The 71,239-nt window shown below is 32.5% G+C and overlaps 8 protein-coding genes across 11 annotated transcripts; 4 read left to right on the top strand and 4 right to left on the bottom strand.

Annotated features, from left to right (window-relative positions):
- Positions 1-1,890: 1,890 nt before the first annotated feature.
- LOC130804653 (putative glucuronosyltransferase PGSIP8) lies at positions 1,891-10,430 on the top strand. The gene is made up of 4 exons (XM_057669175.1): positions 1,891-2,468; positions 7,620-8,077; positions 8,939-9,086; positions 9,648-10,430. The coding sequence occupies exons 1-4, from the start codon at positions 2,179-2,181 to the stop codon at positions 10,192-10,194; spliced, it is 1,443 nt and encodes a 480-aa protein (XP_057525158.1). The 5' UTR covers positions 1,891-2,178; the 3' UTR covers positions 10,195-10,430.
- Positions 10,431-13,590: 3,160 nt separating this feature from the next.
- On the top strand, positions 13,591-17,623 carry LOC130804652 (probable pectinesterase 68). The gene is made up of 5 exons (XM_057669173.1): positions 13,591-14,223; positions 14,797-14,986; positions 15,447-15,653; positions 16,139-16,389; positions 17,167-17,623. Exons 1-5 carry the CDS (start codon positions 13,886-13,888, stop codon positions 17,321-17,323), a joined length of 1,143 nt encoding a protein of 380 aa, XP_057525156.1. The 5' UTR covers positions 13,591-13,885; the 3' UTR covers positions 17,324-17,623.
- A 2,082-nt stretch (positions 17,624-19,705) lies between these two features.
- LOC130804651 (protein transport protein SEC16B homolog) lies at positions 19,706-36,407 on the bottom strand. 2 transcript variants are annotated; one of them, XM_057669171.1, is made up of 14 exons: positions 36,199-36,407; positions 34,201-36,102; positions 33,771-34,088; positions 28,605-28,727; positions 28,397-28,519; positions 28,131-28,301; positions 25,314-25,439; positions 24,929-25,063; positions 22,847-22,974; positions 22,659-22,767; positions 22,199-22,582; positions 21,916-22,071; positions 21,524-21,819; positions 19,706-20,863 (listed from the first exon to the last, which is right to left on the bottom strand). In XM_057669171.1, the coding sequence occupies exons 2-14, from the start codon at positions 35,887-35,889 to the stop codon at positions 20,257-20,259; spliced, it is 4,365 nt and encodes a 1,454-aa protein (XP_057525154.1). In that variant the 5' UTR covers positions 35,890-36,102; positions 36,199-36,407; the 3' UTR covers positions 19,706-20,256. The 2 variants fall into 2 exon arrangements, with proteins under 2 accessions (XP_057525154.1, XP_057525155.1); XM_057669172.1 differs by having other exon boundaries at positions 36,195-36,373.
- Positions 36,408-40,999: 4,592 nt separating this feature from the next.
- Positions 41,000-46,809, top strand: LOC130804170 (vesicle-associated protein 1-1-like). The gene is made up of 8 exons (XM_057668521.1): positions 41,000-41,307; positions 41,397-41,467; positions 41,548-41,629; positions 41,752-41,867; positions 42,375-42,539; positions 42,628-42,669; positions 45,304-45,381; positions 46,252-46,809. The coding sequence occupies exons 1-8, from the start codon at positions 41,256-41,258 to the stop codon at positions 46,360-46,362; spliced, it is 717 nt and encodes a 238-aa protein (XP_057524504.1). The 5' UTR covers positions 41,000-41,255; the 3' UTR covers positions 46,363-46,809.
- A 1,472-nt stretch (positions 46,810-48,281) lies between these two features.
- LOC130804311 (small heat shock protein, chloroplastic) lies at positions 48,282-49,424 on the top strand. Its single transcript, XM_057668703.1, has 2 exons — positions 48,282-48,771; positions 48,866-49,424. Exons 1-2 carry the CDS (start codon positions 48,576-48,578, stop codon positions 49,282-49,284), a joined length of 615 nt encoding a protein of 204 aa, XP_057524686.1. The 5' UTR covers positions 48,282-48,575; the 3' UTR covers positions 49,285-49,424.
- A 234-nt stretch (positions 49,425-49,658) lies between these two features.
- Positions 49,659-54,159, bottom strand: LOC130804312 (uncharacterized). Its single transcript, XM_057668704.1, has 5 exons — positions 54,014-54,159; positions 53,819-53,916; positions 51,431-51,530; positions 50,030-50,212; positions 49,659-49,953 (listed from the first exon to the last, which is right to left on the bottom strand). Exons 1-5 carry the CDS (start codon positions 54,068-54,070, stop codon positions 49,831-49,833), a joined length of 561 nt encoding a protein of 186 aa, XP_057524687.1. The 5' UTR covers positions 54,071-54,159; the 3' UTR covers positions 49,659-49,830.
- Positions 54,160-57,020: 2,861 nt separating this feature from the next.
- LOC130804269 (uncharacterized) lies at positions 57,021-59,124 on the bottom strand. Of its 3 annotated transcripts, none has more exons than XM_057668652.1 (5): positions 58,917-59,124; positions 58,724-58,817; positions 58,154-58,475; positions 57,458-57,539; positions 57,021-57,290 (listed from the first exon to the last, which is right to left on the bottom strand). In XM_057668652.1, exons 3-5 carry the CDS (start codon positions 58,316-58,318, stop codon positions 57,196-57,198), a joined length of 342 nt encoding a protein of 113 aa, XP_057524635.1. In that variant the 5' UTR covers positions 58,319-58,475; positions 58,724-58,817; positions 58,917-59,124; the 3' UTR covers positions 57,021-57,195. The 3 variants fall into 3 exon arrangements, with proteins under 3 accessions (XP_057524635.1, XP_057524637.1, XP_057524636.1); XM_057668654.1 differs by having other exon boundaries at positions 58,154-58,308; XM_057668653.1 differs by lacking the exons at positions 58,724-58,817; positions 58,917-59,124 and having other exon boundaries at positions 58,154-58,716.
- Positions 59,125-59,442: 318 nt separating this feature from the next.
- Positions 59,443-61,537, bottom strand: LOC130804267 (uncharacterized). The gene is made up of 2 exons (XM_057668651.1): positions 60,711-61,537; positions 59,443-59,948 (listed from the first exon to the last, which is right to left on the bottom strand). The coding sequence occupies exons 1-2, from the start codon at positions 61,382-61,384 to the stop codon at positions 59,921-59,923; spliced, it is 702 nt and encodes a 233-aa protein (XP_057524634.1). The 5' UTR covers positions 61,385-61,537; the 3' UTR covers positions 59,443-59,920.
- Positions 61,538-71,239: the final 9,702 nt, after the last annotated feature.

Here is a 71,239-nt window from a genome sequence, read left to right as displayed (position 1 = left end):
CATTAAAATTTCCATGACCTTGTCCTCGTCCTCTTCCTCGGAAATTTTCGCGTCCTCTACCACGGTTATTATAATTTCCACGGCCTTTATTTTCAACAGCATGTGCTTCAGGCACATGTGTTTTAGTAGAGTGTGTGATTTTTCCAGACAAGATCATTATGTTGTTCAGCTTGAGAGTACTACACTCAGATCTAAATATCTTTTGAAATTTCTTTCTTTATATTGTTGTTGCAGAATAATGTTTGATGGATGAAAAGTAGATAATGTGAGTTTAATCATTTCTGCATCAGTCACCGGGTGCTCACAATATTTCAACATTGATGCAATTCGGTATAATGTTGAATTGTACTCGCTGAGTGTTATAGAGGGTGGTACATTGTCGGTGGAAGGAAGAAGGAGAAGGAGGATTTTTGATGTAAAGAGTAAAGTTGAAAGGATAAGGGGTATGTGGTAAAAAAAATTGGGGTAATCCGATTTTATAGAGGGTAATCCCAAATTGTACAATATACCGTATTATTTATGTATACTTAAAAGAAATATGTAAAGTAAAAGGTAAATAAAAAAATGCACATGGATATAAATGCAAATACTGCAAATAAAAAAATGCACATATAAATATACGAGAATGAAAAAAAAATGCTAACCGTCTATTTAGGCGGTCAAAGAAAAACAATTAGCCAGCCATATAGGCGGTTTAAAGAGCAACAAAAGAAATAAATAATACTACATGGACGGTAAAAAAAAAATTAACCAGCCATATAGGCAGTATAAAATAAAATAATAACAAAAGCAATAAATTGTCCTTGTCATCCGTAAAGTTGACGTATTGTCCAATAAATTATTTAAGGGGTTATTTATCTTGCAGTTTAGTACTTGTTTCTCCCTCATCATCTTTGGTTCTTTTATTACTTGGTGAGGGTTTATTATTTATTGGTCGTACTGGTGGAATATTAGTCGGTGGAACTAGTGGATTATTAGTTGGTCGTACATGTGAATTATGAGTTGCTAGTACTGGTGGACCATTAGTATTATTGGGATTATTATGTTGGAGCTGATTTAAATCAGTCCTTGCTAGGTTTGTAGTAAAGGGTATGGAATTATGCTCAATTATAAAATATAAAAATGTGTTAGAAACAACTTGGATGACGATGTTGATACCACTTGATTGTTGGTCCATTTGTGGGTATCGATGAAGAAAAAAAAAATGCTTAATTAGGTTTTAAAAAATATTACCTTCTTGATTATTAAGGGTAGAGCAGGTGCTGATAACGTGTTAAAACTTAGAGAGATAAGGAGGAAATAGAATGAGTAAAAATTATAAGATAGAGATGTTTTTATTCATTGATGTGTTTTTTTACATTGGTGAACTTTCATATTTATAGGCAAGTTCATCTACAATTATATTGAATGCATTCACATTATGATAAATTCATTAATTATCTTTCACACTATATTTCAATAATATATATATATTTTGAACGGGTTTCTATAGAATATTGTTAGGAGCAATATTAGAATGTCAATTGTATATGTAGGAGTAATAATAGCTATGTACTCGTATTAAGCTTTTGAGGGAAACAAATAACAATATAATAAACACGTACAATGCATCAATACTAAAAATTAGATTTTATTTCCGTTAGAGCAAATATCATTTTTTAAAAATAAAGCCTGAGTTTAATTTTACCTAACCCTCCGACTTCATCAATTAACTTGAATTGATATTAATCCTGAATGAAGAAACCAAATAAAAGAAAATAAAAACATTATAGTAGAAAATCCCATCCGTTGATAAAGTCAAAGGCAAATCCAAAGGATAGAGAGCAACCAAACATTTATACATAGTTGTAGTTAGGTCCTTTGGAGCATGACCAGTCAGCGTTAAGTTGATCCAGTTCTTTATTGGACATACAATTAAAAACCCATCCTCGGAACTTCTTCCTCCCCTAGATACACATATATGATATATTGAACCCTTAAGTAGCTTAAAACGTACCTTTTGGTAAGCACTAGCCAGGTACATCAAATTATCATTATTATTATTATTATAAATACTCCCATTATCTTAAGATTCCTAATTAATCCTGATTCTTTGATTCATTCTTTCCTTAATCAAATATTAAAAGACGAAAGTCGAGATATTAATTGATTATAGTACGATCATCATCATCATCTCCGATGAAGCGACCAAGGGTGGAGTTTGCGGTGGTTATAAGTTTGTTATTATTGTCGGCTGTGGTGGTTGCAAGGGGAATATCAGTACAACAAAAACTAAACAAGAACAAGAATAAGAATAAGAATAAGAATAAGAATGCATATGCTACAATGATGTACATGGGAACACCAAGAGATTATGAATTTTATGTTGCTACAAGAGTCATGATGAGATCTCTTTATAAACTACATGTTCAAGCTGATCTTGTTGTCATTGCCTCCATTGATGTTCCTCTTCATTGGGTTCACTCCATGTAAGTTCGCTTTTTCTTCATCTCTTTTCTATACTTTTCTAGCTTCTTCATACTTTTTTTAAGCAATAAATTATTCACTCTCTATGTCGCTTTCATTTAACATATGGAGTGTTATTTTTTTGTTGAAAATTAGTGAAAAACAAAAATGAGTTAGAGAATATAAAAATCAGTCGATAATTGAAATAAGTAATTAAGATGAAGAGAAAAAATAAGTTCGTAGATGAGATTTAAAGAAAAAGAGTGAGACTAATGCCAAAAAAATAATGAAAATCAATAAACAAACTAAAATAAAAAGTCGTGCAAATTAAGGAAGACAAATGAAGTAATTTATATTCCTATTTTTTTTAATTTGCTACATCACGCAAATTATTGTTATAGCTTTTATATACAGTGTAACAAATTTGAAAAGAAGTAATTGTTTGTGATAATACACATTATAAAAAAATCATTGAAAAAAAAATATTTAAGGATACTCTTGTCCTATTCTTGATAATTGTATTTGTACACAATTCATCATGTTAATTTATATTATCTACGAAAATTTTTGATAAAAAAATTTTATATAAAAAAATTATCATGTATGTAGAAAATGTTATTGATATTTTATTAAACAAAAATTAAATATCTACGTAAATCGATCATTTGAAATGATTTTGGAGGCATAATGATGATTAAAATATTAATTACTCCAAGTGCAGATGTCAACCATTTGAATGAGACCAAAAATTTCAAGTATTTGGGTGGTATTGGGTAGAGCTATGTCATCCTTAACAGATATTAAGACGACGCGTTTTAAGTTAACTTGACAAATGTAATTTTCAGATATACTATCTCCTATTCAAATAAAATGTTTATGTTATTTTGCAAATTTATCGATATATTATTTTAATTTTAAATATATCTAATTATATGTGTTAGGAATTCTAAATAGTTAATATTGATAAAATGTATATTAAAATAATTAAATAAGATTTTACCTGATTATATTTTTTAACTTATAACCTTTAAATGAAATACAAATTAAAAGCGATTAGTAAATAATACTGACAAATAAACAAGACATCTGATCACAACATAGAGTATTATTTTAGTTAGTCATAACTCGAGAGGTCGGTATATATTATCATTAATTAAAACAATTATTTAACAACATAAATTAGCCCCCGGTTCTTCATAGTTTCATACGTGCTATACTTGTAATTGTTTTTTAAATGTACACTTGTAACACTTGAAATCCTATCCTATAAATTAAAAAGACTCTACTCTCAAACTCATACTCTATTTGATTATATATAGTGCTTTCAATTACATATTGGTTTAAGAAAATAAAAAAATGTTAATAATATAAATTATTATATTTTTGTTATATTTTGTGAATTGACATATTAATAAAAGAAATCCTTACATAAATGTTCTCTGAGTTTTATTTGCTTATTATGATCAATAATGAAAATATTCGTTTTTGATGATTTTTAAATCAGAAAAAATGTAATTGAATTTATTTTAAAATTATTAATTTTTCATAAGTTTTAGACATAGATAATCATTGATTAAAAATTGTATTAGGAGGGGTGAAAAACGTGAGGATAAAGAATAACGACCACTCCACTAGCTAATAGTGAAGACAACATAAGGCCGAAGATAGATCATAATCCATTTTTAAAAATCATCGAAAATGTAATTTATATATGGTATATTCGGCCTATAAATTATTTTATGTTAAAAGTTAAAATACTAGTTAATTAACCTTATTGTCAACATAACAAAATCATTTCCTAAAATATTTGTAATTTCAGCCCCTTTATCAAAATTTTTAAAAACAATTTTCCTGCCTCACCTAAAATCATACTTTACCACTAATTTTACGAGTTGTGACCTGGGATACGAATTCCTCATATTTATCAAAGCCGTTTTTTAAAATTTTGGTGGCTTTGTTACGTCTTATTTATAACAAATATATTTATTCTATCAATATACTTCACATATTTCTTTATTCTGATTAACTTTTTCATACATGGGAAAAAAAAAAAGGCCATATACGATTAATTACCTCGCACACCCTCAGAGATCCGTTCAAATTAGACTTCAACACAAAACATTTTCCAATAAAATAATAAAGTTTTAAAAAATGTAGCCGGAAAGTGCCTTTTTTATTGTGGGGCCCAAAGGAAGGTGATGAACTAGAATGAGTCCAGAAAAATTAGGAAGGATGGTGGAACCTGTTCTAGAGCTTTACTTGTTTTTAATATAAGAAGCACCAATGATACTCATACACTTAAACTTGTTATGTATTTAAATAAAAAAAAGTTATTCTTGGTTAAAGATGACTGATGATAGCTACTATATAAATGATTCCGAAAATTATGTAAAAATCGAATTTTAAATCTTAAAAAATGCAATAATTACTATTTACTACTTTATTTATTTAAAATTTAATAGTAGGAGCATAAGAAACGTTAATTAGAATCAAAATAAATATTATATACAATATTTGATCTTACATTAATTAAAAATATTATTTATATTGCATATAAAGTATTTTATAAGTTAAAATAGTTTAAATCTCATTCAATTAATTACTCAATAAAATCACATTCATTTGATGATTTTTTTAGCTTATTTTTGTGTAAGGTTGGTGCATCTTTTTTGTAATCATGGAAATATTGCACTCACCCATCAATGCTTATAGAAGTTAAAAATGTCAAGCAAGTAGGAAGTTCTTGAAATAATCACTATTAATAGTCGACGAAAATAATGAAGAGATAGAAAGCAAAAATCCAAAACAATAATCGTCATTATAAACCGATCAAAACCATGGGCCGGATTACCTTCGGATTGGGTTGGATGGCGTAAATTTTAAATCGAATCAGTTCAATTCATATTAGATAGTGTCGGGTTTTTAGATTGAATTTGAGTCGGCCTAAAAGATCAAGAATTTTTAATTTTCTTTCTTATCATTATATTTTTCTTTAATAAAATATAATATTTTTTCATAGAAAATTTTACTCATTTTAGGGCTAAAAAATGATAATTCAGAAATTGAAAATTATACTAAATTATAATGTTGTCATCATCATTCTACCTAATATATTTCGCTCATAGAAAACTAAGGCCATGGTCTGGGGAGGGAAAGATGGCGGCAAATCATATCCATAAAGGAGAGCGCGGCCAAAGGAATCTCCCGGCTCGATGAAGATAAAGAGACATGATTACACGTGATAAATAATTTAAAGCCCTATAAAAATAAAAGTAAAAGTAAAACCACTATAGAAAGGAAACGATAAAAGTTTAAGGACACTAAAAGGTAAAGTAAGAGGATATCAATAATCTAAATTATAATGTAATCCAACTAAAAATATTGACGTGGAATTGAAAAGGGCTCAAATGATGGATTTGAATTTTAATCGAGTTTGACAAATTTTTTTCTAATTTTTTATGGTCGAATATTTTTGGTTCATTGGTCCAAAATTTTAGATAATGTTTTTTATCCCGGCTTTTACATAGAATCTCCTGACCGATCCATAAAATTTCATGCATATGTCATAATCACAAATCCTGTTTATTTGAGAGACCATCTTTAATTGGGTCAGTCTATTATATATTTTTTAAAATATTATAAATAGACATTAAAAATAATGTAAGTAGACATTTAAGATATTGAAAGTAGGCATTAAGGATACGGTAAGTAAGCGTTAAAAATAATTTAAGTATGCATTAAAAATACGATAAGTAATTATTAATCTTTAATGAGCTAAATTTAAGATACGTATCTCAAAAAGACGGTCTCTCAAAAGACTAGCTTTATCATAATTTGATTAAAGTTGGATAAGAGTTTCCTTAATCAGTAATACACATGGGTAATTCTACAATCTACACATGCAATCATAACCGTTGATTTTTATAGCATCAGACATTCTATTAATTTATTGTATAATAGCAAAAAGGAAGTTTGATTGTGAGCATGTCATTTTTCTTTTTTTCATTGGATAGTATTAATGGAATTTGACTGATTTGTATTTTCTACACTTACCATATTTACAAATGTATATTTTCGGAAAAACTTATACATTAATGGATGCAATAAATCACAATTATTCCAATTACACAATTGTATAATGGGAAATATATAATGTACTATGTAGAACATTATATATTGTCTGATAAAATTCTGGAATTACACCGCGTAGAAAATTATACTACAGAATAAATTACATTTATTTCAGTGTAATTGGAATTACACTATTTAGAAAATTATACTGTAAAATTACACTATGTATAAAATTATACAACAATTTAGGAAATTACTTGAAGTACATAATAGCCCCTTTTTCCATCAATTGTTATTTAAAACTAAAATGACATAAAATTCAATTAATTGATCACAAAAAACAGTCATTTACATTGTTAGACTACCAATAGTTTTCTATCCTAGTATCATATAAAATCTAGGCCATTTGTTTTTAACTTACTAATTAAAATTATGATTAAAATAAAAATAAAATATTTAAAAAAATACCCAATAGTTTCCAAATAAATTTATTTTTATCGTTAATAAACTCAAACTTAATATTAATGATGTCTTATAAATTTTAGGAAAAATTACCTTAAATAATTCAACATTTTCATGATTTTACTATAATAATCTAACCTATTAATTAACCATGAATAATCCCAACTTTGAAGTGTATTTTTCATAGAGTAAACCCGGTAACCGGATGACTTGTTATAGCAAGTTTTATTTTTTTAAAAAAAATAAATTAAAATAAAATGTCGAAAAAATTGTTAAAAAATATAGAAAAAAATTAATTTTTTTACTACTCAAAATTTTTTATATAAATTTCAAAACTTTTTTCTCTAATTTTAAATTAATTTTCAGTTTACTTTTTTTAGTGAATTACCTACTATAGTAGGTCAACGGATTAACTAAGTTTACTTTAAAAAAATATCCTCAAAGTTAGAATTATTTATGGTTAATCAATAATTGAGATTATAAATGGTTAATTAATAATTGAGATTATAAAAGTCATGAAAAAGGTTAAATTATTCTAAATTTTAATACAGATAAATTTATCATTACAACGACCACTATAGAATTACCTGTACAATGCCATTGTATGATTTTAATGCTTTGAATGAATTGATTGTTGACAGGGAAGTAGAAGATGGACTAAAGGTAGTGAGAGTAAAAAATGTACATAACCCATATATAGCAGACAATGATCATGACAGATTCAAGTTAACCCTAAACAAGTTATATGCTTGGAATCTTTTGGAGTATGAAAGGGTGATCATGCTTGATGTTGACAATCTTTTCTTGCAAAACACTGATGAATTGTTTCAATGTGGCCAGTTTTGTGCTGCTTTTATCAATCCCTGTATCTTTCATACAGGCTTGTTTGTGCTGCAGCCATCTGCACAAGTGTTTAAAGATATGCTTTATCAACTTCAAATGAAAAGGCCAAATGAAGATGGGGCAGATCAGGGTTTTATTGGAGGCTACTTCTCTAATTTGCTTGATATGCCTATGTTTTACCCACCAGCTAATGGTAGTAAACTTAATGGCTATTATAGGCTTCCTTTAGGGTATCAAATGGATGCTTCTTACTACTGTAAGTACTAATTTGAATCATGTTTTAATGATTTAGCAATACTTTTACGGACCGTTCAGTAATCAGTACCAAATGGTGGGAATGAAAACGATTTGTAATGTACAGTTTAATGATACGTATCATGTTATTGATTCCCATGTGGTAATGAAAGTTTTAATCATAAAATATTTTTTTCACAATTTTCCATTACCAACTAATATCACATTTTCAAATGGTACATTGGAATGAATTTTGTAAAGAAAATGGATTGTTGAAGGTGAATAAGCATGACCATTAATCTTGTCAAGAGATATTCTTACCAAAATTACACTAACTTTACATTACTATTCCCACCATTTAATACCGGTTACCAAACAAATCGCTAATGTTATTAGTGTTTGCCAAAGACCAACTTAATCAAAAGAATTTTGGTAAAAATTAGTTGTTGGCTCGAGCTGTTAGGTTATTTAACTAGCTAGAAGTATTGCACCTCTTTAATCTAATTATTTTGAGAAGAAGGGGTTCAAAAAGCTAAAAGTTAGCTATTTGCCAATTTTTTTTGGAAGCAGAAGCTAGCTAGATATGCTATATATAGTCTATCTCATTCTATCACAATAGCTCATTGAGCTTATATTGCAGATACAACACATGTCTATCTTATGCACAACGGTAATATTATTTCACCTTATTAAAATGATTGGATGGTATCAAATTCATGACATGAAGTTCTGATACCATGACTCAATTACAATCTTAAACATATAATTTAGACCTTAAGTTTTGTTATATCTCTTTAAGTAGAGAATAGTGCATGCATTGCTGCAAAACCTTTATATAATACTTCTATTAGTTATGGTAACCTTTTCTTTTTCTTTGTTATAGACCTAAAACTTCGTTGGAATGTACCTTGTGGACCAAACAGTGTAATAACCTTTCCTGGAGCAGTATGGATGAAACCATGGTATTGGTGGTCATGGCCTGTTCTTCCTTTAGGTTTTTCATGGCATGAACAACGTCGCAAAACTCTTGGGTAAGTTTCATTACTTTCATCAACATCAATCCAAAAACAACCTCTTTATTACAGCCGACAAAACTAAGGTTGCGTACATCCAATCCTCTCAAATCCCGCGGCAAAACTACCATTATTTATAGATGGCACTAGGGGTATTTAATGGGCCGGACCCACATTTTGAGCCCTTCTCCAGCCCGTTTTTGAAGGGCCGGGCCGAAAACGGGCTACTACTATTGTTAAAATGAAGCGGATTATAAAAAGGCTCAATAAGGGCCAAAAACGAACCTTTTTAAATAACATAATTAATGTATAATTTAAATATTATAAATGACAATGTCAATGAAATTATTAATATTTTTTCATTTTAATTATTATAAATGATAGTTTAATTGTTCTAAATTGGTAAATGGAAATTAAAATAAGTTTTAGTAGTAAATATGGGTTGGGTTGGGCCGGGCCAGTTTTCGTAAGCCCAGCCCCATTTTAAGCCCATTTTAATTATAAAGGACCCTTAATCTGCCCAGCCCTTATCCGATCCATTAAACACCCCTAATTGACACAAATTAAATTCTATTGTAGGTATGGTGCAGAAATGCCTATGGTTCTACTTGAAGTGCTTCTCTACTTGGGAATCATAACCCTTACCCGTTTAGCCAGACCAAGCTTCTCCAAGCTATGTTATCGTCGTTTCGAACCCAAAAATGTTCTACTTTACCACACTAGTCTCAAATTTCTGGCTATAACATCCATCATAGCAGCTTATATTTTTCCTTTCATCATAATCCCTCACACAATTCACCCTGTTATAGGGTGGAGCCTTTACCTATTAGGCTCATTCTCGTTTTGTTCCATCGCGATCAATGCCTTCCTCTTACCGACACTAGCTGTGTTGACTCCATGTATCGGCACATTTGGCGTGCTGTTAGTCATGGCTTTTCCTTGGTACAAAGATGGTGTTGCAAGGGCACTTGCTGTATTTGCTTATGCTTTCTGTGCTTCCCCTATTTTATGGGTAACTTACTCTAAAGTTGTGGCAACTCTACAAGTTTCTATAGAAAGGGAAGCTTTTTTACCTAGCAGATTGAGTGATTCACCACCGGTTTCTGGGTTTAACAAGCTCTACTGATTGAATTCAGGGTCGGATTTCGGGTATGTTATTGGGCATGTTTGGATTGGTAAATGCAGGGAATCAGTTGGTATACGAATAATCCGTGGCCAGTGTATATGTTTCTTGTACAAATTACATTCATATCAATTGATTGCGTATTATTGATATTGGAGCACATTAACTTGTAATTTCTTGTCGCGTTGGCTTCTGATATTATGTCAGGGAATCGACTCAATTAAAAATTTAAGTTGATATTTGAGGCTTCAAAATATGTTATATAGTCTAACACAAGGTATAATAAAAACATACTAACAAGTTTTACGTTTTGGGTGTTGATAGATGATCAATCATCCTAGGCCTAAATGCAAAAAAAAAAAAAAAAAAAAAAAATAAACATAGGTAATTCAGAGACAGCTCAAACTATACAAAACATTTTTGAAGTTTATGAATGTACGATTTATCCCTACTTGGAGTATTATCTTTCATTATATACTTCTAATTCTAACAACATTGTCGGATTTGCTTCAGAACATAATTGTAATGACTCTAATTCGTCGTTTGATTAATGACGAAAGTTTGTTGTTATTGGAGCTGTTTTCAAAGAAGAATTCAAATAATTTTGAATTTCCCAGAAGTCTGACCGTTTGAATTGCTCTTCAACTACTTAGATAAGTAGTTTTCAACAAATACCCTATTTTTATAGGTAGTTTCTCATAATTTTTTACTCATACATTTTTAAGATACATAACCCATCCTTTAAATTTGTGACATTCTTATTAAAAAGCTGTCCCATACAATATCTTAGTTGAAAGGCAAGCTGGCTTTGCGAGCTACCGTAAAGCAAGCAGCTGAAGACCACGCTTATGGTTTAATTAGGAGTGCAAGACCTATGAATTGATCTAAGCTCTAACTTTAAGCATGGTGTTTAACTGTTTAATACTCCTAGTTTAACTACTCCATTACTAACAAATGGGGCCTATTAATTTGAAACTTTTGTTTACATTTAGACGTTGCAATTTGAAGTTACATCTATTCACTGAATAGTTTACATGTGATAATTAATAATTATTAGTATATTTGTTTTTGATATGTAATTGGTAAATTATAAATACATATAATTTTTATATCTTTAATATTTCTTTTGTTCATTTTAATTTGCACTTTAAAATTTAAATGTATAAGAGCTTTTTAAATTCTATAATACAAATTTCAAAGAAATATAAATTATATTATTTTAAATAAATAATTTATCTAGTGAATAAACAAAAAGTTTTTCTAAGTCCGATTTTGGGTTTCCACTTTCTTATTTGATGCAAGTTAATAATCACACAAGACCGGGTTAAAATAACGACCACTTTTTTATACTTCAAAAGATCTGTATTCTTTCAAATAATCCTAATACATTTTTTCTTCATCAGCCCAAAAGTTATGTCTTTTAACCATCATTGGCCCCATAATGGGTGGCCCACTTGATAAATATTTTGTATCTAGGCTATTTGCTACTTTTTCTTCGGAATTGTATAAAATTTATAATCATGTGACTTTACAGTACACTACAATACTTCCTTTTTTTTCTTTCGTGTTTTTTATACTCAATTTTTTTTATTGATGTCATGAGATACAACGATTTGAATTGGATTAGTTAAAATTATTTCTTTTAAAAAAATTACTCTATATATAAATACTGTAAATTTTATTTCTTTTATTAATTAATGGGATGTTTGTATGATGTCGTCTCACGATGAGACAATTTTATACAATATATTTTTTTAATTCTATATTTTCATTTGATTAGACAATTTGATATTCGTTCGATTTTTATCTTTCAAAATAGAGTTGTGATATTAGTGACTACTATAAAAATTTTGGATAGATTGCTTTAAGAGGATTATTGTCTTCGAGCAGGATATTGGGTTGATGATGATGATGCTGTTTTAGGATGATTATAATTTGCCTCATTATTATACTTGTGCTTGATATTTATGTAAAATTATACACAACATGGACAAATACAAGTCAATATTATTAACATTTTATTATTACTAAGAAAAAGATTAGTACATCCAATTTTTCTAACCTTGTTCAATAAATATTAGAATATATTAGCATAATATCTTTAGGAAACTAAATATTTTTCTAATATTCTACACAATCATTAAGATTATACAAAATATTCTAGTAATCAAAAGATATTATGCTAATATATTCTAATAATAAAAACTCAATAGCATTAACAAATGGCATGCAACTTTAATAGAAAAAAACTTAGTTATTTGGAAGATAAATTACTTACTACTAATAATTAAATAAAATAATATTTGTTATTAGTCAGTTGATCAATCTCACTACTAATTGATATTTATTAGTATAACGGATAGTTCATTTGATGGGTAAATATAACTAAATTCAACTACATTGGATAGGTGCACGGTGCAGCTGAAATTATAAACATGGCCCAAAGTCAAATGCAATTATTATTTACGCATATATTTTCAATTTTCATGTCTTTTTTGTGTCTCTTGCTAAATGAACTTTTTGGAAACAGTTTTATTGGCGCATAAATAATTATAATAATAACCCAGATCTAAGATCTTACCTGTTCAAGAAAAGAGAACGTCCTCATGTTTTTGTCCTCATGTTGAAAATTGTGATTCTCATTAATTAACATTATCCAACAATAAAAATCTATATATTAATAATAGAAAAGGATTAGTTAGAATTTAAGAAATTTTAGAAATAAACAGAAGAAAGTAACTCATTTACAAGTATAAAATCGCTCACTAGTAAAATTAATTGGTGTGTAAAAAGATTTATTTTTTCTTAATCTCCTATGCGAGATAACTAATATGTCGGCAATAATGGTCAATTCACAACAACACCAATATTCTATATAACCTAATTCCATAAAGTGTGTGGCTTCTGTGTAAGGTAGGGTTTGGGGTTAGATGCAAATAACCTGATAAAGCTAAAGGACACTCTCAGTATCTCGCATAAGGCAGGGTTCGGGTGGGTTCTTTTTCTTGAAAGATGCGGAAAACCATACCGTTCCCCTCACACGCAGTCAAGAAACCCCAACTGAAATCTACGCTCAGCAGTATGGATCGAACCCTAAATCTTCTGCTCAACATGCAGCTGCTCTATCTATTGAGCCACAAATACTTTGGTAGATACATATAACCTGATAATCAAGTATGACATGCAACATGAATAAAAATTACACAAATATATAATAAGTGATTCTATTATAGTACAACAAATAATTCAAAATTAAAAAATTATAAATCTTTTACCTCATACAAATAAGTGACAAACAATCAACACTTCAACAAAAATATTAATAAATTAATAAATCTATGGAGTTATAGCAGAATAAAAAAATACAGTATATACAACATAATATAGAACCACATAAGAAGTTGATGAAGCCACCTTAGTTGTTGTCTCTTATAGTGGAGGGATACTGATAAGAAAAAAAATGACCGTTACATACGTTGAAACAGTACAAATACTCACAAAATATGATATAAATACTTCACCTGATCACTTCCTTCCCTTGTATCTTTGTCAGACTTTCTTCTCTTTTTTTGTCCTACGATGAACTAATTAGAAGAAATAGATTCAAGAAGAAGATAATTAGCTCATCAAACATTCCTTATTAATATTTTTGTCTCATTAAATATATAAATCATATAGAATTATTTATTTAATTATGGGTTCTTTATGTTTTTGTAGTTTGACACATTTGATTTTAGTTGCGTTGTTATGCTTATTATTATTATTATCCTTTGAAACCTTGCAGGTAGTGAAGGGAAGCCGGCACCAGCTGCGACACCACGCTTTGCCACCGGAAAATGCACAACCACCGTCTCCTAGAGTGAGTTTTAGAAGAGGACATCACCGTAACTGGGTGAGACCGTCTGAGTTCCGGCATATCACCGTCGATATCGGTGGTGGAGGAGATTTTGTTTCTGTGCAGGCGGCTGTGGATGCTGTTCCTGATAATAATATGGTTAATGTCATCATTCATATTCGTCCTGGAATCTACAAGTAATTATATATGCCCTGAATTATTAGTACAAGAATGTCTATATATAGCCCTTTTTCACCCTTATAATTACTAGTAACACACATGCATTGATAATCTTTTGGTGTGATAGCTAGTAAGCACAAGAGAATTTAGGGTACTAGTATATATTACATTGAACATTTATCTATACATATGTACAAAATCAATTTAATTGTCATTCTACCGTGTTTTATGTCACACTTTAAAATCAAAAAAGCTTTTTAAATTCCATAAAAAAAAGTTTTAAAATTAAATAATTCAGGTCATAATTCAGATAGGTTGGAAACTAAATTTTTTCGTGTTATGAAGAGTTTTGTTATACAATGTTGGACTTCAAAAAACAATAATGTTAGTTGGTAAGTGGAAAATAACCTTTTCATTATCATCCTATTGATAAGATTTCGTATATTCAACCTCTAAAACTATATACATATGATAGGAAATTTAGGCGAGACTTATAATGGCATTAGAACAAAAATAAGTAGTAGATTATGTAATCGCTATAGAATTACCCCTATATTAATATTGGAGGGTGATACGTTGATTTTGTGCAGAGAAAAGGTAGTGGTAGCAGCAACGAAACCATACATAACATTTGAAGGAGCAGGAAGAAAAGTGACGGTAATAGAGTGGCATGATAGGGCATGTGACCCTGGCCCTAACGGAGAACAGCTTCGTACCTACCGCACTGCTTCTGTTACTGTCTTTGCTGATCTTTTCTCCGCAAGAAACATCAGCTTCAAGGTACTTTATGTTGGGATGTGTATCGTTAGAGTATATAACATATTTTGGAGCCTTAACCATTAGCTTAAGCTTTCGGTTGAGTTGGTTCCTTGATATGGTATCAGAAGCCTGGGTGATAAGAAGCCACGAATTCGAATCTCAACCACCCCTCATTTAAAGTGGAAAATTCAGCGCCTATATGCATCCACATTTCTAGTTCAATGGGCTCTCGTGTGAGGAGGTGTGTTAGAGTATAACATATCTTGGAGCCTCAACCATTAGCTTAATTAATCTTTTGTTTGAGTTGGTTCCGTCATATATATCTCCTTGACTTACAAATTATGTGCATTTCGTATTTTCTGATTATATGCTGGCATTTATAATAAGTGCAGCTAAAATTAATACTTTATTCGTTTATGCTTGATCACTCATTTTCACTTAAATTATAAAGAATTGATTTAAAAAGAGAAAAAAAATGCAGAACACAGCACCAGCTCCGCTTCCAGGAATGCAAGGATGGCAGGCTGCAGCGTTGAGAATATCGGGAGACAAAGCATTGTTTTCAGGATGTGGATTTTATGGGCATCAAGATACCTTATGTGATGATGCTGGTCGTCATTACTTTAAGGACTGCTATATTGAAGGTTCCATTGATTTCATCTTTGGTAATGGTCGCTCCATGTACAAGGTATTTCTCTTTTATCAAGCTCTTTCTTTTCTATAACATATTTTAGAGCTTTAAAACTATCATCTTCATCAGCTCAATGTCCTGCTCAATCTGAATGAGGAAATTCAATATCTCGCTCGAAAATAAAGTCTAAAAGAGGAAAGAAACGAGTAATTCATACCCATACTCTCTTCAAAGAGAGTCATAGATCAGAAATGTGGTCAATATAGCCGTAACCCCACTAATAGTAATGGTTTCAAATCTCATTCAGCCCTCATTTAAAATGGTTAGACATACACAACCTTACCCTTGTTAACACTAAAATCAATAAAAATAATTATTTTTCGATTGACATTTAATAGCAAACGTCACATTCAACTTATTACATATGATTTAATGACCGGTTTTACTTGGTCCATTAATAAAAAGTGAAGAATCAACATTATTTTTTTAAATAGAGAATATTATGGTATGGTAAGTAAATATAAATTGTTTGTTTCTTAAAGGACTGTAAAATACACTCGACTGCAAAAAGGTTTGGGTCCATAGCAGCACAATACAGGCAAAGAAAAGAAGACAAAACAGGATTTGCATTTGTAAACTGCAAGGTGACAGGGAATGGACCAATATATGTGGGGCGAGCAATGGGGCAGTATTCCAGAATTATTTACTCTTTTACTTATTTTGAAGATATAGTTGCCCATGCCCATGCCCATGCTGGTTGGGATGATTGGGACCACATCAATGGTAAAAACAAGTGAGTTCCCCATATATACTTGTCTTTTTTTTTAATTACTAATAATAATCAATAGCCTCAGACATTGGGAACTACATGTGGGCAACCCCCCTCTTTAGTCTATTCTCGTAATTGTTTACTCATTTTGTGATAGCTCGTAGCCCATTGGTTTTGTTCTATTTGACGTGGATAATTTTATTCTTATTGACTTTTAAATTGGAAATTATGTTATTTATGTTGTTTGAAATTGATAAAGTGTAGAACAAAATATGCAGCTATAAGTATTAGTCCATCAAATTTTAATTAGTTAGTTTCTTAACGTAATATCAAATGTTAAGGTTATAGACTTATAGATTCAAGTTCCATTCATCCCTTATTTCAAATAGAATATGAGGAGGTTTTGTCTTGCATGTTACTTATAGAATAGGCTAATAACCTAAAGAGCCCTCGTGTGAGCATGGGCGGATGCATGGACGTTTAATGTTGTTATAACTGATAGCATTTAAGTTATGTACAGAATTATATATTTAGAGATACTAATAGGTGTACTAGCTAAGTAGGTAAGAGCTTCCCTATGTGATATAGCATTTAGTCAGGTTCAAACCTTACTATGCGGATCCGTCTCTGTGTTTGAGCGGATCCGCCTCTGTGTTTGAGAGGCCAGATAAAGTATACATCATACAACTTGTAGCTCTCGGATATATCATATACTCTATCCACTTAAGTTTTTAATTAAGTTGATTAATTAATAGAAACGTTGATTATTCGAACATGAAATCTAAGTTGTTAATTTTGCAGGACTGCGTTCTTTGGGACGTACAAGTGTTGGGGTCCAGGAGCTGGTGCAGTAAGGGGTGGTTCATTAGCAAGAGAACTTGATTATGATACAGCTCATCCATTCCTAGCCAAGAGCTTTGTGAATGGAAGGCACTGGATTGAACCATCTGATGCTTAATACTCAAAATTCAGTCACTACTACTACACATTATTTAGAAATAGCTAGGAATTCTTTGATTCAATTATTCATTAGAAGCAAATGCCCTCTTCTACTTGATATTCTTTGTTCATTTGTTCATTTTTTTAATGTAGATAATACATTGTAACATAATATACTTCCAAGTTCATTTTTGTTGAAATTTTAAGACAAAGTTTCAAATTGATATACCCTTTATTTAACAATGAAGTAGTGGCATAGTGGAAAAACAAATACAGGGATGCTATATTCATAACATTTAAAAAGAATGGTAAAGCTACGCATATTTTGAGAATGAGAAAAACAAGGGTGTTGAAAAATAATGCAAATAAAAAATGGATAGTTTTTTTTATTAATGATGAATATTCCATTTGTCCCACGTTGAAAATGCAATATATTTTTCAAAAAAATTTCACAATGAAAACTTAAATATTGTATTCTTAATGGGATAGGAAAGTAGCCTGTGGATTCAACGTGTTACAAATGATGTTGTCTTACAAGTTACAAGACAAACAATAATATAATATAATGTGATGTGTCTAGTTGCTATTTCACCAACAAATAGCGATTTTCTTGTGGCATACGACCATTGCATGTCCGGCTATGTAGCAGGAGCTGCATGAGCTGAAAATAATGCTATATTAGAGATCAAATAACGTGTTTTAATCTCTAATATCACTAAAATTGAATGTATGAAGTCTTGTGACAAACAAATTACGGTATCAATGATATTGATGTTTGTAGGAGAAAATAATGCAATGAAAACGACACAAAAGATTCAACGAGATTCACCCAATTAAGGCTACATCCTCCAGTGTGTAGTATCTCTTAGATTATCAAAAAGGAGTTCAAAGAACTCTCAAAATATGGAGAATTACAATTGAGAAGAGATTAGGCTGGTGTTTGGCTTGGGGTGTATTTTGTGGATGTTTGTAATGAGCATATGAGCTCCCTATTTATAAGAGTTTGTATATTAATGAGTATACATAATTAAGGCTAAGATTTAATCAACATTAATCAGCTACAAAGACTTGAAACGACTCAAAAAAATCAGAATCCAATGCTCCTGTTTAGTGCTGCTCGTTCGAGCAGCTTCCAGCTGCACCTCCTAACCTTTGTACACCTATCTGCTCGTTCGAGCATGCTGCAGGCTGAGCTTCTATTTGGTTCTGAACTCCTAGCTCGATCAAGGAAAGGTTCATTTGATGAATGCCTCGAACAAGGCACATATAACAGCATCTAAAGACTCTTGCTATACCCCATTAACTTTCATTCATCATGCATCATAACTCTTTGTGTTTGAAACTCCTCTAAATGCCATCATAACTCAAGCATTTAACTACACACTTAAACACCTCATTCATCTCACAAATTAAGACATACACTTAATTACCCATAGGATACCTATTCTATGCGACTACACTAATGCATAGAATTTATTTTGTGCACTGAAGTCACCATTAACATTAACATGAGCGATGGCTCACGACCTCGTTTTTTCAAGGGCCTATATGTACACTTTTTAATTATATATATTAAAACATTATTTTTATTTAAAAGAGTTATATGCTTTAATTCATTGTGTAATTCATGTCAATAATTTTCATTAAGTAGTTATTTATTACCTTTGTTAATGACTTTATAGTAGTGTTTTCCATTATTCTTTTTGGTTTAATGGTTAACCAGTATTGTTTGGTATTTTCCGTTTCAAGAGAAAATTATTGAAATTAGGTATAAAAATATTGTTAATTGGTTGTTTTTCATTGGTTGATTTAGTTAAATAAGAAAACTAGTGTCTTATTTAATCGGAAAAATTAATATATCAATGATATTTTAAAAATATGAGACATATACATTTGTATATTAACTTTCACTCAGGACCCCTAAAATGTTCGAGATGGCTCTGGACCAATGCAAGATAAAGAGACTATTTCGTAGATTTATCTTTGAAAGATTTATTATGAAATAGGCTTACACCAAATGTAATCATCACAGATCACAATCAATTTTTTTGGCCATTGAGATAATTTGTTTGTCTATTCAAAATTGAGTTACTCTTATAAAAGATCATCTCTAAAAAAAATAACCTCAAACCATAAAGTCCATATACTAATAATTTGTATTGTAAGATTATTTAATTCATATATGAAGCACTTCTTACAATAAAATCGTCTCATACAAGCAAAATTAAACCTCCATCATTTTTTTTAAGATTACAAAGGTGAAAGGAAATCTTTCAGCGATTAAGTCAACATATAATTCTCCCTCCAAACCTTTGAATGTAGAAAATTGATCCCAATCACCTCTTTCAAATTAAAAACCTTATTATTCTATGTATTTAGATCAAAAGATACAATTTTAACCTTTTAAAAGTAATACGAGTAAATTGCTTTTAAAAATTCAGAAAATGATAATACAATAAATTGACTTAAAAAATTAAAGTCCAGAGTTGAAAATTAAGTGATGAAAACAAATGCACAAAATTCCGAAAGCCATGGGGTTCATCCATCCTTTGGCGGATATAGAATATGTTTATTTGTTACCATTAGATAACAAAATAAATGTGGATTCCATTATTAATTTCCATCAGGCCTTCGAAATTATTGTGCATTCCCCTCTTCCAATTTCGCTGTCAAGTATACTACATTTAAATTAATGAACGAAATGGAACTGTACAATGTGCCCCGACCCATATTTTACCATGCAGCATAACCATCTAACAGCTAAAAACATATTCTTACATTACAATAAAAAGATTCACCCATTTTCCGACATATTTGCAGGAGTACAGGGAGTGAAGGATTTGACGATACGACTTCGCTTCTCTCGTACTATCTCACGCCTTTGAAAATCTTGTTGTATGTATTCATATCGATCATACGGTGCAAAACTTGATATTTACAGCACCCTTCAGTTCAAAGTTCAACCTCCTGGAGATCATCCCCAGAATTGTCTCTATGCATGTGCAGACTACCTGGTATGAGATTCTGCGCAGACATAAATGACATCGGGGGAGTTCTAATCTCTGTTGGAGGTGAAGCGTAGGATTCATCACCAGAATTGTCTCTATGCATATGCAGACTACCTGGCATTTGATTCTGAGAGGACATAAATGACATTGGGGGAGCTCTAATATCTGTTGTTGGAGGCGAAGTATAGGATTCATTATGAATTGCACTCCAAGAGGCACGTCGAAATTGGGGCGCAAGAGAACTTTTCCCACTTTCCATTGTCCCATTACTAGGAATTGTACCAACACTTGGGAACCTCTGTATTGTTCCCATGGGTGAGGGTGCTAGTTTCTGCAAAGGATCATCCATGGACATGGAAGATTTTTCCCCACTGTCAGACTCTTCATTGCTGCTTCCAGCTTCTGTGGCTGAAGTCTCCACATTTTTTGGTGCTGCAGAAGGAATGAAGAACTTGGCCCCGGTCAAATTAGCAGGTTTAGCTAATGCTGCTGATGGTGCCTGGAACAAATTTGTGGATACACCGCCACCCTTGTTAAAGGTATCCACATACCTGTTCAGAGAAAGAAACAACAAAAGCAAAGCTTCAGAAAACGAAGAACACAATCAACAGTAGTAAACCAAGTAGAAAAGGAAGAAAAGTAATGAGACAAGATCAAGCAACACTTCTGGCTGTAGCATAGTGTTACAAATAGCTCTAAATTATGTTTTTAACTGCTTGAGCTTGAAGTGCTTGTCCCCCTCATAATCATCGACCCAAAAACACTGAGGGATAAGGTGGGCTTGTCAAACATATGCTTAATTCAAAAAATAGGTGTAACTAATACAAACTAAAATAAGGACTGATTCCTAGTAAAATTTTATAGCTCCACTTCAAACATGATAACAATTTCTAGGCCACAACTAAAACATTTATAGTAATTTATGATCTAATCTCATTAAATCATGGATTGAAGGAAAATGGCACATTAAATCATGTGCACTTCTTACTTGCACACGACGTTTGCTACCAAGGGTTAATCAGAAACAACTTCTTTGTTAGTTTTATCATTAATAAGATTTGCATACATCCAACCCTCCCAAACCCCACCCTAGGTGGAAGCCACTTAATGGCATTGAGGTAATGTAATGTTGTTGTTATTATCATCTAATCTCATTGTTAATGAAGGGTATCTGACGAAGACTACAAATGTAGATTAGTTTCCTGACATACCTTGATCGTACACCCATCCGGCCACGCGCTGAAAATTGATTTGAACTAGACAAAGTAGGTGGGAAAGCAGGACTGCTCTCAGGAGTTGAACTCACAGATCCAGCACTACCATCAGTGGCTTGCAATCCATTATTTAGTGCAGTCTTTAAGTTATAATCTGATTTTCCATTTTGGAAAACTGCAGTTGTAGGTGGTGGTGGCAAGGCAGATTCTTCAGGAGGTGGTTCAGCACCTTCCTCCACCCATCTCTTTAGTTTTTCGTCATAGTAAAATTTATTTGTGTCCCCTAGCTTAGCCTTTCATAAATTACACATAACCAATAAAAAAGAGTACAATATTTCGAATGTTCTGAAGTGGTAAGGAGAAAACTGGATGTAAATAAGATAGTTTACCTGGCGGCCTTGACGAGGTTTTAAGACCAATCCAACAGTTTTTTGCAACAACTGAGCACCAAAGTTCAAACGACCAAAGCGTGATGTTCCTGCTGAACCAGATTGTTTTCCCACAGTGCCAGAAGAAGTTGCTTCATTTGACGAATCAACCTGATCCTATTTCACCCCATAATTTTTAAGGGAAAAAACAAATCATTAATTTGAGAACTTATAAGCAGCATGAAACAATAATGCATGACCATACTAGATGGAGAAACAAGACAGCAGGAGCAAATTATTGTACCGATCTTGGTGTTCTACCAATATCTGGCTCTGAAATGCTTCTATTTTGCAAAGTCATTTTACTTCCATCTACTGCCCATTTGCTTATTGGTTCCATGGACGCAGATGGTGCCAGTGACGGCATACTTATTGTTGGTTGACTGCTCATCATATCCATTGATGCCGATGGTGACAACGATGGGGCACCCATGAAGGATTGATTGCCTGTTACCTTAGGACCCAGTGACTGAAACTGATTCTCATTGCCCTGGAAACTATTTTGCGTTGTTGCAGAGGAAGGACCAGAAGGCGGGAGTCCTCCAACAACACGATGAGCTGTACTATCAAAAAAGTTGAGCAGTTTGCCCACTATCTTTGCTGGAGCTAAATTTGCTGCATATCCACTCTGAATTGATACAAGAAAATCCACTTAAATAAATCATAAAGCACAATGGACTGCTTAAGGAAGACTCATGTCAAACCTGTTGGTGTGTTCTAATCCTCTCTTCAAGATTTGATACCAAATGTTTCAATGTATCTCCTTCTGGTGATCGGCCAATTTTGAGGGATTTGTGAACAGCTTGACAGTATCTGAAACGCCAATCATCTTAAACCAAAGCAAAGCAAAAACAAATGTCCAACAATGAAACAAATTGACAAATGTACATACTTCAACGAATCTGTAACCCTTCCAACCTCGGCCAGCATGTGAGCATACATAAGTTTGTATGACTGAAGTTGAAGCAGAACAAATTGAGAGTTCCCAAGTACTTTTGCATATTCAAAAAGCTCCGTTCGCTGCAGTATACGATTATTTATCACTAATCATTCACTCTAAAATTTACATTAGATCAACTACCAGAAAGACTAGATTACCACATAAACTCGCAGTCAACTCATAAAGAGTCAACATGGTATATAAAGACAATAAATATATTTTATTACCAGCCCTTCCCTATAATGGAAAATACTTAACTCAGTAAACAAAGCTATGCTTATTTGTTACAGCCTGAAAGCTAACATAAATGTGAAACTGTATCCAGTATTGAAGTATCCACTTCCTCTGGTTGGTTGATGCAATAGAAACTTAGTTTTAAAAGGCCCGAGGTGGTCTGAGTCCTATCTAGAAGCTTAAACTATTGCCCGCCCAAGTGGCGAGCACTTTAAAGCTAGTTGAAGAATAGAATTAAACCCTATTACTCTGATCATACTCGCCCATACCGACAGCTACAGGTCACAATGATCAACAGTATTTACAAAATCGGGATAAATTTGGAAAAAGTCAAATCACACTTCACCAATGGGTAGACTGATCAATTTTCAAAAACTTCTTAACTTGATTTTTTTTTGTTGATTCTTTCTTGAGCACATTAGTCTTCACTGACACACACACACACAGAGGACACATGCTGGCACAATAGTCATAAATTGAGCAATCGCTTGTAACTAAGAAGCACATTTGGGATGATATAAAGGTCGAACAAACCCACAAAAAAACACTAAATTAAATAATTGACTCTATACCGACCAACTAGCTTGATATTTGAGTATTGATATGACTGTTGTTTACAAATAATTGACTCTTGGAGTAGGCTTATTGAAACAGAAGGTCGATAAATAAAAGGAAAAATGAAACAAAGAAGTCAAAAAGGTTCTAGACATAGATGCCTAAAAGTTACAAGGCTCAAAGAATATAGATATTCATTCAATTTGTCAAAATAGAGCAAGTCAGATGTACACATTAAGTTCTCAAAACAAATAGGAAAAGGAACAGCTTGTCTCCACAACTTGTATGGTGAACAAGACACAAATCTTTAACATGTGTCACTGCATTATCTTATGGACGGAAACACGGTGTGTGCAAGCCTGATGCATGGAAAATTAACACATGAACATGCATGAAAATGAAGCAGCAGAATACTCACATTTCTGCTGAAAAGTGTTGAAAAAAAAAAATTTAATCAGAAAAGAAAGAAATTAAAACCAGAAATAGTCGAAGAGCTCCAAAAACAAAACTTTCCACCTACTAATGATCCCCAATAGAGAAAAGGAAAGAATTTTTACAAAGTAAAAGATGCAATATTGTTTCTAGACCTATCATTAATTTGAAATCTTGAAATAAATTGAAAACATTTGACAATCAAACAGACATTTGCCAGAACTATTTTGCTGACTGGATATTCGGAGGTAACAGAAACCATCAGCATAATGAGATTAGAGCCCATTGAAAGAAGTGAATAAGCGGTGGAGAGGAAAGATAATATGAAAAGAAAACAAAATGGACCCAGAAAAACTAGAGGATTTTTTAAAAAAAAAAAGATTATTAAAGATTAGCTTGTTGCAGTCAACAATTTTTGTTGTAAACATCCAAAAGTCTAATTTAGTGGTTTTCAAACAGCACTGCGTTAAAAGATAATTGCCTCCACAAATAATGTACACTATAGATTAATTAGCAAAAATAGGTAGAATTTTGCTGCCTACATTATTTAGAACAATTTTCTGAACATTGTATTTCTTTTGACACTAGTTTAGAAGAAGAAGAAATATTATAAAGGTACCAAATTTGTAATGTTTTAAAATAATTTACAATAAAGTTTGTCAATTACACATTATTTAGAATTGTGTTTTCTTACATCCTGGTTTAGCATTTCCAGACCCATTCCCAATTCAATTTCAGAGCTACATAACTGTGTCTGCATGCATAAAAAAGAAAATGCAACTTTGAAAGGATATGTAGTGAACAGAATAGCACCTGAATAGCCTCAGGACTAGCGTAAGTCCTGGGAAAGTTCCAGTGATCTGCGCCAATGAGACATATTCTTGCACTATCTGAATATAACTCAAAACCAGCCTCCGCAATCAAGTAGCAGATATGTGCAGCAGCAACCTGAACAATGAGGCCCATTTAAGAAAGAAGCCAATATAATCTTGTAATTCTTTATAGCCCTATAGCAGGCATTGCAACTGATGGTGAATAGAAACATCAATTTACAAAATTAAAATCATGCCAAAAGAAAATGAAAGACCCTATAATTATTTTCCAGATGCATAATCAGAGATGGAAGCAATATGGCAGTTATAAACACAAAAATATGAGAAGCCCAGCCAACAGAGGCTAAATAAAGTGCAAGATGTACATCATGTTTTTCCTTCAGCAGACAATCTCCAAGATGCATAATCACGAGCTGATCATTCTCAGTTCTATTTGCAGTTATTAGAGCCAAATTCTCCTCCCAGTTGTCCAGCATAGTAGAACCTGCATTCTGTTTCACATAGTAATAAGTGAGTGATAGCAATATTTACAGGAAATCAACGATTTAACAAAGAATCACTGAATCTGAATCAGACTTTTAGCACCTCCCATGATCTCTGCAACATAATGTAATAGATTGGAATTCAGACCAAGATTCTCATCAAGATCAGAATATAAATAGACAGATCAGAATGCAAAAGAAGATCAGAATGCAACTGTCAGAAATGAGCAATTCGAGTCTGCTCCTAACTCCCTTTGTTATTCCTTGTTATTCCATGCCCTTACAATGATACAAGTTGGCCTATATAAAGCCTTTTCTAGCCCACCTTATTACAAGACAGCTGGCACACAAAATAACAAAACATAATTACCAATACAGAACCTTAACTAAATACTCAAACAGACAACTGTCCCTTATGTTTCTTTATTCCTATTTCTTCTCTTGTGAGTGATAAATTGGGTCTCTCGCATAGCTGGTGTGACAAATAAGGAGGCCAAGATTCACGTCTAGAACTAGTCTACGAGGCAAGAGCCATGAGAGAAAATGGGTCATCCCCTCAAAACAAAAGCAAGTACAGTTACACATGTGTTGAACCCAGTTTGCTAAATTAGCATAGGTAAAACTGTGAAGTTTGAACTCTGTATAAGTACAGGTTCCTCAATTTGCCTTGGCAGATTGACAGTGATAAACCACGTTACTTATGAAGAGGGGAAACTGGTAAGCAATTGGTCTAATACCTGAAAGACCAATGAAAACTAACCATCAACTATCATCAACAACAATTTGTTAAGTGATTAAAATAAATAATTACAAGTAAAACTATCTTCATATTCCCAGCCAATAATTTAAGAGCTATCATAAATTGTAGCGAAAAAACCCAATAGTGTAGCTATATCAAACTTTCAAGCAAGAGACAGATTATTAAATTTTGGAGAAGTTTAGTATGCGAAAAAAACAACATGCAGTAGACAACAAAGTCATAAGTACAACTTTACTAGTAGACTTGAATCAACCATTGTAATGTATCCAACTCCAATTGAAGTATTCCATACTACTCCTAGGAGTTAAGTTGTGATTTATGAACCATGATATATAAGTGAGAGCTACATGACAAGTAAATTTTAATTAAGCTGTGATATACCCAACTCTAATTTACTCCATATTATTAGGAGAATCTACATAGTAACCCTCAACTTTTTACTTTTCCACATGGTTACCTGGGGTTTGTAATAAGTACACTCATATACACATGACCTTATGGCTTATACACCTAAAAATGTTAAATGACTTTAAAATGGTAAATTACCAAAATACGCTTATATATCACCTCCCTTCTTGCCACTTGCGTCATGAAACTCCATTGTTGCAATTAAGCTTTACTTTGTACAATTTTTTACACTGCTCTCCCAATTTATTCATTTTTCGTTTTGTAAATTCCTTGATTCGAAATCCCCTAACTTCCCCCAATTCGTAATTTCCTTAATTGAGTATCAAATTTTGGACCAAATCTTATACAATTATGATATCTCGTACATTCATTTTACAATGGCAAAGATAATATTGCATGAAACCAACACAGAAGAACTCGGCCATGATCAACAAGGCAAGGGATAACGGACAAGCATTAGAAATCTTGAGAATAGCCTAATTATAGTCCTAAATGATTAACGTTCAAACCAACAAAAACTCAAGAGCCAGCTTATAAAGGGTTTAAGCTGATTCGCACAACAGCAATTCCAACAGCATCAGTCAATAATTTACACAGCGACAAAACGCAAAAATGAGAGGAACACTGATATTTCAATATAAGCTTCTTAACCGTTTTAGAAGGCAACTCATCTTCCAGACCTTTGATTGCAATTTCTGACAACTCCTGATCCGAAGGAAGATAAAAAATCAGATTTTTTGTTTTTCTTTTTCAAAAATTTAGAAGCATTTTAGATTTTTTTTAAATTTAAATGAACTAATATTATTTAGTTTTAAGTTAGTCTTTAATAAGTTAATTAGCTCAAAAAGATAGCGGTGTCTTTAACGTCTATTCAAAACATAACACGTGAATTTAACACAAGGTTACATGAGTATATTTCAAAAACCTAAAAAAAACTTTGCATGCCACGTATAAAAGTGAAAAGTTGAGGATTATGGGGTAAAATTTCCTTTAAATTTTGGTGTACCTAATTTCAATTATTTTGGAAAGAGTAAGATCGATTATTTTGGCTAAAGTCCATGTTCTTTAAAAATGGTACTTTCTTTTCTCAGTCAACTCCAATTTGAACCTAGTTTGAAATTGTCTGGCTGTTACTGAAAATAGGAAATGATACCTGCTACACAGACAAGAAACCCAAACACACCCTTCAGAAAAAAAACAAATAGAAGGAAGTACACCTAGACATCGATCCCAAAAATTCCAAAGCCTAAATCCCGAGACAGCAATCCCAACACCCACAATAAAAAAGTATGACTAATTGTCAATTGGCTTATATGCATTCCTTAGAAAGGCAATTGCATGAGTCTAAAAAGAAGATCAATGCATGTGCTTTCAAATTTGAGAAATCGATCACAAAGGTCAAAACTAGCCTCCAATCTGGAGCTGAGTTTGGCTTTCCCCTTAATCACAATTAAAAATACTAACTTTCAAATTCTCCCCTAGTGTTAGTATCTTGTTAGGCATTAATAGTTAAAGTGCTATAAATTAACTACCTGCACAGGCTGTGGTGACATATGTGTTGCGCTATACAAATTGCTAGGAGGCACGCTGCTATTGGAGAAAACTTCTTCTGGTTTTCTGGCAATTAGCAGGCACAAGGTTCTCAAAGGCGAACCAAACACTAGCTGGCTGGCTGCCATTTGCTTAACAGTGTCAGCATAGAACTGCAAACGTTCCAACCATCAACTAATTAATATCATTAACAAGTTTCCCACAACTGAGCAGATGAGGAAAAGTTAGAAATAGTGCCAGTACAAACCTGCTCACCAAGTTGTCGAGCAAGAACTAGAGCAAATCCCCAGAACTGACCTTCTTGAGCACGTTGCAAAGCCTCCAACTTTTTACCAGATATAAGAAGTCTTTGTACCTCGGTAGCAGTTGTCTATGACAAGCAGGTAGCCATTTCAGTCTTTGGCAGTATTAAAGCCTCTATTAATATTTAAGAAAATATAGGCCATCCAAAATACCTGAATATGTGCTTCAGAAGGCAAAGCCATCAAGCATTTGTCATTACATTCAGTAAACTGACTGCCGTTCCTCTTGGCAGAAGCAAAAAGTTCTGCAACTGCTGATTCAGGAAGGTCATTTTCCTATCATGAACAAATAAACATGAATAATAGAATTTAAAGAGAATTCTCCTGGAGACTGAGCAGCAAGTAAATTTTCTGAAACACACACATAAACTAAGAAATAGAGAGCAAAAAAAAAAAAACATTAATGTCTGAAATAGTGAAAAATACAAGTCAATCAAGAAACTGCTCGGATCACATGCTTTGCTTCTCAATTCTAACATAAGAGTCATTGAACCTTATAAAACATGTGAGGCTGTGGCGGATCCAGAATTCACACTCCATTGGGGCAGCAATATATATATATAATATTTTAAGAAAATTTTGCAGAATATTGTTTTGTTTGTATAATGTACTACTAATTTTTTTCATTCCCCCAAATGACATGTACAAACACAATAATCTCAAGCCAAGACCAAAGTAATAGAAAAGCGGTCAATTAACATTAGCAAGCACATTCACAAATTCATTACCATGTACCATGGACATTCACATATCAGAATCACATTCCACATTCCAGAAATTCATTGATAAATGATATATAAAATGACAAACATAAATGATAAAATAAAATGAAAACACATGAAATTGAAGGAAAGTCACTAGAATTGACATTTGTCGACATGAAAATGATAAATAAGCACATTCATCGAGGAAAGTGTGATTTGTAATTGAATTGGTGTTTTAAATTAAAACACACAAACAACAATAATAAATAAAATGCAAACACCTAAGCAATTGAAAGAAAATGGAATCTGTAATTGAAAAGTTAAACATGGAATTTTGCCTCTAATTGATGTGGGTAATTATCAATTTGAAAAGAAGGAACCATAATCAAAACAAGAATAATCATCAATTATTGATAAGGATGAGAAGATCAAGCTTATAATCAAAATTAAGAACTCAAAAAGCAAAGCAAAATGAAAATTGACAAATCATTAAATTTATCACTTTGTTGTTATCCACCCTTCAAAGCTTGAATCACCTTCATGGAGTCTCCTTCAAATATCACTTTGTGCCAGCTCGATCTCATCCATAACTACACTATCCTCTAGCCATATCCTTTCCGATCAAGAATTGTCATTCAAGCATAGCAAATGTTTCAACTATTTTATTCCCCATTTTCAAGAATTGTTGTGTACCAATCACGAAAAGAAGCTGTTGTGTTCAGCTGCACACCAATATTCTTTTGCGACAAGCGTTCGAGATTCCAACCTCCGTTTTTGGTTTTGCCTTCGACCTCCATTCACAGTTCAGTCGTGTGTGGGTTGGCTTTGTTTGTCTTACTTTTCCAAATGAAATATCAGAAGGAAGGGGAACGGGATTGGGGAGAACTGGAGAAGCAAGAAGCAATTTTTTTTCAATCTTTTTACCCAGTGGCACGGGCCCCCGTAGGCCCTTACATACATCTGCCTATCCCCCAACCAAAAGTAAGGCAATTTCCCTATCTCATCCTCTTATACACTCATATAGTAACTATGTTAAGTGGCTTTTACTTAGTTCACGTGAAAGAAAGGAATCAGATAATAAAGTATTCAGAAGGAATGGAATAAAACAAATTCACAACTACATAATCCAATTAAGTTGTATACCTTCTAAAACAAAATAAAGAGCAGTATCAAACACTTGCCATCCTACGTCAATATATCCCTCACCATTTTCACCGGTCACCTCTGCAACCCTACCTTCATAATCTATTAGAATTAAAGAAATGGGCCCGGGAAACACAAACAGAGAGGAGAGAGGTAACCCACTTACAAGCCCAAATGAGGTTCATTGCTAAAACCAATTGGTAGTAGTAAGAGTTAGTCCTCAAGCTATAAAGTGGTATACAATCTTCTCTTTCTCCGATGTGTGGAAACTCACATATTGGAAACAATGGACACCGCAACATATTCCTATAGCCAAATCATCACTAAATCATCACTGACCACTTTATCGCACTTCCTCCTAACTACTCACCGTGATAATCATTCTTAAAAGGGTGACTGAATCCACCAGAAGCAACGCTACGAAATGGAGTAGCATGTGAATATGACTCAACCTCACCAAATTGAAGCATCATAAGTCCGGATTTCGTCTAAAAACTAAATATCCATATTACAGGACATCATCTAAGTGCTCCATCAATCCAAGTAGATGTCCTAAGCCTTGGATGATCCCCATGTATTCCCCCAAGGAATCGTTTCGCCTAGCCTTGTCAAGGCGTATTGCTGGCGCAAGGCACTAGCCTTAGGTGCACCAAGGCAAGCTTTTTGTATCAAAACTATGTAGAATGCCAAAATAAAAAAATTATTCAAAGAAAATTTTAAAAATCACCCATGCCTCTATCCTTGCAAAATAAAGTGACTCCTAATATGTAACATTCGGGAATTTAAAATAAATAAAATCATATTGGGCTTTAAACCAATTAGAAAATTTACCATGAATCAAGTAAGTTAAGTAAGTTTAGTAATAATAATAATAATAATAATATATATAAAATTTAAAAAAAAAATTTTAAAAAAATTAAAATACCCAAAACCCCTTTCGTACCCAGTAACCCCATTACCCCCAACATTTCTTCTCCCTCATCTCACTTATTCTAATTACCCACTAAACCCTTCCCTTCTTCCTCATACATACAACCCAAAATTACACTCATCTTCCTCATTCAATCCATTGATTTTCGAGTAAACCAAGTTCCATGGATGCCCTACCCTTCTTGTTGATTGTTGGTGTAAAAAACTAAGGTTTGAATCTCTCAATTTCTATGTGTATTTTATTCTATTCTTCTTTAATATTCTGATTTTCTTCTCAAGATTCGAACCCTAGCCATCTTTGATTGGAATTTCATGTAATATCAACATCCTTGTAGGATTTTATTCCATTGAAGTAGAAATTAGCAAGATAGCAATTGAACCCTTTTTAAGCATCGAAAATTCAAGACAAACATCAATTTTGAAGCCTGTTTTGTTGTGTTCCTTGCTGATCATCAAAACAGAAGGTAAACCCTTCTAGATTTCTTTTCTCTACTTTCTCAATGTTTATGTTTTATTCATATGAGGTTGATTTCATTGGCATACTTGCATATTCCTTTACCATGTATTAAGCCCTAAATTTTGAGGAATCTTGAAATTTATATAAATTAATTAGATGAGTCTTGTTGATTGAGATTAGTAGCTGGATATGTAATATTGAGTTGTTGAATTAGTGTTAGAAATTAGGAGTTGTGGCAAGTAATGATAATGGGGAATAATCGAATAAATTGATGCTCTTGGATGAAACACTGAATACTTGTGAACTTGAGGATTGTAGAGAGAATACTTATTTTGTGTCTATAATATGTAAAATTGGACAACTTAGGATATAATGGGAAGATGATGATTGTTGGAATGAATTCGTAGAATTTTGATGGTTTATACGTAGTGGTGAGGATTGGGATTTGAATGTTGTTATTACTAATTATGGTCAAAGTGGTGATATGAAACTAATTGTGAAATTGTAATTGTAGTAAAAGCTAATTCTCACAACTAAATTTGAGTAGTTTAGTGATCTTGAATGTGTAGTAGTCTTTGAATATTTTAATGGACTAAAATGGTTATATTTGTTAGTTAGATGTATAAGGAAGATAACGAGTATTGAGAATCCTCTAGGAGAATATTAACAACCTTAGATTCTTTTAATTGCTTAGAAATGACCTCATGGCATGAGTTGTTGGAGTATTAAGAATAAAGTCTTAGTTAATATGCGGTGACTAGGAGGAGATGCAATGAGTTAAATAAACCTAGATTGTAGTATCGAACGCTTTGTTGTGATGTTATGTTTGTTATGCTCCAAGGGACGACGTCATCGAGGAACCTTTCTAGCGATCGCGGAGAAACAGACTTAGCTCCTTGAAGCATCTTTGGTGAGTAGTAGCAGTCCCTTAAAAAAGGGGTCTGGCCAGACTACAGTTTTTGAAAATGTTTTATAAAAGTTTGTGAAATTTATATTGTTGAGATAAATTTGTTTATGAATGATTATGTTGATATTGATATGGTCAATGGATCGGGCTTACGAGCTGGTCATTAACGGAGTGGTGAGACATTGTCTCCTATTCCCCTGTTTTGAGGTGAATTGTCATTCGAATATTGACTAGCCTCAACCGGGAGTGACATAGCCTTAGAGCTATGGATGTTCCTCTCAACTAGACTCCCTGTGCGCACATAGATCTAGGAAACTGATGTGCTTTTAAACCTTTCTTTTGAATTATTGTGTTTTATTGTTTTGGATTGTTACTTCTCATACAGTTTAATCTAATCCTCTGTTGTTTTCAAATTTTAGTTTGATTACAGATCGGAACCGGCCGGAAACGATGGGTTAGCGATGTTGATTAGAGTGCCAAGGATGTCATTTTGAGCTGAGCACGTGGGAATTTATAGTTTTGTATAAGGGTTTTGATAGATGTATATTAGTCTTGGTTGTGTTGGTTATATTGAACTCGAAGTGAATTGTATGATTACCTTATGTTTTAGTTAGATGTTTGGTTTCAAAATTAGCTAAGTAAATTACGTCAAAGAGCTGGTGAACCCTTTGCTCAAATTTTGGAAGTGTGATTTAAGTTTCTTGGGAAATGAACCCCGTGATGACCCTATTTACTTAGTCAACGGTAAGTCGGGTTGTTACATAATAGTCCCAAGAATTTTGTTTTGCCTCTAACCAAACCCTTGAACATCCTCAATATATTTTATCCAAGTAGGAAGCGAACCAAAATTTATCTTGTAAGCAATTCGAACGTAAAGATGGAAACCTCAGCAAGAAAGAGGGAGAAACAAATATTGTATTTTACTCTTAAGTTAATGTTGTGGGTTACACACCATACAACCAACTTAGAAGTACAGTCATGGAAAAAGGTAAATCAATAAGTTGATATTCTGCATAGTCATCCAGCAATGGGACAGGGGAACGGATAAAAAAAAAAATAAAGAACAAAAAAAAGCACATATTTATTCATCAAAAACAAAAGCAAAAAATTAAAGAAGGTAAAAAAAATCTGAATAAGAAAGGTCAGTGGGGAACCCCAGAATTTAGCAATATAAATACCTTCAACCCTGTGTCCCCTCCAAATGATCGAAGTTTTCCATAGTGCTGGCATGCTATTTTTAGCAAGGAAAGCAGCAACTTCAAACCTTGACCCTTACCGTGATTTATTTCCAAAGTTTGAGAGTTTGCTATTCTCTCATCAATCCATTTATACAATTCTTTGCTTCCCACATTTCCACCAACTAGAGGACCAGGAAAGGATTGATGACACAATGAATGGAAATAGTTACAGACACGTGTATTGGTGCTAGGAGGGTCTTTGTTCAGACTCACAACTTCCATCAAATTGTGTACGGATAAGGAGCATCCAACACTATTCTGAAAGAGGAAAAGGCAACAATTAAATTATGAGGCACGATAAAATATTTACCAAAAACAGGATGGAAACTAACTAACTTGGCATGGTAATAAATTAAATTAGAGGCTATACCTTGCTCCCAACTGTAGAGAACCCTCCAAGAATATCTTTCATAACTACAAGCTTCCCCCCAAACCCGAATGTAACTAAAGAATGAGGAGGACGCCCTGCAGATGACCTTCCCTCACTTGGTGAATAGGGGGCATGATGGCCATTAGAAAATGATGTTTGGCCAACTGCAGCTGGATATTGAGTATGGTAATAATCAGTTGGGTATTGAGTTGACCCATTTTGATGTACTTGTTGAGTAGGATTGAAAAGCTGAAAGTTATTCTCAGCAGAAAAATTGTTCAATCCTCCAACCCAGTTTGAATTATTGTCACTCCAAATGGATTGCTCATGAGTTGTTAAGGGTCCTGTGGAATCAGAGGAAAGTTGTCTCCCTTGACTGTTAGCATACAAGTTGTATTCACCTGAGCTCTGCCAAGACTGAGCCACAGAAGCCTGGGTATTAGACCTACTTGCCATACCAAACTCAGCATTTGCACCCTGTTGACCGTAATCTTGAGAGGGCATAGCCAAACTTTTCCCCACGCCTTCAATCCTATGATTTTGTACCGTATCATCAATAATGCCCTGACTATTAGCATGAGAATAACCAGAGAATTGAAATCCATTTTGAGCCTGCTGATTAGAAATTTGATTTGTTGATTTCTCTAATGCATGATATGATTCCAATGAACGCCACTCTTGGGCAATTGTATCATAGTACCATCCAGGGTACTGGGGATCAAAAACCATGTGTGCCGGATACTGATAATTACCATTAGGTTGCATAATATAATTCCAACCAGACACATTTTCGGTAGCACTAAATTGACTTACAGTTTCAACAGAAGAGTAAGCCGTTTGCTTAGCATATGAAAATTGAGATGGTTGGACATCAGTGATACCAAAGGTTTCTTGTACATCAGCAGTGATACCCATGCTCCCCTGCCCATTTGCAGATTCACCGCTCTGTGCCTGATACCACTGCCCAGTGTTTACATCGTATTTCCAACCAGGGTAAAGACTCTCCCAATACTCAATACTAGTAGTATCACCACCATTAGCAGTTTGTTCAGTAAAAGCCTCTGTGCTACCTTGATACTCAACATGACTGTGAGTACATGAGTTCTCTATAATAGTTGCATTCTGGCTAGCTTCATTTCCCAACACCATTTTAGCATCAGGCTCAAGATTGCCCACTCCCCCTTCTCCTAAACTAGCAAAGAAATCATCATCCCCACCACTAGCTGGATCAGTGAAGGCACTCCACTGGACCTCCTTAACACTAGTAGGTGAACACTGGACCTCCTTAACATTACTAGAAAGAGAACTATTGTCCCTCCCCAAATCCGATACCACCTCAAAAGCAGTAACCTCAGCATCCTCCAACACTGGCCCATTTTCCAAAACAGGCAAATCTGAGGATTCTAATATAGAATTAGCCTCCCTATCAACAACTTGTTCTTCACTTTCTCCAACAGGAAAAACAACCTTGATATCGGAAACACTATTACTAACACTAATCTCGCTTACGCTTAAATTAGCAAATGATTTAAGTTCATCAGACTCATTTCCATCATCCAAAACATCAGGGACATTAATCGACCCACTACGTTTGGAGCTAAGATCGTCTTCATCATCATCATTGACAAGCTTATCAAAAAAATCCTCATCCGTCTGATCCTCCAACTCAAATGGAGGATTTGAAACCATTTTATTAAAACTAATAAATCAAAAATCAAAAAGTCCTAATTCACAAACCCTAAAACCCCTCGAAATCTCTGCTTTCTCACCAAATATTACCCAATGCAACACCAAAATTAAGATCCGAAATCGCAGAGAAGCGAATCACTAACTAAACATTAAAATCAAACAAATAAACAATTATTGACAGACCTCTTGTGCATAAGAAGATTAAGATTTAATCTGCAAATAACAAGAAATTGAATGTAAAAAAAAAAAGAAAAAAAGAAAGAAGATTGAATTCGCAATGAAGTCAAAAGAGGGAAGCCATTAACTTACAGATCCAACGCTTGATCGCATCAAAATCAAGAGTGAAGAGAGAGAGAAAATTAGGGAGATATGTGAGAGATAAAGGACATGCTCTAATTGTGTTCAAAGTAGAAATGAAGAAGTATTAGGAAACCTTCCCGCAACCAGACCAACCAACTATCCTTCCTTTCTTTATTTTCTAACCTTGAATTTATTTTTGGTTAATTATTACATGGTAGCCTGCAATACCGAAAAGGAGATAAATGTGTGAGAATTGAATTCTCGACAATTTATTTAAAAAATGGTTTTTTTTTTTTGGTTTCAATTGGGAGAAAATTAGGTTCTCTTAACCTCGAATTTATTAATTTATAATTTTATTAATCCTTTGCTAATGGAATAGTTTGTAGGAGTTTTTTTATTTTGACAAATTTGTACAAATAGAATTACATATTATTCAGTTTGACCACATACCCAACAAGATTTTTTAATCACATTATCAAAAAAAATTAATATGAGTAAGATAAAGAACTTTTAAACCAATTAAAACGCTGATTTCATCTCAAAAAAAAATAAAACGCTGATTTTAAGCCAATGTCAAAAAACTAATAACTAATATGAATAGTTTTTTCATTAACATTTGGCTTGTTACATACTTTTTCTTTAATATTTAATTAACAATTAATTTTTCCCAAACTCTTCCGAAAAAATTGACTTAAACATCTAATTTATCGACTACAAATCAATCAATATTTTCAATTGATTAAACAATCAACAACGTCAGTCAATAACTTCAGCCACTAATATTTTTAAATAAAATCAATAACTTCAGCTAATAATATTTAAAGAAAAAACATAATCAAACCCCTAAAAGCTTAAACCTAGCAAACTTGGTGCATGTAGTTTGTCAATACTACACATTAGGGTGTGTAAAGCATAAGTAGGCTTGGATTTTCTTCAAGATCATCGAGTTAAGTCTTGGACTCTGAGTTTTCAAAGGAAGGTTATGATTTTGTTCAAATGAGAATGTAGTGTCTTAGACTCTTAGTTTTATGATTTTGTTTGAATGAGAATGTAGTTGGAATATCTGTAATGAAAAATTAGTGTAATTTTAGTAAAAATATATCGTGACAAATTTAATGGTTATGCTTATTCTCCTTTAATAAGTTTATTTTATTCACAAAATTTATTCTAATGTATTACCATTTGAAAATATGGTACTGGTGATAATGAAAAATAAACAAAAAAAAAACTTTTTGCAATCAAAGTTTCATTATCGTGAGAACGACATGTTACATATCATGAAAATGTACACTATAAATTGTTTTTATTACTACCATTTAGTGATTGAATGACAACAAACATTCTACAAATGAGGTATATCAAAAACTACACATCCAACAAGAGAAGGTGAGTTGGGCGAAATTGGTGTGGTTTAGGATTGATCTTCTAAAGACAAGGTTCATCCTATGACTTGCATTCCTCAACAAGCTAAAGACTAAAGATTGACTTTTCAAGTTGGGTGTAAATCCTAATAATTCTTGCCCACTTTGTGGTATAGAGAGCGAATCAATCAACCATCTTTTTTGTCTATAGATTTAGTAAAGACCGTCTTGATACCACCTTGGCTTCGCTTGACTTGGCTCAAAAGTCAAAAAATCCTCACATGGCAACCGAGCATCGAAAAATGAGACAACTAGGTGAAATTCAAACCTAGAATCTTACTTGAAACTGCACATCCCACGAGAAAAGCTGAATTGGGAACGACATGGTAGATATCATAAATCACAAAATAATAATAATAAATTTATTATTATTATTATTATTATTATTATTATTGTTATACTATTATTATTATTATTATTATTATTATTATTATTATTTATTTATTTATTTTATTATTATTATTATTATTATTATTATTATTATTATTTTGTGATTATGCAGATTAAGGAAATGGGATAACTAGGTGAAATTCGAAGCTAGGATCTTACTTGAAAAAATTTGTACTTATTCGAAATGAGACAAGGTCACAATTTTTATTTATTATATTATATATTATATGATATAAAGAAGAGTTTTAAGAATTCTTAAATATAATTTCATGAATTTTTAAATGAAATGGTTTTGTGGTGAGACCATCTAAATTTGATTAATCCACTTAAATTTAGCGTCTTAAATTGATCACTCACAATTTTAAAGTGATCGATTATATGAGTCCCTTTTATAGTGAAAAAATGTCATAAATAAGTTGATATAATTTTATCATATGCCGAATTCTTATGATTTATTTGTAATTTATTGAGAAATTAATATGTTCCTCTATATGTGATAAAATTTAAAGCCAAATATGGCCTCCTATATTATTGTTACATAACTCTTTCTAGAATAATCTAATAAATTTACATGTGCAATATAATTGCTTAGGCTCCAATCTCCATAGAAGTACTTATTGTCAATTGACGACATTTGGGTTGCAATTCCAACCACTACTTGCCTTGTTATCGTTCTCACAGGTCACTATTTTCTTCAAAGGTCATTATCTAAATTCAATAATAATGATATTTGTAAAACAAATTAAAGAAAGAAAACTAGATTAAGGAATTGATGATATTAGAAATTAGAAATTAGAAATTAGAAATTAGAATTCAATATAAGGATTCTAAACTATTTTGTTTAACAATAACAAGTTATAGATAATGAAAAAATTATGGAAATCTGGTGGTCTCGAATTTTCTTTTTCTCATTGTGATAGTGATTTGATTTTCATTCCTTCGCATGTAGATATTATCTAACCTATTCTCAAATAAAAAAGCTAGAGGTGATGGGAAAATTTTATTGTACTATAAATTCATTATTATGAAACTAACATTTTTTTTTATGAAAATGGAGGTTATTTGATAAAATTTATTTGCTCATTATTTATTGTTTATAATTTGAGATAAAGTAGGACAAAAGCCAATTAAAATTTTTGACATTTAATTGATGTTGGGTGTAAATAATATGAATGTGTTATAAAGTAAATGAGTTTATAATTGATATTAAGAGATAAAAGTGGTTAGTGAACCTTTAAGTCGGCTAATCAGGCTTATTTCCCTAAAAAATTGTCTTTGATTTAGGCTGAAAAAAGGGAGGAAAGATAGTGATTATTGGACTTAGGACCTTACATGACAAAGTGGCGGGTTGGCTTTTGAGGAGTACACCCAATAGACTTGCACATGGCCTTCGAAAGCAAGAGGCTTTATATTATATATTAAACGGTGAAGAGAGTATGAGCACTATAAGGTAGCACAATTGGTTTAAGTTTTGTATAATAACTATACTACTTTGGAATTCAAAATACATAAGAATATCATTCAAAAATCGAGTATGTCTGTTCAAATTTCTAATTAAATGCACTAATTCTCTAACATGTAAATGCACTAATTCTTCGGTATTCCAAGTCCCAAAGCATTGAGCCACCCCTCCTTCATCTTGGCCGACTTCATCTCCTACTTACGGAAAACATTAAAATTCACGAACCAGCTCCTTCAAGTTCACTATATGTCCCAAGTCTCAAAGCCTTGAGGTATTCCTTTTACTTTGTTCTGTTCAACAATTTGATAGACACTTTCTAAGTTTGTTATTATTTCTACTCACCTTGCCACTTACACGTGGCTAATATGTTTTTACCAAAGTTTACATTAACATAATCATTTATCACTCAGTTTTATTCGTTGTAGGAACTTCACTTGATTTCGCTCGAGTTGAGAAATTCTTTGGTCGCGCTCTCCTTTATGGGTATGAGTTGTCGCTGTCCTTCTCTTTCCAGACTCTACTCATGATTTTTCTATGGGCGAGATACACTGGGTACAATGATGATAATATCAAATATATAAGAATAACAAAAAGTAGGCGATGATCCTTAAAGCGCACCAAATTGACATACTTTCTTCGTTTTGATGTATTTGTTACATTCTGGTTATTGGTATTATTCATCGTTCAAGCTTATTTTATATATTACGGCTAATGTGTGAGAAAAAATATCATCAAGTGAGATCTTGTTTGAATCGTCTAATCGCATACTTTTATAACATTTACTCCGTTTGTTTTTATTTGTTCTTTCCAGTCATCTTTTGCACGGATCCCAAGGCAAACTAAAAAGCCAAATGATTTTAAATTGCGAGTTCTTAAAAATTCTAAATAATTGATATTCAAAAAATAAATATTGAGACGAATCTATTAAGATCTCACATGAATATTTTTTCATATAGATCGATGAGAAATCATAGTTAAAGTTTGACATTAAAATTCGTAAATTCTATTTGAGAAAAACATATGAAAATGAAGGGAATAATTTTTTATAATTTTATACGTACATAATTTAATATAAATGATCAATATAACATAATGAATTGCATAAAAGTCAAATATAACAAGTATAATAAAATGGAGGAAGTATGAAGAAGTTGTTTTGTGATTTATCACCCAAATAAATTTTTTTATAGAAAATTTCCAAAATACACTCTCCTTGTGTCTAAATCAATTTGCTAGATTTTGTGTTTTTCTTGTTTAACTAATTTATTTTATTTTCATATTCGAAATTAATCTCCACCCCTTTTTTTTAATTCTCATTAAATATTTATATGCAGTATTTAAATCATTCATATGGAGTTTTTTTTTGTCTTATTTTTCACTAAATGTACAACTATATTTAAAATATTATTTAGTATTCAAAAGTCAAAAATATGAAAATAAATCTTTATTTCATTTAAAGTTATTAAACATAGTGAATTTACAAATTTGGGCCTCCAAAGTTGGTAGCAAAATTCATTGAAGGAAAAAGAAAGGAAGTAAAAGAATAAAATGTCTAGCACGTTGCAATTTTCTTTCTATTAAAAACATAAGAAAGTAGTACTCTTTCCTTACCACTTCCCCAACTCCAACCCAACAAAATTCATTCATTCATTCCATTTTCCCATAACCAAATCAATTTCTCTACCCACCTAATTATACAATTTTCCTTCTCGCTCAATTCTCGATTTCTCCGTCGATTTTGCCTCAAATTCATCTACGAAATCCGTCGGATCTTGCCTTTGTTCCAATTCGAGATGAGCACGGGCGAGCTTCTCAACATCGAACCTTTAGAGCTCAAATTTCCATGTAATATTTGAGATCTACTGTTTTTCTAATCTTTTTCGATGCTAGGTTTTCTTGTTTTCTGATTATTTCCTGTTTTGATTGATTATTAGTTGAGCTTAAGAAGCAGATCTCGTGTTCTCTTCAATTGTCTAACAAAACCGATAACTATGTCGCTTTCAAGGTATTTTTGATTCCGTTATTTTAATTATTTTTTGAATCTTGCATTTGATTTGTTTTTAATTTTGTTTTTTTATATATTAGGTCAAAACTACGAATCCGAAAAAGTATTGCGTTCGTCCTAATACTGGCGTAGTATCTCCTCGATCAACGTGTGATGTTATTGGTAATTATATAACTTTGATGATAATTTAGTTAGTAATTTAATTGTATGATTAGCTTGTTTTTGTTGTATTGTTGTTTTCTTGTTTTGTTGATAGGCAATTTATTGAATTTTTTTTGATGTAGTTACTATGCAAGCACAAAAGGAGGCACCTCCTGATATGCAATGCAAGGATAAATTTCTTCTTCAGAGTGTAATTGCTAATGATGGAGCAACTGTTAAAGATATCACTCCCGAAATGGTAATCAATCATCATTGTATCATTTTATTACCCCAACACTCCTATACAGGGTTTTGGGAGATTTGATGTATGGCCCTTGTTGATTGTAGCAATTAGCAAAAAGTTGTTTCCCATTGACCGTTACAAACATCATTTGCAACTTTGCATAAATAGTTAAAAATGCACATAGTTTATTGAGCCATTATAATCTGAAACCAAATCATTTTTGCTCCATCAAGAATACGGCCAGCAAATGTAATCAATATGGATTAGTAATTAGTTCCTAGCTATTTTACTGAATTCTTATTTTTACCTACTTGTGTTTCTTATTTTACTCTCAAAACTTCCATATAATAAGGACAATAAAAAATTTTATTTTTGGGCCTACATTGGAATTTCTTGTTCGAGTAACATATATTGTTACTGTAAAAAAATTTATTATAATATCATAGTTGATTAATGATTTTAGATGCTGATGCGGTGTGTTAAAAGGTGATTGACTTTTGTGGGTTGGCTTGGTTGTTTCAGTTTAGCAAGGAGGCTGGACATGTAGTTGAGGAGTGTAGATTGAGAGTGGTTTATGCTTCCCCTCCTCAGCCACCCTCACCTGTTCCAGAAGGCTCTGAAGAAGGTAATTCGCCTAGGGGTTCTATTTCAGACAATGGTCATTTCAGCACTATGGAGTCTGCTGCTGTAAGTTCTGCCACGTTTTTTTCTCTCACTGGTTCGGCTATTTCTGCAGTAAATTGAACTGATATTTGTCTTTTACTTCAAATTATAGGCGTCACGAGCATTTGGTGAATCCCAAGAGAAACCTACAGAGGTGACATTATTTGTTTGGTTTACCCACGCTTTGCTGACTGTTTCAGTTTAACCAATTTCCTTTTGACTTGTCATTTTTCTTCCATTAAAATTATAGTACGTTACATAAGACATAATTTTTCTGGAAGTGCTACATATAGTCTTGCAGAATTTCAATTGGTTTCGAAAGTAAGCAACAAATCAAAATATACAAGTTTTATTGTCTTGGCTTCATTGTTGTAGTCTTGTAGAAGTATCTGAGTCTGGAGAATTGTCAACTCATTCATTAACTTTTGACAGAGACCAAGATGTGGGCTTTGATAATTATATGAGGTGAAATAGTCAAAGTCCAAATGTTAATCGTTGCTCTGAAAGAATGAGGGGTCTGTATCAAAGTATGCTTTTACTTGGGAAGTTTGGGATAGGTTTTTTAGGGTGCTTGTTTGAGTACTTTTATTTCCTTTTCCCATGCACATTTGTGTTTGGTGAACAAAAGTTAGAAGATACCGTGTGTGTGTGTGTGTGGATTGGGATGGGCTAGGGATGAGGCCGTTCTAGATTGCTTTGATGTTGCATGACACTTGGATTAAATAGGAGCATGCACTCAAACAGCATGCTTGCAGATCGCCCTTGATATTGAACCGCTAAGACTTTACCTCAAAAAATAATGGACAGTATTGTGAAACGACTTTTTCCAACTCGTCCTTTCATTAGCGATGGTTTAGACTGTTATGTGTGTGCGACTGTGTACCATGAATTTCAAATTACAGCTCCCAATTTGTTATCAAGATTTGAGTTTGATACAGTCTAAAAGCAACATATTAACTTTTATTAGCAATGGTGTATGCATTATGTTTGTTCCCTAATGCTTTGCATTAGATTTGGATAGGTAGAAAAAGCTTGTGAAGTAGAGTTTTGTTCCCTCTATTTGATATAGTGTTTTGTGGAAAATAATTTGGCCTGCTGCTCAATCTTTGGCCTCTCAGTTCTATGAGAAAGGTTTGAGGACAGTTAATTTGGCTATGGTTTGAGTATCTTTTGTGGATTTGTTGACTCTTTGACTTGGAATGCAACTGTCAACGCATTGCAACATCGTTGATATTATAGAGGATATCATCATTTCATTTAGTAGTCATTGGACACATCCAATAATAGTTGTGTCCTCACTCATAAATTTTCATGCCATGTTACAACTGTGACTTTGCCTTGACCCCTTGAATGCCACAACTTTGGGAAACCTGTTCTGTTTTGGACTTTGAGGAGCTTAAAAGACTCAAAATGTAGGTTGAAGGTAACCTAAGAGTGTAGAATGGTATGAAGAATTTGGATTTGCTAGAGCGTATAACAATAGATGGGATGAATGAAGGAGGAGAATATATTGATAATAAGCTTTCTTTTAAAAACACGAGGCACATTCGAGGCGAAAGAAGTCCTTAGACCCTAGGCCTTAACTGCAGGGCGAAGGTGGGAGCTTTTTGTATGTGAGGCACACTTTTTCTCTAAATCGCTTAATCATTAATTTTAAAACATATATAATACTTTAACAACATGACATTCATATTACAATAATAACAAGCTTCAAAACGTGCACTATTATTGCAAAGTTGCAATAAAGACTAGCACATAACTATTATAAGGAGAATATGAAGTATACCCAAAGTTATATTCTCTTCCTAACTGCTATTCTACTCTTTATTTATGGAAGCCAAGGTTTCTCAAACTTCATATTCAAGTGATTTTCATAGTTGTTAAGAATTGAGATTTACTCTAATATATAATAATAGATACGAATGAAGAGAGAAGAATATATGTAGTGATAATTGAAATTGGGGTTTGCTTTAGACGACCTTGTAAGATTCTGGAATGAGGTAAAAGAATCAGCTAAGGCAGTGAGCTTAAGAGGCTATTCTGCTCGAACAAGCAAAAAGTTGCGTGAATAGTGCTCGTTGAGCACTTCTGGTGCTACGAGTCTGGGAGCTTCTGGGAATATTTTAGATCTGTGGTCGAACAAGGATGTGGGTTGCTCGAACGAGCATTTGTTTTAAGCATAGTTGCTCAGTTTTTTTGCATGTTTGTGGGGTTAATTGCTATAAATAAATTCTAAATATCCCAAATCATAGAAATCTTCATTAGTTCATCATTAATACAGAAATACCTTCTAGCTTAAATACAAAATCATTAGAGAGACCTCCTACCATATTATAATTCTCCATTTTATTTCTCATATTGAATACTTGACCTTCATTGTTGTTTCATCACAATTGAGGAACTTGGGGGATATAGCTCAAAATTGGTGAACCTCCGTTGTGATTGATTTATGCTTTGAGTTCATCTTTCTTGCACCAATTTTCTCAATTTTAATTTCTATTTCAATTCTCAAGATATACGCTCAGCCATTGTTCTTGGATGTCAAGAACTTTTCCGCAACATCATTACCATGCTATTCATAACATAGTAAATATGGCCGAATAAGGTATTGTTTTTGTTAACGCTGATTCCGCATGTTAATTTGAGTTGGTTCATATAGCCAACTTGTTGGCATTAAGACTTTGGCATTATTGTTGTGCATCTTTCCTCACCTTGAATTGTTTTTTGATTTATTTTAGTTTTATTTGCTGTATGTATTCTAAGTTTTTGTAATTTGCGCATTTCTCAGGCAAAATCTCTGATTGCTAAGCTGACTGAGGAGAAAAATGCTGCGATCCATCAAAATAACAAACTTCGACAAGAATTGGTGAGAGCTTTATTGTTTGCCTTCTTGCTGAATTTTTCTGTTGATCAAACAAATTTTGGCACTTGAGTATATGTACAGTACATCCTTTAGAAACACTTCCCATGAGATTTAGATGTGAATTCCAGGACAGAATTTGTGGTTCGTACTATGGAACTTTATGCAAGTCACCTAGTTAAAATTGAAGTTTAAGAGGTGGTCATTGTGACATTCCATAATTTGGTTTTTTATGTTTGCATTAACTGGATGATCGGTGGGCTTAGGTTCTTCACATATTGATAGAAGGGTACCTTATGGCCACATAACTTGGGCAAGGATGCCAATGAGTGGATGATTGTTATGAATGTTCTCTCCTTGGTATTTAAGGGTTACAATATTCATGGAAAAACAGCCAGCAATTGAAGCTTAGGTGAGGATGGTAGTGAGCGGATGATATGTATGAAGAATGAAGATCAGCCTCTCAAATGAATTGACTACACTGGCTTAATGAGTACTCCCTTTCTTGAGACTCCAACCACTAGACTTTTTTAATCCTTCAAAATTATAACAAGCTGATTTTAATTGAAATTCTCTTGCTTGGTTTTAGATTCACATCAGGATTCAGGAATTCCGAATACCCTACCTTCCTATTTTATTATTGTTTATTAATTGTGGTAAGGCTAGAGAATTTGTACAGGCAAGAGGAAGGGGGAATAAGTCTTACCTGTATAAAGTGTGAATCGAACCCCTCTCAGAAGGGTGGTAAAAGAGAAAGCACTCAACTACTAGGCCAACCCATAATTCTCACTTTATTAGCTGGTATACACTGAACACAGTACTTTGAAACATGTTTTTCACTGCTTATACGAATTTCAATGTCATGACTCCACGCAGGAACTTTTAAGGCGAGAAGCTAACAAAAGCCAAGGCGGTGTTTCGTTCATGCTTGTCATATTAGTTGGCTTGATTGGAGTAATATTGGGCTATCTAATGAAGAATGCTTGAGGATGAGGAAGCCAGAAGAAAGGCAGACATAAATTTTCCTGTTAATTTTCTTGTATTATTTACATGGGTAATTAGAGAAAGAAAGGATAAGTGATGGTGCTGGCTGTTGTTTATGTTGAGGAAAGTGGGAAAGAATTTTTTAGGTAATGTTCATGTGTTTGTAGTTATCTGATTGACTAGCATTTATGAACTTGTTGAGATTTTAGTTTATTTTATATTTTTGGGTGTAGACAATTGATGTGTCTGAAGCAACGTCATCCTTCGCTAATTTAACAAACTTTGTATTTCCATTTGTACTCTATTACTCTCTGTTTTACTCTACAGTAATCCCTCGTGATTTTTCCAATTATTAGTCCTCTTATTTAACAATTTCTCTCTTCCTTTTACTATGATATCTTTTGTCATACTCTTGTTAAAAGGACGAAGATCAACCCTATGAATGTACTTGCTCCGTGCTACAATTTTTTAGCACGCAATTTTATGTATATTTTAATATTAAATATTTTTATTTTTAATAAATGAAAATATGAAAATTATATATTAAAAAATTAGGTTTTAAAAAAATAAATTAAGATCTCATATGACTAATATTATTTCTTATGCATGAATCGGAATTACCGAAATAAAATTGGAGATAATATAACGAGTATTATAAAATGGTGGAAGTATATTCATTTTGGAGTATATTCATTTTGGTCCAAAAAAGGACTAAGGTTTTAAGTTACGTTTCTTTATTAGATAAAAAAGGAAAATTTTAAAGTAAAAAAGTCTAGGTTACCTATTGGTAAATAATTGGTAAAATCTTTAAAAGTTAATTCATGAAATGATAATATTAGAGTTTCCAACAAAATATAGCATTTGATTATGTGAGCAATAAATGCCGGATCCGAGTTAATTTTTATTAAAAATTATTGTGTGTATTATATAGGTACTAACCTTGGACCTCTTTAAAATTAGAAAAAAAATACTTGATGCTTTTCTATATGTACAATATTATTCAAGAAAAATTTATACGCCGAACATTGGCGAAAAATAAATAATAAGGTCGTTCTTCAAGTATGTTGAGACGAACTTTAAACTTAGTTTTCATCCACCAGACTTTTAACAGTTGGTGACCTGAACATCTTATCAATATAATAGGCCGAACATTGACGAAAAATAAATTATTAGGTCGCTTTCAAGTATTGTGTTAGTTAAGATAAATTTTGAATTTAGTTTTTATCTAATAGGCCTGAATATCATGTCACTTGTTGATGTGATCGTCACATGTCAGTTTCTTTAACTTAGCAACATTGTTTCTAAAAAAAATTTGTCATCCATTTTATTAATTTTCATCCATGTACTTTTTTCTCTAATATCCTTTATCCAATCTAAATAAATAACACTATCTTTTTTTGATTAATAAATAAATAACCCTATTGTTTCTTATAATCCTTATGCTTTTCTTTATAGAAAACGTATAATGAGAATATTCCTAGTGCACACTACTTATATGGTAACCTCTAGACGGCTCTAGTCTAACATTAATTCACGCTCCTTATCCTCTTCACTAATCTATTCAATATCTTATTCCCACCCCTCTAGTCTACCACCATATGTTTGGAGCACATAATTTGCAAGAATTTCTCTTTAATATTTTGATCTTAAAAGGTTGGTAAATAACTTTTAGACCGATTTTTTTTTGTTGTTTATTCGATTTTTAGTTTGTTAGTTAGTCAATAAATCAAGACAATATTTAATAAATAATTTTAAGTCAAAATAAAAAAACTCATTAGCTTATTTAATGGCCTTAGAATTATTGGCCTATTTTTCCTCAAATAAACAACTAACAATCAATACTTAATTTTATCAAATACCTTTTAAATAAATAGCTAATCAAACATTCAAAATAAATTAAAAACCAATAAAAATAGTCAACCCATAAACCAACCCCAAAGCATTGTGCATCTGCCTTGGAGAGAAAGAAAGATATTAGTGTGTAGAAGCTTCTTTCGCAAAAAAAAAATCCCAAGAACTTCAGAACATTCGTGACACTTCTTATTTTATCTCCTCCACGTTCTAGACTAATTGTCACCGCTTTATCTCACTTATAAATTATGAAAGTTTCTGCATTTCTCGCACTCAAATCACAAATCAGAAATCACTGCACCTAATTAATCAAATTCTCTGATCGTTACTCCTTTCTCTATTTCTCTAGTTTTCGAAGAAAAACAATGGCTTCTTCAGTAGCTCTCCGACGTCTTGCCGGAAAAGATTTACTTTCCGGCAACATTTTCCGACCATTTCGATCTCTTTCATCTACTCGGGCCTTCAATACAAACACTCAGATGACTAGAGTTGATGACGATGATGTTGATGATCGTTCTTCCATCTCCCGCCGCCGTGACTTTCCAACTGGAATCCTTCCAGGTAATTATCCCTATCAACTATTAATCAAATAATTGTGCTATGCCCTAGAATTTTCTTTCAATTTCAAATACTTAACAATACATATTCTTGACAGATGTGTTTGATCCATTTGCACCAACAAGGAGTGTAAGCCAGTTAATGAACTTCATGGATCAATTAATGGAGAATTCAGCATCCCGAATGGGAATGGGCGGAGGAGGAGCAATGAAGAGAGGATGGGATGTTAAAGAAGATAAAGAGGCTTTAAGATTGAAGGTAGACATGCCAGGATTGGGGAAGGAAGATGTAAAAGTATCAGTAGAAGAAAATACTCTGATCATAAAAGGTGAAGCAGAGAAAGAAACAGAGGAAATGGAAGATCGTAGAAGGTACTCAACAAGGATTGATTTGAGTCCAAATATGTATAAAATTGATGGGATTAAAGCTGAGATGAATAATGGTGTGCTCAAGATTGTTCTTCCTAAACTTAAACCTGAGGAAAGGAAAGATGTTTTTCAAGTTCAGATTGAATAAGCTTTGAATAGTGCTTATTTTAATTACTAGTATCATAAACCAAAAATCAATCATCATGTATTAGTTGTTTAATTGGTGTTCTACGTTCATGTATTAGTTTTAATAGTAATAAAATAGTGTTTTGTTTTTTGGTTTTGTAATTAACTGCTGCTTTCTTTCTTGTTGCCAGAATAAGAAAATAATTTTTTTATTTTTAATATGATAAATATATTAATTTAATGTGGAGAGTGGAAAAAATTTAGGATTATAATTATAAAAAAATATTTTAATAAAATTAGTGAGAAATATGTTTTAATGATATAAATAAAATTAGTGAAAAAATATTTGGAGATTATGAGTAATTAAAGTACTTATAAAAATGAGGATAAATAAAATTATGTTTAAAATTTATAATATAAATATTTTTTTTTGGTTAGAACAACAAATGAAATAATTTAAAATAAAAAGGGTAAATTGTTGTTTTTTTTTTTTCTTTTTCTCTCTTTATTCAGAAAGTACATTGAATACGGTGATGTTGTAGCGGTATCAATGAGTAAAGACAATGAGTCACTCATCATCCTTGTAAGGGTATTCTTCTGGGATTTGCTTCAAAAGTTTAACTTGAAGCTCATATGCATCATCCCCACGAAGCATGTCACGAATCCAGGTCACTTCAGTCTTCATAGACACCTAAACACAAAGAGCAGGAAGATGAACTGAATGTGGGAATGTAAGAAAAACCATATATGAACAGAACTATGGTTACCATCTCAAGTGCTCCTCTGATTACACCGTTTAGAACATTGCAGTAATGAAGGCCTTGGTAGGTGTCAGGGAGCTCCACAAAATCTACAAAAGGATTGTCCTCCAAGACTAAGCTGCAAGTTGTTCCCTCAGCATCCAAGATGCTGACTGCTGCACTCACCCCCAGAAACATTTTGAACCCAACCTGTCGGCATGGCGTAAAATTTGTTAACATGTCCTTGGTTAAAAACCACTTGGGGAAGCAATACACGAAATTTTTTGTAGAATAAGCAAAATAATGTATTTTAGGCTTGCAGGTTAAAAAGCATGTTGTTCAGGTGTTCCCTACCCATATTTTGTTCCAGTGAAGACAAATAAGTAGCCGGTTTAAAGTTATCTAAGAAGCCAATTTATTGAATATGTATTAGGCCGTGACAATTCACCATAACCGTGGCCCACTCGTCTGGACACGGAACACCTGTGGGCTTGGGCCCACAAATCCACGGATCACGAACGTTGACTTGCTCATCTACTTGGTGAGGTTCATTGTTTCCCAAAACCATATGATAGTAGGAGGATTAGCTCACCCAATATATATGTAAGTTAACTATCTATTATTTTATCGATGTGAGATCTTGTCTTACATGTGAAGTATTTCCAAAAAATCAACTTAAACTGTTCAGTCATTCGTCAAATCAGAAGGGGATTGTCAAGTCACTGAGAGAACCCAATTTCCATCTTAAGACAATGAATATTAATTCCTTGTAGCAACCATCAGTAAAATCATAAGGGTCCATCTTATTACAAGTTGTATCAAATCCCATCTGTAACAAAAAAATTATAATACCACTGATCACACTCAGCAGCAACAGTGATAAAGACAGAAAGAGAAAAGGATAAAACTTATTACGGCATAAACATGCTAAAACCTTCTAAGTTCAGAACCACCGACACGATCAATTCCGACTGACTGAAATTGAACAAATCTTAGTAGAACTAATCTGAAGTGAAAATGTGCGCGTGATGGACAAAAGGGAACTGAGCGAAAAATAAGTTGAGGCCCTACAATGCAACAAGATAAATGATTAACATTACTCCCTCTTGTCTCCAAGAAATTGCAACTGCTTCAAATGAGACAAATATTAAGAAAGTGGTGGGGACATTAATATTGTGTGTATATTATTATTAGGGAAAGAAATTGTGTAAATGAGGGTAAAGAAAGAGGTAGGGACATTTCCATAAAAGGAAATGTTGCAAAGTTTAATGGACGAACGAAAATAGAAATTGTTGCTAATTTATGGGACAAAGAGTGTATGTTTCAGTAATTCTACAGCTAACTTATACGTCAAGCAGCTGTTGTAATCAAAAGAAAGATACTGGCAACCAACATATTGAGATAAATGTAAATCTCTAAGAGACAAACCTTTGCGATTACTTCAGCAGTCTCTTTGAAGTCCACACATCTGGAAACATTTGATTTTGATAAGAATTCATCAATCAATCGAGCACCAATATTATAACCCCTACAATAAATTTCAACAAGACTATCAAGTGTTGTAGATGAGCCAAAAACTGATAAATACTATGATCAACATATGCTTCAGAAGTTCACATCAACTCTAAATCAAATACAAGGAAATACAGTGAAATGGATGTGCCAAAAACAGATATAAAATGCGCATCGACATAAGCTTCAGAAGTTCACATCAATTCTATATCAAATACAAGAAGGAATAACATGGACCTAAAATGGTTGAGAAGGTCATAGCGCGTAGATTAGCTACTCAATAACAATTTAAAATAAGTTCAAGTTTTTATGTTTGAAATTACAGTCACTCCTGCATTTGGAAACATAGACTTACCATATCGATACAAAAAAGAGCCTCATGTCAATCTTCAAGGTTCTATACCAAGAAGTACTACAGGTTGAGTACAATAAGATCTGGTTATAAAAAGTGCAAGGTGCACTGAGGAGCAAGGGGCTTCATCTTGCCACGGTGCGCTTTTGGCAAAAATTGTGGATTTTTCTGAAAATGTTTTGTAATTCATGCCTCGGCCCAAGTGCTCCTTATACACCCCCTCGCCTCCCGCTGCACCTTTACCCTTCTTGTTGGGCCTTGTGTGCGTTTAGATAGTGTCTTGTCCGGACTTGAAAAAAGTGCCTTTAGTAGACTCACCAGGAATTAAAAAAAAAAGTCTTTTCCTCGCACCACGGGTACCCTATGCCTAGGTGTGTCACAGACGCAATTTTTTAAAACAAAGATCATGTCCAGGGTCTTTTACATTAAGTTTTCAACAGTTGAACAAAATATCGTTGATGGTCTCAGCAATGCCATATCAGTGCAAATAATTGCAGCAATTGTAAAGTGTTTCAGTAGAATTATCAAAGCCAATCCTTAATAGGAACTAGGGAGCCATCAACATGAGAAGCCACGACACTGTCAAAAGCTCCAACAAGCTTACCAGCGATAAGAACATGTGGAGGTGTTTCAAACAATCTAATCAAACCCTTCCAATCTCCTTACCCCAAGAATCTTGATCAAGCTCATACACTGTTGGATTAGTTCCCATCCCATAAAAATGACTATTCACCACATGACACATGCAACATTTTCTCACACTCACTACCATCTACACACTCTCTCATGACAGTGTTCCTACTCTCAAGAGATCCATACTTAGAATAAACGTCATTTTCATAGTTATGGTCGATGAATATGATAATAGTTCTTGCATGTGGCACTGCATTTTTTTATTGTTTAATTGAAGTGGTATAAAAAATTAAAAGATTTCAAAATCTAATAGAAATTTTGGTGTTAGGATTTTTTGATAGGATAATGGGAGAAGGTTTGAGGAGGAGACGTGTGTTGGGCAAAGTTATGGTGTGGCATTGATGAATACATTGTGTAGAAATGTTTGAATGCATGCTCCCTCCCTTTACAAGCATTGGATCACAAAAGGAAAACGTAACTATGTGCTTATTACAATGATACAATTTATTGTTGAAAAGTATAACTTATGGATGATGGTTTTCTACCATCAGAAATAGATTATCTTGGTTGTATTCCTACAAATACTCATGGTATTCTTATTTCAACAAAAAACACAACTATTGATTCTGCTACAATTCATGATAATCCCTTTGATCATTTGCCACATTGCCCTTTACCTAACCCAAGAATCTCTTCTAGGCTTCATAAACAACCAACCTAAACTACCATATAGACTATTTTTGCATCATAGTTCCTTCAATAAGTAAGCTTCTCAATACATTGGTGCAATACGGTTTCCTTTTGAACTCTGCCCTATCAATGCCAAGCTCTTGTTTCTTAAAGTAATCATTCAACTGAGCCTCCTGGTTAGGCCACTACTATCAACAATCCGAAGGGGATCAGAGTAATAGACATAGATGATAGAACTTTAAGCAATGGTTGAAAACCAGACTATGAAGCTAGTAGACATATCTCCCTACAGAAAAAAGCCTATATTGTGCAAATAGTCTACATAATTGAACTAAGGGAAAATTGTCATTAATAAACAACCATTGTTGTTTAAGTAAGATATAGATGGATACTTAACAATTCATTCTGAACAGAAGAAGATGCAAATTTTCCATAATTGGAAACTTGTTTGATTCACATTTCTCATCAAATTACAATTTCCCATGTCAGAGACATTTCTATGGGTTAGTTTCAGTCGGAAAACTACCCCAATCAAGAAAAAACAGACAAATTGCCCTAATTGCAATCAACAATATTGACAATCTGATCAAGATAAGTAAATATAAAAAATAATTAAAAAGGAGGAATACATTTGATCAAGCTGCTTGTTAACTTGATCAACATCTTCAAGATCCGTAAGCAATTGACGAACTATTGCTCCATATGTTAATGTGAACAGCTCCGAATTCTATTCAACATTATCGTTACCATTTTACCATCTCATATTGGAGAGTATGAACCAAAGAAAAAGAAGGATTTGCATAGGAAATGATAGAGAAACTTACAACACGTTCACCACTTGCGAAAATGGCTTCACCAGAACGTGGAGCAACCGCTGGCATCTTCTGATCTCACTTGCTATCGATTCGGGAAAATGTGAGATTTTTGGAGGAAAAAAATAGAACTACTAACTAGAGAGTTAAGGTCGGGGATACAAGTAGGTATAAAGCAATTCATGAATTAATTAAAGCACTTTTTGTAACAATTTTCTACGTGTAGCATACAGTTTATGCACTATCTAACTGCCATAGTATTTTTTGTTAAATTCTTATTAATTTTCGTTTAGTTTATCATTTTGTAAGATTTTTTCACATGGTAGCATTCAGTTTTTACTCTCAAATGTTTAATTTATCATTTTAATGTTTAATTCACCGATTAATTTATCAACACCCTTAAATGTTGTAACAATTAAATAGATATGTATTAGTGCTTGGAATGCACCTTTTGAACTTATAAAATGCACCTTTTGAATTATTTGTTAGTGTTTGTAATACACCTTTGAACTTTATAATACCAATAAGTTGAATGAAAATAAAATTGTTACAACATTTAAGTGCATTGATAAATTATTCGATGAATAAGACGTGTAAATGATGAGTTAAACATTTGAGAGAAAAAATTGGATGCTACCATGTGGAAAAATCTTACAAAATGATGAATTAAACAAAAATTAACAAGAATTTAACGAAAAATGCTACGGCAGTCAAATAGTGCATAAACTGGATGCTACCATGTGGAAAAATCTTACAAAAGTACTACCACTGGCGTTTCATAAGAATTGGATGCTACCACGTGGAATTTCCCTTAATTCTATTTGGCTTAATTTTATTTTTCATGGAAATTATAAATTGTTCCCGTAACTATTTGCACTTTATCAATGGTATTCTTAAGTTTTTTCGATTATCAATGGTATCCTCATATTATTGAGTGTTTTATAACCGTAATCTTTTCCAATTTTTTCCGTCCAAAACAGTTAACTTTTTTCTTTTTCTTTTATTTTTCAATTTAAAACATTAAAAAAATAAAAGAAAAAGAAAAAGAACAAAGTTAATGGTTTTGGACGAAAAAAAATTAGAAAAGGTTACGGTTGTAAAATGCTCAATAACACGAGGGTACCATTGATAATCAAAAAAACTTAGGGATACTATTGATAAAGTGCGAAAAACTTAAGGGTACCATTAACAATTTCCTTTTTTTTGTATGGGTAGATTTTGTTGGAAAAATAACTGGTGTGATTCTATATCATATCAATAGGCTATTTCTCCTATTATTAATTGGTTGTAGGATGGAACTGATTTATGTGCAATCAACTTTTCTCTTATACTGGTCTTGTATACAAGCCCTAGTTTTTAGAATCGACGTTTCCAATCAAATAGAAACAAAAAATCTCGGTCTTTGGATTTTTGGCCTTTTTTTTTTAAAGTTTTGGCTTGTGGGTCGGCCAATTGTAATGTCTCATATTGAGGTTGTCTTTTCTAAATTTTAGCGCATCGAATTTGTTTGCAATCAATTTTCTTATTATATGAGTCTTATATACAAGCTAAAATTTATAAGACTTGACAATCACTAGTTGGCAAGTGTATAAGCCAAAATTTTCAAGACTTGACAATATCTAGTGGGCAAGGGACTAGAGATATAGAAAAAACAATCTTTGCTAAGAATTAATCTCCGTCACAAGTAAAAGGTAAAGGAGTTAGACACTAGATTAGTTTATAGGTTTTAATTCTCTTATCGGTTTACTATTTATTTAGGCTTTTACAACATCATGAATAGTGTTAGATTCAAGATATTTTATTTTATTTGACCTCTAAATCTTTAAAACACCGACCTTTAGATATGCGTTAAATTAACTCACTAGTTATCTCAATGTATATATTGATCCAATTTAACAATAAATTTTGTTATATGTTACACATTTAATATTAGTAAGTTTTAATCAATATGCATGTCATTGTCTAATTAGACTTGAGCAAGATTCATCGTGATTATAATTTTGTAGAGGTGCAAAATTTAATATAATTTGTCTAATTATGGGCAAGAGTTGTTCCTCATGCCAACGTGACCAGAGCATATGTGGACCTAGTCGCCCATAGGGTGTGCCTTAACGTTTGTGGTTGGGGCTGACGGCTTCCCTTATTGGGCATTCTTCAGGTCAAAGAAGAGTTAGAAGTCTTGGTGAAGCATGAATTTCATTTACTAGATTGCTTTTGAGTCAGGTTCATTTGGATTGGGTTTTGATGTGTTTATTGAACACAAATGAGTACTCATGACTCAAATTATCAAGAATAGGCCATATCAATATTGTTCGTCTCTGAATTACTGTACTAAAGATTAATTTAGGTTAAACTCTAGTCATTTTTTATACAAATTGACTCAAATCGTATCAAGTTCTATCAAGTTTAAATTGGATAATTTTAAGTGTTGATTAATTATATTTGATGGTTTAACCCGTTCTAAGGAAATCATGTCATTTTAAGTTTGCAGATTTTGGTCTATAATAAGTTGGGTGGAGTTAACAACATTCTTGATTGATCACAAGAACAAGTCATTCTCGCAACGATTGAATGATCCAAACCCAAAGTGGTTGGGTGGGTATATGTCTAGTTTACAGACAAATAATGTTGGGCTTAGAACATTTCCGAAACACCACACCTTTAATCAAATATTAGGTTGGTTGCAAGACAATATTCAGAGGATTTTAGAGTCGAGTTGGTATGTTTACATCCCCGGTAGAGTAATGACTTTGGTTACTTGTTTAGGCTTCATGCGGTTTGAATATGTAAGAGTTTTTTGAGTCAAATGATGCATTTTTAGAAGGACAAAGTGAATACTGCTTAGCTTTTATGCTCGATGTCTGCAATGATAAAACGGTGTTAAAGTACAATTATATACTTATAGAGTTATTATGCACTTGTACTTTTCTATACAATGAAAAAGGAGTTAGGATCCTCTCCATTACTTAAAATGTAATGAAGGGTCCATTACTCAAATCTAATGGTTAGAATTGCTTGATAGAGAAAAGGAGAATTTTGCTATTTTATTTTTTATTCTAAAATAGGTGTCAAAATCTTAGAATAGGTAATTGAGAAAGTAATGGATCAAACAGAGAAGTAGCGAACTAGAGAAGACTAAGAATTCATTAGTCCTTTTTGCCAGAAACTAATAAATAGATACAAGTCAGGAATTTTCAAGAAGCTTCATCTTTTGTGCTCCACAAAAAACTAACATCACCTTTGATAATCACCTGCTTCTTACGTACGTCCACTGTGTATTCTTTAAACCCTGTTAATTTCAGGCACGAGAGTGAATAAACGGAAAGGTTGGGGGGAAAACAAAGCAAAGGTTCAATACATCCATGCAGCGGCTACACATTAGTCGTTAGTTTCCTATTTGAGATTTATGCGGGGTTATATGCATCTGATATTTCAGAAAAAGTTCGAAATCTTTACCAGTCATTTTTGACAAAACTCTGAACACTTTGTCACGGCAGGAGCTGCACCCCATATTTGCACTCATTACTATGACCTGAAACTACATTAGAAAGAAGAAAATTAGTGAAATAATACAGTCTTAAAGTATTTCTTTCCACAAGCTAAACCGAGAAAGAGCGAGGAAAAGAAAGCCTGTTTAGACATCATTCTGATGTGCCATATTCTGACATAGTACAATATCAGACCAAGTCAAAATTTGTGTTCTTGGAATTGATTTTTTAATGAGCATATATCAATCTTGTTCAATGATTCTTACTGTATTATTGGGGAGCCCGGGTAATAAGGGTTCAGCAAACCCCCTTCCACAGGAAAAAATGGTCAAGTTTGAGATGCACTAGGTTGGTAAACAGTTTTTTTCTTATTCTCCCTCGTCTCCCTCCTCTTAATTTATCAAACAATTTTAAATTCGATAATACACGTCGTTGTAAGCCGTATTTTGTAAATACATAATAATAATTAAAGGATAGATCTAAGCAAAATCAACAAAAACTTCAAGAAATTCTTAGATATCATGACTTACTATTAGAACAGAAATCATGAAGGAAAATAAACGTGAATCGTTACATATGAAATCGATAAACAAAATCTAAACTCGTGTCATTTGCCATTCCAAATGTGTAAATAACCAGGGAAGAAGTATTAGAGACTGCTTACAGAAGGGATTGACAGATCTTCAGCAGATGCAAGACGTTGGGTTTTTGCAGTTTCCAAGTCAACCGCGTCGTTGCACACCCTTTTCTTGTCCTTCTTTACAGTTCTCTGTGTAAGGTGATGCTCGGAACTACAATTCTTCATAGCCATATACTTGTCTAACAACATAGATAAAATGAACGATCACGATTTTTATATAAGGCAAAGACAAAGGAAGATGTCAAAGAATAAAAAGCTTCAGAGCTGTCCTATCTCATCACCACTTCATAATTTTAAAATCCCACTAAGCAGTGTAACTCCAGGCTTTCATCTTCATGCATCCCACCTAGATGGGTATTAGATAAGGTAGAATTAAGAGGTAAGAAAATGTCAAAAGTCCTTGGTGGCTATGGGCTTCATATTCCTCCTAGTCCAATGAAAAGTCTCTTTATGCATTATTTTACTGGAAGATAATACTAAACTCAGGAAGCAAAAGCAAGCTACTTATTTAATTAAGAGATCAAGCATGGAGAACTTCTTAATTAATGATAAAAACATACCAATACAAATTATTTGACTCTAAACAGAACATACCTAAATTTGATAGAGACAAACGCCGTAGCTGAACCTACAGCCTTCACCCCGTCCTCTTTTGACTTCTAGTGGATTCGGAGGTTTACCAGCCGCTCTGTATGAAACATAATAACAATAATTGAATACGAGTGAACAATTCCAAACTGTCAAAATCTTAAATTGAATGAAGGTTATCAGTTATGACTTATCATACCTGGGTAAATAATAACATAGTTTCTGAATTCGGAGCAATTGAAAAAGTAGAGACAGTGATTTAATGTTGCACAAATACAGCCATCTGCAATTAAGGTTAGCACACAAGCTTTATGAACACTTCTTAATGACGAGGCCATCTAGAATAAGGAGTTGAAAAGTATTCATATCCATCAACAGAGCAGATTGTCCCTTTCAGTGTCGTTTGTAGGCTCTATCTTGTCCTTTGAAAAATAAGATTTCTAATAATCAGGACAATTGTATATTAAGCCCGGCTTTGTCATTTGTTTACAAGTTAAGAGTCTGATCCTGATCAAAAATTCATAATACATGAAAAATACGATCATTTCTGTCATAATCAACACTCAAGAGAATCATGTGTACCTGAGATTGATGGAAAACAAACTTCGAGTTAAAACTACATTGTAAAATACATTTATTAGTAATCGGGTCACAACTTACAAGCAACAGCCGGGAGAATTTTATAGAAAAAGTTTGACTTGTAATAATAAATAAACAATAAGGAATGCATCAAAGACATAATGAGAGGTAAAGAAGCCCAAATCAAATACAAAATCATTTATCGGGTGACCAATATATATGCCTTTGCTACATCTGAATTCTGAATTATGATCACTCAGTTTTTTTTAAACTAGGAAGACTAATACATAAATCACACATAGCCAAACCCATTGGATTTTGAGTAGAATCTGAGAGATAAACAGGATAGATCTCGAAGAAAGAAGCAGCAATTCATGACATCTGATCAGCAGTTTGGTGTCAGGTCCAGATGGTTGCCAGCTTAAACAAGTAAAAGAAGAGAAATTTCTGCAGTAGAAAGCCCAAAAGCACTTCAATCAACTATAAGCACAGGTATTTGAAGCAACGTCCGATTCCTGTCGTTCAGATTCAGAATTCCCACCAGTGCCACAAGGAGAGAACTCAATCCAGATGCTGCCCATGAAACACGTGCGTGAGAGCAATTCAACAAGAAATTAAAAATACTCAATGCCATTGCCTCCTTTCTCTGTCACTGCAAAAGAACAAAAAAAACAACAGTTCAGAAACCACAAAAATACAATTGATTGTGTTCACAAAGAATAGATTTTCTATTTACAACACCATATGTAGGCTCACAAGACACGTACTCTCTTTATATTCATAGGCAAGCATCCACTGAACATTCATTCTCATTGTCAAGCACATTGAAAAATCAATGACAGAACTTAAATAGCATGATTGACAGACAAATACATATGTGTTGCAGTTGCAATGAATTCATAATTGAAGCGGATTTCCGGTCACGTCCATCCTTCAGCACCTGAAGTATACCATCACCCTGAGTTGATGCCGCCGTCACAATTCCAGTTTTCATAGTCACAATCCCCTCCTCCTCCACCAAATACCCAGTCACAAATCATAATCATAGAGCAATGACACCAATTACTCGAGAGTTCAAAATATTCAAATGAGGTACTTAGTTTAAAACACAAAAACTATGACAAATTCACAAAAATCATTAAATCACAAATAAAATATGTGCAGCTGGATTGGTAAAGCTAGCTAGAAAACAACTGATCATATAAACCATCAAAGTATCACACACCATACAATTCCAATACAAGAACACAAGAAAAACGAGAACTGCAAAAATCTAAGTACAAATAAAGCTATATAAACACCAAAAATAAACCAAATCCCATGAACAATACTACAATCATATTCAATAAACAAACATAAAATGAATCAATCATTAAAAACAAAAACAACAATCACTTCAAAGCAATAATCTCACCTTTGATAGCGGCCATTGGAGCCTCTCTTCTGCAAGATCAACGCTCGTGCCCTCTCCTTCTCCAATTTTTCTCTCTTCAACCTTTCCTCTCTCAACTCCTCCACACTCTTCTTCACCTTAATCTTCTCCCCACTCTCAAACTTCCGTTTCTTTCCACTCTTTGCATCCTCGTATTCCTCAACCTCTTTTTCAGGCTTAATCGCATACCAAGGAGCTTTGACTCCTTTCCCTGCCACTCCATATCCAAGTCTATATTTCTCATCTTCTGGTCCCACCACTCTAACTTCCTCCTTCTTCATCTTCTTTTTGTTCCCTTCATCTTCTCGAACTTTCTCAATAGCCTGAATTGGATCAAATATCTTAATTCCCTCAAACAAATTAACATGATTTGATTCTGATTTTGACTCTAATTTTGATTCAACAACGGAATTTGATTCTGGTTCAACAACTTGTTGAGAAGGTGTATCTTTTATGTCGGATTCAGGATCAATGCCACGAGCGCGGCGAAGTTGTTGAAGACGGAATTCGGAATCACGTTTGCGAGATTGCTCGCGTTTGAGTTGTTCCTCTTTGGCTGCGGCTTCTTCGTCTTTTCGAACTTTCTCGCGATTATCAAAGTTGTATACGTTCCATTTTTTCTGAGGGAGGATGTTTAGACCTCCATGACCACCCATTTTTTGAAGGTTCTTTAATTGATCTAGGGTTTCTGGGTGAAATTAGGGTTTCGATTGAGGATTCAATTCGCTTAAGATTGCATGACTGAGGAAGGAGAAACCGAAAATAACGTTTGTGCGGCGGTCGTCTCAGGGAAAAATGATCTATTTACACATAATTTTCAAAAGTAAAAAATAAATACACTAATTCTTTATCAAATACTCTCCTGAGAGACGGCCTTAGCCGTACAACTGGCCCAGGACCAATAATTTTTTAAAAATATTCTAAGATACTAATTTTAAACATAAAAGGACAATTTTGAAGACTTAAAAATCTAATTTTAAGACTTTAAAAGTCAATTTCAAAGTTTTTAATATCAACTTTAATGTTTTAAGTGATCCTACTTTTAAGTTCAAATAAGAATATTAAGTATCACAATTGGTCTTTTAAGTCTTAAAATTGGTATTTTAAGTATTGATATTGACCTTTTAAGTCTTAAAACTCTCAAATTACATGACTTAAAATGTCAACTTTAAATTCTTAAAATTGGTCTTTTAACTCTTAAAATTGACATTTTAATTTGTGAAATTGATAAAAAAAATATATACAATTGGGTCGGTTCAATAAGATGCGTCTTACAAATAAGACGGTCTCACTCAAGTTTTTATGAAAAATTTAATACTTTATTAGGTAAATTTCTTTTAACTCAAAACCAAAAAACTACTAAACTAATTAAGGCACGTTTTGTTTTCCAAAATCATCATATATTAATAATTTAACTAAATTTTTATTCCTTATAGATTATAGATATAAATCCATGACTTTGAAAATAAAAAAACAAAAGTAAAAAACCAAATTAATACCAAATATATCCATAATTTTTTCATTAGGTTTTAAAGTTTTACCTGTCTTTTTTAAACAAACATTTAATACTCAAACGTTAATTTTTACGAATGAATGGTAAAAAAGATATGAATGAATAGTAGGTGAATATATGAATGAATACTAAAAAGATATAGATAAAATTTATATTTCGGGATGAATTTGTAGGGTATGAACACTAAACTGTTGATCCTTAGCTATATATACGTTTTGTGGATGAATAAAAAGATATAAATCAAAACTTAATGAAATTAACGGTCTTTTTGGTAGATAATAATAAATGGTGGTAATGGGAATGAAAAATTAGTATAATTTTAGTAAAAAAATTAACTTTCAACAAAACTCAATCTTTTTACATAAAATTTTGAAACCCATAGACCATAAGGATTAAGATACTATCCGAAATAAACTCAAAAAAAAAAAAATACTACCCTAAAACAATTAAAATAAACTATAAGCAAATAAGTTGAATTCAAAAACAAATGAAATAAATTGACAAAATACATTATAAAACATATATATTGAATTGTAAAAACACCATACAATGATACATATTGCTAACCACAAATTCTTAAATGACATCGTCTCATGATGAAATTATTTCTATTGACTAAACCCAGTATATATAGATATAGTGTATTAAAATAATCAATTACAATTTTAAAGTACAACTCGTTTACAATCTCACACAGAACGGAGTGCTGAAATCAGAAACATTTACATCACTGGTGTAAAATTCACTCAATTGTAAAAGCTTGAATACATGAATACTTCTAATTTCTCATCTTGTGTATCATAATATCAAATCAAATAACTGTAAAAATAGAATTAATATTGTAAACCCAATTACTTAATCATTTCTTATTTTCTTGATTTGGTTTGTTTTAGGATTTTATATATATATATATATATATATATATATATATATATATATATATATATATATTACCCTCTCTAGTAATAAAATTATAGATTTTATGATTAAATTCTTCCACTCTCTATAAGGTATCAGTTTTCGATCCTCTTCCCGCGCTCCAATTGAATCTATCATCTTCATCTCTAATCCAATAAATCAATCATCAAGAGTGTGTTGAATCCAGTAATCAATTACCATAACAATTTCAAAGAGTGGCCTATTTTCAAGAGTAATCAATTTCTGTTTCTGAAATCAAAGACCATTTGGTTTTCAATCTTTCTATAACACATTGATCTTGTTTCTGTTTTGTAATCATCTTTCTGTTTCTGTTTCTGGGCAACTTGATCCTGTAATCCTATTTCTGTAATCAATTTCTATTTCTGTAATCATCTTCCTGTTTCGGTTTCTGTAAACGTATCAATTTCTGTTTCTGTAATCAATTTTTGTTTCTCTAATCCCATGGCTGTCGCATCCTTTCCTCACATTCTTCCCAATCCTAATGACCCAAATCAACCATTTGTTACTCTTTCCATCTCCAATGTCATCAAATTACATTCCAAGAATTACTTAGATTGGAAGCTTCAAATCAAAGCCATTCTCAATGGGCATGATCTCATGGGGTATATAGATGGTTATTGCCCCCAATCGGCTGCCATGATTTTGGAAAACAATACCGAGAAATCGAATCCGGCATTCACTGCTTGGTTTCGTCAAGACCAATTGATCTTTGGTTCTCTTGTTGGCATTCTTTCACCAAATCTCATTTCTCTAATTTCTCATTCTAAAACATCCAAAGAATTATGGGATAAATTGGCAGAAACATTTAACAAAATTAATCGGGGACACATTAAGCAAAAGAAGATCAACTCAAAGCCATTTCCAAAGGTTCGTCCTCCATCATTGAGTATATGCACTCAATCAAATCCATTGCCGATGATTTAGCCTCCACGGGTAAGCCTCTTGATCATGAATATCTTATTGATCGCGTTCTTGATGGGTTAGACTCTTCGTATGATTTGTTTGTTGAGCAAATTGATAGCTGTGACTCCTCTATTAGTTTTGAAGAACTTCATGAAAAATTGATAAATAAAGAACTTGCATTACAAAAACAAGAATCCTCTCGTCCTGTTTCGGTACCCGCCAAGGCCTTTACTATGCATTCACGGTCACATAATTTTCGCTCTCGTCCATCTCGTATGAATCCGGACAATCATTTTAGAAATTTCTCTCGACAGTTTGTCTCATCGGCTGGAAATGGGCAGCTTTCACAACCGGCTGTCCATGGGTAGTTTTTGGGTCCCTCCTCTCGGTCCTCTCAACATTCGGGGTCGTCAAAACCATTATTGGGTAAATGTCAATGGTGTGGAGAACGTGGTCATGTGTTGTCTCAATGTTCTCAATTCAACCAACAATTTCCCTCCGCTCATCCTCCTTCTACCATTCCAAAGTCGGATGCTCGCCGTTTTTCTACTTCACCTCAAGCTCATGCTACCAAGATTGCTCCTAATGCATCTACTCAAGATCCTAATATGTGGCTTCTCGACAGTGGTGCATCTCATCATGTCACTAATGATCTTGCTAATCTTTCCTTACACACTCCTTACGATGGCACCGAAGAGCTAATTGTGGGCGATGGTAAGCTTATTAGCATTGCTCATACATGTTTTACTAAACTTAATGTCGCCTCTAATTCTCTTATGCTACGTAATGTTTTACATGCTCCATCTATTTCTCGCAATATTATTTCTATTTCTCAATTTTGTAATGATAATAATGTTGTTGTTCAATTCTCATCTAATTCTTTTTGTGTGAAGGATATACTATTAGGGAAGATTTTACTTCGAGGCCCACTTAAACAAGGCACCTATGAAATTCTATCTACATCACCAGTTGCATTTACTAATCATGTTACACCTACATATAATGTTTTGCATCATAGATTTGGACATCCTTCATTTTCTATTCTAAAACAAATGTGTTCTCGTATTGATATTTCTATTTCTAAAGAACAAGTATGTACATGTATTTCGTGCAATGTGAATAAAATGCATAAATTGCCATCTCTACTATTTCATCTACTGCACCTTTAGAATATATATATACAGACTTGTGGACATCTCCTGTTGTGTCGTTTGATGGGTATAAATATTATTTGATATTTGTTGATCACTTTACTAAGTACATTTGGTTTTATGCCCTTCGACACAAATCCGACACTAAGGATGTTTTTAATCGTTTTAAGGCTTTAGTTGAAAAATATTTTGGCATGACTATACATCACTTATATTTAGATAATGGCACTGAGTATCTCGCTTTAAAAGACATTCTTGCTTTAGATGGTATTACTTGGCTCACTACCCCTCCTCACACACCACAACATGATGGATGTTCCGAGAGACGTCATTGTCATATTGTTAAGAGACTGGTCTTTCTCTTCTACACCATGCTTCCATGCCTATTCTTTATTGGTCTCTCGCTTTTTCTACAGCTGTTTATCTCATCAATCGCATGCCTACTCCTATCTTGAAAAACATATCTCCTTTCACCTAGTTATTCTCTACACAGCCTAATTACACTAAATTAAAGTCTTTTGGTTGTTTGTGTTTCCCTTGGCTTAGGCCATACACTAGTCACAAATTAGATCCAAACTCGATTGCTTGTGTTTTTGTTGGCTATTCTTCATCACAAAGTGCGTACTATTGTTTAGATCCTAAAATGAATAAAATATTTGTTTCACGACATGTCAAGTTCATTGAAAATATATTTCCCTTTAGTACTCAAGCACACACTTCTTCTCTTCCCCCTGCTGATATGTGGTGTCCTATGGATATCATGATTCTCCCATCTCCGCCTCCATCCTCTACTATTCCTACTCAGATTTCTGCGTGATCTTCCTCTTTCCCTATCTCTTCTTCTCCCACCTCTTTTGATTTGTCTCCCAATTCTACTTCATCATCTTTATCTTCTCCACCAAGACCATCACATCAAATGATCACTCGTCTAAAAGATAACATTCGCAAACCTATAAATAAATTGAATCTTATGGCTCAATTAACTTCTTTGGAGACTACACCCAAGACTGTGACTCAAGCCCTTAAAGACCCCAAGTGGCGTCATGCAATGGATTCTGAATTTAATGCTTTGTCAAAAAATAATACTTGGGATTTAGTTCCACCATGTTATGCTGAGAATGTTATTAGTACCAAGTGGGTGTTCCAACTGAAACGTGATTCTAAGGGTTGTATTGTTCAACATAAGGCCCGTCTTGTTGCTTGCAGTTTTAATCAACGAGAAGGGATAGAATTTCATGAGACCTATAGTCCTGTTATAAAACCTGCGAACATATGGAAATTACGACAACTAGATATCAATAATGCATTTCTTTAAGGTTGTTTGGATGATGATGTTTATGTTACTTAGCCTCCTGGATATATTGATGCTACTAACCCGCATTATGTGTGCAATTTAAAAAAGGCGCTTTATGGGCTTAAACAGGCTCCCCGGGCATGGTTTAAACAAATGAGTTCTTTTCTTCTCTCCATGGGTTTCAAAAATTCCATTTGTGATTCTTTTTACATTTATCTACATAATAATTTATGCATTTATGTCTTGGTTTATGTTGATGACCTAGTTGTTACGGCTAATGATGACACTATTCTGGACAAGTTTATTACCAGGCTATCTGCTCGATTTTCATTAAAAGATCTTGGTCTTCTATCTTACTTCCTTGGCATTGCGATTCAACACACTTCCCAAGGACTTGTTCTCAATCAACGACAATACATTCTTGATGTTCTTGTTAAAAGCAAAATGGTTCATGCTAAGCCTGCAGTTACACCACTTGCAGTTGATCCTCCTCTAACTAAAGTCGGTTCTCCATATTCCAATCCACCTGAGTATCGTGCTCTCATTGGCAGTCTACAATATCTTGGCCTTACACGTCCCGATGTGGCCTTTGCTATCAACAAATTAGCACAATATATCCAATCTCCTATACGATGATCATTGGAATGCTTTGAAACGACTTCTTCGCTATCTTTGTGGCACTATTGACTATGGCTTGATTCTCCGTAATAATTCTTCTCTTTCTCTTCATGCTTTTTCGGATGCGGATTGGGCTCAAGACAAAGATGTTATATCTCTACCTCAGCTTATATTGTGTACCTTGGCTCTAATCCTATATCATGGTCTTCTCGCAAACAACGCACTCGTGCACGCTCGTCTACGAAGGCCGAATACAGAGCGGTCGCTTCTACCACCGCAGAGCTTCTTTGGTTGAAGAATTTATTCATTGAAATCGGTCTACCAATCTCCTCCAAACCGATTATTTATTGTGATAATTTGGGTGGTACATATGTTAGTGCTAACCCCGTCTTTCATTCTAAAATGAAACATTTGGGTCGAGACTATCATTTTGTTCAAGAAAATGTGCAAGCTGGTTCTCTACGAGTTTCCTTTATCTCCACCCATGATCAAGTGGCTGACTTGTTAACTAAGCCACTTCCTCGGTTGTTATTTAAGAAATTTGTTAGCAAAATTGGTCTTCTTACTCACAAGCCCATTTTGAGGGGGGATGTAAACCCAATTACTTAATTATTTCTTGTTTTCTTGATTTGGTTTGTTTTAGGATTATATAACAAATCCTCCTTGTAATTGTATATATATATATATATATATATATATATATATATATATATATATATATATATATATATATATATATATATATATATATATATATATATATATATATATATATATATATATATATATATATATATATATATATATATATATATATATTACCCTCTCTAGTAATAAATATTACAGATTTTATGATTAAATTCTTCCACTCTCTATAAATATCAATTTTAAGACGGTGAGATATTAGATGATACTAAAAAAAACCTTGCCATAATATAAGTTTATTCACCTTTTACTTTTATTAGATGTATAAATAAATGACGAAATATGGTTTTGTGATAACAAACTAACAATTACTCTGGATGCTCCATTCGCTTTGATACGTTTTTACTAAAGTTGTTCATTCGAATCATCGGGTTGAGTTTGGGTCATGTATTTCGGGTCAGTTCAAAATTGACTCTTGTGTCCACATTGATTTTTACATTATTGAAAATTCATTTTGAAGTCGGGTCAACTCAAATTTGGTTATAAGTTAGTAAAAATATCGGGTTATTAGGTTTGTTTTGAACAATTTTAATTTTCACTTAGGTTTTGTTTAAATGAAGAGAAATGATGAAAAAGAAAAGAAAAGATTTTGAGGGATGGAGATCCCCTTGTTTGGATAACAAAAAAAAGAGGATTTTGAGGGATGGAGATCCCATTGTTTGGATAACAAAAAGAAGAGGATTTGGAGGGGAGTGATTAAAGGAATTAAATCCCTACATTTTATTAACATTTAAATATTTCCATAAGAGGAAAGATTTAGATTAAAATTAAATCAGGCTCTCTCTTGAGAGACCATCTTTTCTACGGCTCTCAAGAATCCAACCCACTTTCCTTTTTAGTAAATATCTTAATTTAAAAAACTGCTGTTTTAAAAACAAAAAAATTGTTGTTTTTTTTAAAAAATTGTAGAATATTGCTTTCTTTTTGAAAGATGAAAACTTTTCTGATTAACTGCTTATTCCCAAGCAAAATTAAACATCATTTAGTAATAAATCATACTTTTTCATTTTTTAAAAAAATTAAGGTTCATCAATGGTGGAAAATAGTGATATTGAAGATGACAATTATGGCTAATTTTTATGATTTGGGGTTAAAATAATATATTTGGGGTTATAACATAATATATTTGTGGTTATAACAGGATATATTTGTGGTTATAACATAATATATTTTGGGTTATAACTCAATATATTAGGAATTAAAACTTAATATATTTGAGGTTTTATAATATAATATATTTGCTTGTATTATTATAGTATCAATTTTGTAGTATTATATCACAAATATATACTGTTATAAACCCAAATCTATTATGTTATGCAATTATATATTTTGTTATAAACCCAACTATATTAATATATTATGGTTATAACCCTAAATATATTATGTTATAATTACAAATATATAATGTTATAACTCCCAATATATTATGTTATGACCACAATTGCTTTTAATAATTTCCCCCAAACAGTAGACATTGTTGTTTTCTTCAACATCACTATTTACACCATTGATGAAGTTTAATCCTAAAAAAATCAGAAAATTGTAAATCCAACTAATATATAACACAGTCAACCCAAAAAAATGAAAATGAAAGCTTTAAAAACGAAAATGATGAAGTATAAATACATACTTTGATGGTTTTACAAATGTTGAAGAAGATAAATAGAGAATAAACAACAATGGAGTTTGAGGGAGGAAGATGGAGATTGAAAACCACAAGTGAAGTTTGAAAGAGGAAGATGAGTAATTTTGTCAAGAAAGAAAAAGAAAACTGAAATGGAAGTTCAAAAGCATTGTTCAAAAAGCTTAGTTATTTTTTTTAAAATTTAAAAATTAGGCTGACCCAAACTAAAAACGTCTTTTGCAAAGACGGTCTTAAGTAAGAATTTGTGTTTCCTTCCTATACACACAATGTACTCCTTTTCCTCTCTTTCCCTCTCATTCCTTTACTCTCCTCCCCTTCTTTTTTTTTTCTCTCCTAATTTACCATCCTTTTTTTTTCTCTCCTAATTTACTATCCAAAGATAGTGTTAAAGATATTCACAACCAAATATCACTCTAATTTTAGTTAAAAAAAAAACTAAATAAGTGATAGAAACAATAATATTTTTTATTATAGCATAAATTGGCAATTTGAGATGGAATTGTACATAATGACCTATTTTTTAAATTATTTTTCTAATCTGATCATCAAATGAATTATATTTGTTAAAAAACTATGTAAATTATTTTTAACAATCATATAAAAAAAATTTAACATAATATTTATTTCATTCTCATTATTTTATAACCTTCTAAGTCTAATACCATAATTAATCATGTATAACCTTAATAAGTATGTGATGAAAGCAAAAATTATGATTGTTAAATCAATGGTTAAAAACTTACAAATCATACTCTCGATGTGAGAAATTGGAAAAGTTCAAGTTATATATGTCTTATAATTATACTCCTAATAAATAGAAAATTAGTCAAATTTATTACTCCATAATTTGATGATTTTAAAATTTAAAGACAGTGATCATACGTAATGTAAGGGCACTGAAAACAAAATAGTAATTATTTTCAATAAATTTGCATAGTATTTTGAACTCATTAACTATTCATATCTTAATACTTTTTATTTTTTATTATCCTTGTTATTTTTTATGCTATCTAATGTGCTATTTTATTTATTTATATATTAAACTATACATGTTTAAAAATCATAAAAAGTTATTTGCAATTAAGCAATTCAAACACAATTCCATTTGATTATATTTTTGCATACATATCAGTGGCAAGTCCAAACCAAACACATTTAACTGTTTCCAATAAATATAATCAAAACATGACTCATATCATAAATTAGGCATTAATTAGTAATTCCTCATTATTATTCAACCCAAAGACAAAAATGTTCCACATTTAAAACAAAATATGCAAAACCAAATTCAAAGGTGAAGGGTCATATCACATGTATAGATATTTAGCATCCATGTATTTCAAAATTTTAAATAAACCAAGTTTAGTTGACTCGCTTGGCTTACTAGTTGACTAGTTAATTAACATAAAATTCATATTAGTTAATCTTAATTCAATAAAAGAGTCATTCATGTAAAACATAATGGTAAAAGAAAGTTAATTTATTGTAATTTAATTTCTTTTTTTGAAAATAGCATCTTTTTATTACATATGGTAAAAGATAATTAACATGTGTTTTTCATTATAACTTTTTATTACCAACTAATACTACTGGTCTAAATAATTCTAATCAGCCATAATTTTTATAAAAAAAAATCTTTAAAGTCGAACAAGTTAGAATGAACATAAACTCATATGTATTTTCTAGCAAACTTAGACTAAAAAATTTCGGGATGTTTACATTTTATTTTTACAATGGGAA

The sequence above is a fragment of the Amaranthus tricolor genome, chromosome 17 (genome assembly GCF_026212465.1).
Source record: "Amaranthus tricolor cultivar Red isolate AtriRed21 chromosome 17, ASM2621246v1, whole genome shotgun sequence".
Taxonomy (NCBI): Eukaryota; Viridiplantae; Streptophyta; class Magnoliopsida; order Caryophyllales; family Amaranthaceae; genus Amaranthus; species Amaranthus tricolor.
This window is presented reverse-complemented; position numbering and strand designations above follow the sequence as displayed.

Coding starts and splice junctions, on each gene's coding strand:
- LOC130804311 (XM_057668703.1), top strand. CDS start 48,576: ATGGCTTCTTCAGTAGCTCTCCGACGTCTTGCCGGAAAAGATTTACTT. Junction 48,772..48,865: donor TCCAACTGGAATCCTTCCAG/GTAATTATCCCT, acceptor TATTCTTGACAG/ATGTGTTTGATCCATTTGCA.
- LOC130804170 (XM_057668521.1), top strand. CDS start 41,256: ATGAGCACGGGCGAGCTTCTCAACATCGAACCTTTAGAGCTCAAATTT. Junction 42,540..42,627: donor GCACTATGGAGTCTGCTGCT/GTAAGTTCTGCC, acceptor TTCAAATTATAG/GCGTCACGAGCATTTGGTGA. Junction 45,382..46,251: donor ACAAACTTCGACAAGAATTG/GTGAGAGCTTTA, acceptor GACTCCACGCAG/GAACTTTTAAGGCGAGAAGC.
- LOC130804269 (XM_057668652.1), bottom strand. CDS start 58,318: ATGTTGTTAGACAAGTATATGGCTATGAAGAATTGTAGTTCCGAGCAT. Junction 57,540..58,153: donor AAGATCTGTCAATCCCTTCT/GTAAGCAGTCTC, acceptor TTTCTAATGTAG/TTTCAGGTCATAGTAATGAG. Junction 57,291..57,457: donor AGTTTTGTCAAAAATGACTG/GTAAAGATTTCG, acceptor TGAAATTAACAG/GGTTTAAAGAATACACAGTG.
- LOC130804651 (XM_057669171.1), bottom strand. CDS start 35,889: ATGGTTTCAAATCCTCCATTTGAGTTGGAGGATCAGACGGATGAGGAT. Junction 28,520..28,604: donor CTTCTGAAGCACATATTCAG/GTATTTTGGATG, acceptor TGCTTGTCATAG/ACAACTGCTACCGAGGTACA. Junction 22,072..22,198: donor TTGGTAGAACACCAAGATCG/GTACAATAATTT, acceptor GGGGTGAAATAG/GATCAGGTTGATTCGTCAAA.
- LOC130804652 (XM_057669173.1), top strand. CDS start 13,886: ATGGGTTCTTTATGTTTTTGTAGTTTGACACATTTGATTTTAGTTGCG. Junction 14,224..14,796: donor ATTCGTCCTGGAATCTACAA/GTAATTATATAT, acceptor GATTTTGTGCAG/AGAAAAGGTAGTGGTAGCAG. Junction 14,987..15,446: donor CAAGAAACATCAGCTTCAAG/GTACTTTATGTT, acceptor AAAAAAATGCAG/AACACAGCACCAGCTCCGCT.
- LOC130804312 (XM_057668704.1), bottom strand. CDS start 54,070: ATGCCAGCGGTTGCTCCACGTTCTGGTGAAGCCATTTTCGCAAGTGGT. Junction 51,531..53,818: donor AACAAGCAGCTTGATCAAAT/GTATTCCTCCTT, acceptor AATTTATTGTAG/GGGTTATAATATTGGTGCTC. Junction 50,213..51,430: donor CTGCTGAAGTAATCGCAAAG/GTTTGTCTCTTA, acceptor CCATGCCGACAG/GTTGGGTTCAAAATGTTTCT.
- LOC130804267 (XM_057668651.1), bottom strand. CDS start 61,384: ATGGGTGGTCATGGAGGTCTAAACATCCTCCCTCAGAAAAAATGGAAC. Junction 59,949..60,710: donor TCCAATGGCCGCTATCAAAG/GTGAGATTATTG, acceptor GTTCTTTTGCAG/TGACAGAGAAAGGAGGCAAT.
- LOC130804653 (XM_057669175.1), top strand. CDS start 2,179: ATGAAGCGACCAAGGGTGGAGTTTGCGGTGGTTATAAGTTTGTTATTA. Junction 2,469..7,619: donor CTTCATTGGGTTCACTCCAT/GTAAGTTCGCTT, acceptor GATTGTTGACAG/GGAAGTAGAAGATGGACTAA. Junction 9,087..9,647: donor CAACGTCGCAAAACTCTTGG/GTAAGTTTCATT, acceptor ATTCTATTGTAG/GTATGGTGCAGAAATGCCTA.